General features: G+C 36.1%; 3 protein-coding genes across 4 annotated transcripts; 2 read left to right on the forward strand and 1 right to left on the reverse strand.

The window, feature by feature from the left end:
• Positions 1 to 14,446: 14,446 nt before the first annotated feature.
• On the reverse strand, positions 14,447 to 24,868 carry LOC110149162 (killer cell lectin-like receptor 6). The gene is made up of 9 exons (XM_020911537.2): positions 24,695 to 24,868; positions 24,186 to 24,305; positions 21,836 to 21,934; positions 20,867 to 20,986; positions 19,714 to 19,764; positions 19,426 to 19,577; positions 17,754 to 17,860; positions 14,688 to 14,853; positions 14,447 to 14,592 (listed from the first exon to the last, which is right to left on the reverse strand). Exons 1-8 carry the CDS (start codon positions 24,726 to 24,728, stop codon positions 14,724 to 14,726), a joined length of 813 nt encoding a protein of 270 aa, XP_020767196.2. The 5' UTR covers positions 24,729 to 24,868; the 3' UTR covers positions 14,447 to 14,592; positions 14,688 to 14,723.
• On the forward strand, positions 23,594 to 46,202 carry LOC110149163 (natural killer cells antigen CD94-like). 2 transcript variants are annotated; one of them, XM_020911538.2, is made up of 9 exons: positions 23,594 to 23,673; positions 33,819 to 33,967; positions 35,466 to 35,537; positions 35,839 to 35,934; positions 36,979 to 37,074; positions 40,066 to 40,185; positions 41,243 to 41,385; positions 44,386 to 44,492; positions 45,269 to 46,202. In XM_020911538.2, exons 3-9 carry the CDS (start codon positions 35,468 to 35,470, stop codon positions 45,369 to 45,371), a joined length of 735 nt encoding a protein of 244 aa, XP_020767197.2. In that variant the 5' UTR covers positions 23,594 to 23,673; positions 33,819 to 33,967; positions 35,466 to 35,467; the 3' UTR covers positions 45,372 to 46,202. The 2 variants fall into 2 exon arrangements, with proteins under 2 accessions (XP_020767197.2, XP_020767199.2); XM_020911540.2 differs by lacking the exon at positions 23,594 to 23,673 and having other exon boundaries at positions 33,704 to 33,967; positions 40,087 to 40,185.
• An 11,132-nt stretch (positions 46,203 to 57,334) lies between these two features.
• On the forward strand, positions 57,335 to 63,886 carry LOC110149164 (NKG2-A/NKG2-B type II integral membrane protein-like). Its single transcript, XM_070464015.1, has 6 exons — positions 57,335 to 57,541; positions 57,919 to 58,017; positions 58,506 to 58,559; positions 59,087 to 59,238; positions 61,864 to 61,964; positions 62,285 to 63,886. The coding sequence occupies exons 1-6, from the start codon at positions 57,355 to 57,357 to the stop codon at positions 62,400 to 62,402; spliced, it is 711 nt and encodes a 236-aa protein (XP_070320116.1). The 5' UTR covers positions 57,335 to 57,354; the 3' UTR covers positions 62,403 to 63,886.
• The last annotated feature ends 8,203 nt before the right edge of the window (positions 63,887 to 72,089 follow it).

Genomic DNA, 72,089 nt, shown 5'->3' on the forward strand with positions numbered 1-72,089 from the left:
CAGGCTAATTCTTTACCTCTCAGTCACCTGGGAAATCCATATTATATAGCACATGTATATTTAAATATAACACATGGTGAAGTCTGATAAAAATATAATCAGTTTCTTCATAAAATGGTTAATCAAAAGTTTCCCCCACCATAGACAATACGAGTTCAGTTTTTAAACTATAAATTTCCAACTATGGGGGGGAGGGTGGGGCTTCCCCAGTGAGGCAGTGGTAAAAAAATCTCCCTGCAAATGCAAGAGATAAAGAGACCCCTGAGTCGGGAAGATCCCCTGGAGAAGGAAATGGCCACCAGCTCCAGTATTCTCGCCTGGAAAATTCCATGAACAGAGGAGTCTGGAGGGCTGCAGTCCATGGGGTGGCAAAGACTTGGATATGGCTGAGCACACAAAACATACACTTGTTATTTTTTTATTTCCAGTTTTCTCAGAAATAGAGCCCCAAAGATATGAAATAGCAATCTAAAATGATGAGCCCTAGCCATGAGGAAAGAAAGCAAGAATTGGGACTGGGCTGGGGTGAAAAGGGAGAAGGTGGGGTAAGGGGCAGGGGTGGTGGCAGAAGGAGGGGGAGACCATAGGTGCCCAAGCCTATGACTAGGAGCTTGTTGGCACATTGTATCCTGTAGCAGAAGCTTTTCTTCCGCAGTGGATCAATGGGGTTTGAGTCAGGTAGAAGTCAGCGGCCAGAGATCTTAAGAGAAAACCCCAAAGTGAAAGACATCAGTAAAATTTAAATAAGACGGGGAGTTGAGTCGATGCAAACGTTATAAGTAGATAATAAATATTGATATTTAGTTTAGGTTCAGAAAGTAGAAGAGTTTGCAGACCTTTAAAAGCAAGTTTATTTGAATGTCAAAAAAGATAATTTGTAAGTCTTCACCTTCCACTGCTTCCCTGGTGGCTCAGTCGGTAAAGAATCTGCCTACAATGCAGGAGACCCAGGTTTGATCCCTGGGTTGGGAAGATCCCCTGGAGGAGGGCATGGCAACCCACTCCAGTATTCTTGCCTGGAGAATTCCATGGACAGAGGAGGCTGGTGGGCTACAGTCCATGGGGTTGCAAAGAGTCGGACATGACTGAGTGACTTTCACACACACACACACACACACACACACACACACCTTCCACTGAGGGGGTGCAGGTTAGATCCCTGGTCAGCAAGCTAAGATCCCACATGCTTTGCTTTGCGGCCAAAAAACAAAATCATAAAACAGAAGTAATATTGTAACCAATTCAATAAAGGCTTTTAAAAAGGCTGCATCAGGAAATAGAACTGCCATATGACCCAGCAATACCACTTCTGGGCATACACACTGAGGAAACCAGATCTAAAAGAGACACGTGCACCCCAATGTTCATCGAAGCACTGTTTACAATAGCCAGGACATGGAAGCAACCTAGATGCCCATCAGCAGACGAATGGATGAGGAAGCTGTGGTACATATACACCATGGAATATTACTCAGCCATTAAAAAGAATTCATTTGAATTAGTTCTAATGAGATGGATGAAACTGGAGCCCATTATACAGAGTGAAGTAAACCAGAAAGATAAAGACCAATGCAGCACACTAACACATATATATGGAATTTAGAAAGATGGTAACAATAACCCTATATGCAAAACAGAAAAAGAGACACAGATATACAGAACAGAATTTTGGACTCTGTGGGAGAAGGCAAGGGTGGGATGTTTTGAGAGAACGGCATCGAAACATGTATATTATCTAGGGTGAAACAGATCACCAGCCCAGGCTGGATGCATGAGACAAGTGCTCGGGCCTGGTGCACTGGGAAGACCCAGAGGGATCGGGTGGAGAGGGAGGTGGGAGGGGGGATCGGGATGGGGAATACATGTGAAAATCCATGGCTGATTCATGTCAATGTATGACAAAACCCACTACAATATTGTAAAGTAATTAGCCTCCAACTAATAAAAATAAATGAAAAAAAAATTTTTAAAAAGGCCGCATCAAAACAAATCTAAGAAAAACAAAAAAAGAGACTTTAAATTGGAGCACTAAATTGGAGAAGAGAAGGCAGAGCACGGACCAGTTGCTGATTTAGTTTCAATACAATCAGGAGACTTTTCTGATAAATTTTTTTCAATTTTTCTCTTCTCCATCTTCATATTATTTTCTTACCTGAGATATAATTTCCTGGTTCTTCCCATCTCTTTTACTTCAGTTGTTGGATTAATGCCATAAGTACAAATTCAATCATGATGCTTTATAAATTATTCAATCAGTGAAGTGAATCCTTTTTGAAGCATGTGCATAAAATCAGATGGGTAATAAATCCTTGATCCTAAATTAGGACTTGAAAATTTGAGAAGGTGGCTTTGTGATGTACACTTTGAATACATATCAGAAACCACCTTTATTTAAATTTCCATCCTATCCTAATTTGTTTGAGATTCAATAGCAACATTTATCTCTCCTTTTATTTAAGTTTTGACAGTGAATCTTTAATGGTGCCCATGGCTTGTGATACATATGGTACACATTTTACTTTATGTGTATTATGTATTAGTGCACATATTATCATTTATACCAAATTTTTCTTCCTGACATACAGACAGTCTATCCTGACATTTTCAGGCTATTTTGTACAAGAAGTAAAAATACTCAAACTTAAAAGAATATATATTGTTTATTGTTGTTCAGTCATTCAGTTGTGTCTGACCCTTTGCGACCCCATGGACTGCAGCATGGAGTTCCCTGTCCTCCATCTCCCAGAGCTTTCTCAAACTCATGTGCATTGAGTTGGTAAAGCCATTCAACCTTCCTCTATACGTTGCTTGATCCCCACTAATTTCATTCATTAAACTAATAATTATTGAGTGTATAATGTAACTAGGTCTCTGCTACACACTGAAGATGGACAGTTACTGAGACCCAGGTGTTTAGTCTGTTTGAGAAAATTATAGAAATGATTATAGGCAATTGCATAGGGGGCAGTGATACGAGTGTGCAGATTGAAAAGAAAAACACAAAATCAAATCCTGGTACAGGTTGAAGTAGGGTGAATGGGAAAAGCAGATTTTTAGAGGTAGTAATTGATTGGAGTCCTAAAGAATTACTTAGAAGGTAACAAAGTTATGGACAGAACAAGCAGTCCTTGTGGCAACAGAAAGCATTGCATTAGGAGGGCAGTGAGAGGAAATGAAACTGAAAATGTGGCAGGAGTGAGGAAGAGTTTTGTGTCTCTGTAAGTACACTGATTATCCCTTCATAGACAACAGAAGCTTATTGGGTTATATAAGAATATGAGATTGACTGATTTGCCTTTTAAATATATAACACAGCTGTGCAGAAATGGAATTGGCTTTTCAGTTCAGTTCAGTCACTTAGTTGTGTCCAACTCATTGCGACCCACTGAGCTGCAGCACGCCAGGCCTCCCTGTCCATCACCAACTCCCGGAGTTCACCCAAACTCATGTCCACTGAGTCGGTGATGCCATCCAACCATCTCATCCTCTGTCCTCCCCTTCTTCTCCTGCCCTCAAACTTTCCCAGCATCAGGGTCTTTTCAAATGAGTCAGCTTTCTGCAGCAGGTGGCCAAAGCACTGTAGTTTCAGCTTCAGCATCAGCCCTTCCAATGAACATCCAGGACTGATCTCCTCTAGGATGGACTGGTTGGATCTCCTTGCAGTCCAAGGACTCTCAAGAGTCTTCTCCAACACCACAGTTGAAAAGCATCAATTCTTCAGTGTTCAGCTTTTCTTTATAGTCCAACTGTCACATCCATACATGACCACTGGGAAAACCATATCCTTGACTAGATGGACCTTTGTTGACAAAGTAATGTCTCTGCTTTTTAATATGCTATCTAGGTTGGTCATAACTTTCCTTCCAAAGAGCAAGTGTCTTTTAATTTCATGGCTGCAATCATCATCTGCAGTGATTTTGGAGCCCCCCAAAATAAAGTCTCTCACTGTTTCCACTGTTTCCCCATCTATTTGCCATGAAATGATGGGACCAGATGCCATGATCTTAGTTTTCTGAATGTTGAGCTTTAAGCCAACTTTTTCACTCTCCTCTTTCACTTTCAAGAGGCTCTTTAGTTCTTCACTTTCTGCCATAAGGGTGGTGTCATCTGCATATCTGAGGTTATTGATATTTCTCCCAGCAATCTTGATTCCAGCTTGTGTTTCTTCCAGCCCAGCATTTCTCATGATATGCTCTGCATATAACTTGAATAAGCAGGGTGACAATATACAGCCTTGAGGTACTCCTTTTCCTATTTGGGACGAGTCTGTAGTTCCATGTCCAGTTCTAACTGTTGCTTCCTGACCTGCATACAGGTTTCTCAAGAGGCAGGTCAGGTGGTCTGGTATTCCCATCTCTTTCAGAATTTTCCACAGTTTATTGTGATCTACACAGTCAAAGGCTTTGGCATAGTCAATAAAGTAGAAGTAGATGTTTTTCTGGAACTCTCTTGCTTTTTTGATGATCCAGCAGATATTGGCAATTTGATCTCTGGTTCCTCTGCCTTTTCTAAATCCAGCTTGAACATCTGGAAGTTCACGGTTCACGTATTGCTGAAGCCTGGCTTGGAGAATTTTGAGCATTACTTTACTAGCGTGTGAGATGAGTGCAATTGTGCGGTAGTTTGAGCATTCTTTGGCATTTCCTTTCTTTGGGATTGGAATGAAAACTGACCTTTTCCAGTCCCGTGGCCACTGCTGAGTTTTCCAAATTTGCTGGCATATTGAGTGCAGCACTTTCACAGCATCTTTTCTCTTCTAAAACTCTGCTTTTAAATATAAAAGACAAACCTCTGTTTTTTCTTGTTACCCATGTCTACTTCAGGGCAGAAACTTAGGTTGTAATTTAGAATTATTGCTAAATACATAAGTATAAATTAAAGTGACTATATAGATCAATGTTCACATTAATTTCATATTCAAGTGGCTCTCTGCATCCATGAGTTCCACATCCATAAATTCAACCAACCACTGGTAGAAAGTATTGAAAAACAAAATTTCAGAAAGTTCCAAAAAGCAAATCTTGAATGTGCTGTACACTGGCAACAATTTATGTAGTTTTTATATTGTACTTAAACTATTTGTATAACATTAGCTTTGAATCAAGTATCATAAGTAACGTAGAAATGATTTAAAGTATATGGAGGATGTGCTGAGATTACATGCAAATTCCAAAGATTTTGGTATCTATGGGGCATCCTGAAACCAATTTCCCAGGGATGCTCAGGGACAACTGTATACCAGCAACTTTAACCTTGCTAAAATCCTTGGAATATTTCTTGAGGGAAAATAGCAAAAAGAAAATTCCAACAAAAACTATGTGCAATCTGAGTATTTATATTAATATAATATTTATAATATTTATTTATTTATCCATCCTGTAACAAAATATATTTTAGCAGTGAATATTTTCTTTTTCAGTAAGAATCATTAAGTAATAAATTTTCCAGTAATAAGACTATCTTCAATTGAACTAACAGTATCACTCTAACGAACATATTTCATTAATTAAATCTTCCATTTTACTCAGTTCTAAAAGACTTATTCCAAGATATGCAAAAGTTTAGTCTTCATTTATGAGAGAAAGGACATTTTCCAATTTTATTCCAAACTTAAAATGGCATATATCCATTCTTTTATATTTTTGTACTCTATTATTTATTAACCCTTTTAAAATTCTAAACTTTTCCCAGACTTTCTAATTTCACACACTCCCAAGACTGAAATGCCAATCTCCACAACCTTAGATCAGGGGATCTTTCTAGAATTTAGCTAGAATTTAAATATGTATTTCTATAAATTTTGCCAACCAGAATATTTATGAATATAATCTTGTATATCCTCTTTCTTTCTCAGTGAATCTGTAGTTGATTTTGTACCTCAAAGACCTTCACTTACCTAAGGATACAGACATTTTTACAAATCTATTTTCTAAAAATAGGAATCAAAACAAAGAGTTTAACAGTTAAAACAATTAAATACAAATTTTCAAAATATTTGTAGAGTGAGTAGCTTTTTTATACATGAATCTCCTATAAATCTTACCTTTGTGTGTAAATTTCAAGTTTGTAAAATATAATTCTTTGGTTCTATAATTGAAATGTTAATCAAGAAGACAAATAGCTTTTACTTTTTATGTTTTAATTTTTTATTGGAGTATAATTGCTTTAGAATGTTGTAACTGTACAGTGAAGTGAATCAGCTATATGTGTACGTATATTCTCACCCTCTTGAGACTCCCTTATACCCAACCCCATTCCACCCCTTTAGTCATCACAGAGCACCCAGCTGAGCTCCCTGTGCTATACTGCATCTTCCCACTAACTATTTTATACTTGGTAGTGTATATGTCAATGCTACTCTCTCAGTTTGACAAATTATTTTTAAAACACAGCCCTTTCAACCAGAAGAAAACAGGAAAAGGGGGTGGGTAGGTGAAATCCATAATGTGTGTACAAATAGACCTTTTTTTTTTTTCTCAGAAGCTGTTTGTTTTTTTTTTTTTTTCACTTATTTTTATTCTTTGGAGGCTAATTACTTTACAATATACTGTCAACAGTGAAACAGATCACCAGCCCAGGTTGGATGCATGAGATAAGTGCTCAGGGCTGGTGCACTGGGAAGACCCAGAGGGATGGGATGGGGAGGGAGGTGGGAGGGGGGATTGGGATGGGGAACACATGTAAATCCATGGCTGATTCATGTCAATGTATGACAAATAGACCTTATTATACACACATTATTTTGTGTTTATGTTCAGTTACTCAGTCCTGTTTGCTCTTTGCAAGCCCATAGACTGCGGCCCATCAGGGGCCTGTTCTTCCTTGTCCTTCACAATCTCCCAGTTTTTGCTCAAACTCATGTCCATTGAGTTGATGATGCCATCCAACCATCTCATTCTCTGTCACCCCCTTCACCTCCTGTTCTCAATCTTTCCCAGTATCAGGGTCTTTTCCAAAGAGTTGGCTCTTCCCATTAGGAAGCCAAAGTATTGGAACTGCAGCAATAGTCCTTCCAATAAATAGTCAGTGTTGACTTCCTTTAGGATTGCCTGGTTTGATCTCCTTGAAGTCCAAGGGACTCTCAAGAGTCTTCTCCTGACCAGAGTTGGAAAGCATCAATTCTTCAGCACTCAGCCTTCTTTAAGGTCCAACTCTCACATCCATACATGACTACTGGAAAAACCATAGCTTTAACTATAGGGACCTTTGTAGGCAAAGTGATGTCTCCACTTTTTAGTATGCTGTCTAGGTTTGTCATAGTTTTTTTTCCAAGGAGCAACCGTCTTTTAATTTCATGGCTGTAGTCACCATATGCAGTGATTTTGGAGCCCAAGAAAATAAACTCTTTCAGTGTTTCCATTGTTTCCCCATCTACTTGCCATGAAGTGATGGAACTGGAAGTCAACATCTTCATTTTTTGAATGTTGAGTTTTAAACCAGCTTTTTCACTCTCCTCTTTCACCTTCATCAAGAGGCTCTTTGGTTCCTTTTCACTTTCTGCCATAAGGGTGGTATCATCTGCATATCTGAGGTTATTTATATTTCTCCCAGCAATTTTGATTCCAACTTGAATTTCCTCCATTCTGGCATCTCACATGATGTATTCTGCATATAAGTGAAATAAGTAGGGTGACAACATACAGCCTTGACATACTTTTTTCCCAATTTGGAACCAGTCCATTGTTCCAAGTCTAGTTCTAACTGTTGCTTCTTCATCTGCATATAAGTTTCTCAGAAGACAGATAAGGTTGTCTGGTATTCCCATCTCTTTAAGAATTTTCCACAGTTTGTTGTGATCCACACAGTCAAAGGCTTTAGCATAGTCAGTGAAGCAGAAGTAGATGTTTTTCTGGAATTCTCTTGCTTTTTCCATGATCCAGCAAAAGTTGGCAATTTGATCCCTGATTCCTCTGCCTTTTTTAAATCAGCTTGTACATATGGAAATTCTTGGTTCACATATTGTTGAAGCTTAGCTTGAAGGATTTTGAGTATTACCTTGCTAGCATGTGAAATGAGTGCAATTGTGAGGTAGTTTAAACATTCTTTGGCATTGCCCTTCTTTGGGATTGGAATGAAAACTGACCTTTTCCAGTCCTGTGGCCACTGTTGAGTTTTCCAAATTTGCTGGCATATTGAATGCAGCACTTTCACAGCATCATCTTTTAGGATTTAAAATAGCTCAGCTGGAATTTGATCACCTCCACTAGCTGTTTAATTAAATAATTAAATGGCTTTAAAGAACCATTCCTGAGTGGATTAAGGTATTTAAAACTTTTTTGGCAAAGTCCTTTTACAAAAGGTACATTTACATTTTTAAAGTCCCTTTTAGTCATTAACTTGCAATAATAGATTCAAAATTCTTATTTTTATTTCCATTTCATAACACCAAGTTTTATATTTGTATTACTGTGCTAGTAAATGTAATCCATTAATTCGTGGGTATTAACATTACTTCTAATAAGAAGGTATCTGAATTTTAATACAAACCATATCAACATAATCCCTGTGTTTAAATTTGCCTTCACATGTGTATCACTGGACAGGTTTTGTATGCTGTTCTGTATGAGAGCATAGTCTTCCTCTTTTCCAGTGTGTCTGTGAATATCTTGAGACCAGTCTCACTTTCTCTGCTAGTGTCTTCTTCACTTCATTGCCCGGAAAATGTCCTCATTTCGCCCACTTAATACTATTTCTGTTGTCAAGAAATGTTAACATGTTTGCAGAGAAAAGGTCATTGCTTCAGCCACATTGTTTCAGCATCTCCACTCATGTTGTGGAGTCGCCACAGGCTTAGTAACATCTCCCCTGGAAGCCACAGTGTCCACCACAGCCTCGGCCGAGCTAGGGCTTCCTGCGCAGCTACAGGTGTGAGCAGAGTTGTCTGCTGCACACTTCACCCACTCACACGCAGTCATCCTCCTGTTTTCTGTTATCAGTTTTTATGTGCATTTAATTCTATTGGTCATATTTCACTTGTATGTGCTTCCTGAGTGTAGGAGTTACACCACCTCTCATTTCAGTTCCTCAGAGCACCTAAGTTCAATTCAGTTCAACAATTTCATCCTCCATCGTCCCCTTCTCCTCTTATAATTTCATGACTGCAGTCACCATCTGCAGTGATCTTGGCCAACTGATATGAGAAGCCAACTCATATGACACTGGGAAAGATTGAAAGCAAAAGGAGAAGGGGACGATAAAGGTCGATATGGTTAGATAGCATCACCAACTCAATGGACATGAATCTTAGCAAACTCTGGGAGATAGCGGAGGACAGCGGAGCCTGGTTTACTAAAGTCCATCAGGTTGCAAAGAATTGGACATGACTTAGCAAGTGAACAACAAGTGAATGAGAAACTTGAAATGTGGCCCTTCCCTCATCTTTACTGTTGCCCTATGGATGCTTCTTGAATATTACCTCTCAAAACTAATTTGAATAAAATTACTAATTTCCCTGTAGAGGATTTCTCCTGTGCAAATTAGAACAATAACAGATTAAAGTCATTTTCAGAGTGTATAGAGCTCGAAATCTTTCAAGACATTGTCACTACAACATGATGATATAAATCTTACTTCTCTCACAAATTCTTTAAAATTACTTGCCATTCTTTCCCTAAAACAAATACTGTCCAGCCTGCAAACAAAATTTAAACTAATAAAGTGAAGATAAGAACCACAACCTAGCTATTTATTCTGAATAAAAATCAAGATAATAGTGATTCATCTTCTCAGTTAAGGATGTAAGAAAAATCTGTAGTGCAAAATTCTGAACAGTGTGGTTTGGTTTGTGTCTTTTTAGAAATATAACAGCAGGCTTTTTATCTAATATTTATTTTCCTGTAAATGGATTGTAAAATTCCATTTAAAAATATTTATCTGCAGTCAATTAAAAAAAAAAGCTTTTATCATGTTCTAGGGATAAGTAATCAAACTTCTCATCAGTCCTGTAGCATTTTGATAATACATTTATGGATACTATCGTCAACCTAAAGGAACACTAATTCCCACATGTACTGTTGCAAATATATAACAATTAAGAGAATAAATTTGGATAATCAGTTTTTTTCTGTGAATGGATGACAAATTAACACTTTTGTGCTTCTTAAAGTTATGAATCAACAGATCCCTCAAACTTAGGATTTACGTACAAAATGTTTTGTGTTCAGTGGGTACATCAATTCTTAAAAAGTTATTAAAAACAAAGTCACCTGAGGATGGTCAAGTAAAGTGTGAACTTCTTTAAAATATCTAATACTTAAGTAAGCTAATATTGTGTAGTACTTATCCTTCTTCTCACTATTTTCTACTTTTTTCTTCAAATAAATATACTTATTAAGTGTTTGTTACAAGTAAAGAATGCTCTGAACTTTTTTGGTATACAGTACCCATTCTAGAATATAAAGCAGCAGGCCCCAACCTTCTTGGCACCAGGGACGAGTTTTGTGGAAGACAATTTTTCACTACTTTTTTTTCTTGAGTGTTGGGGAACAGACAACTTGCTTTTAATATACAGATCACTGGACTGAAAAGGCCTGCTGTGAATCTAATCCCAGTGAACATAACTTAATGATCCTTATTCACAACTTGACTTTATTGAATTGGTGAGATCCTAGACTTCAAGATGAGCACATTTTGAATGTGGGAAAGATGTGAGTTGTGTTCACATCTTTCCCACATTGTGTTTCCAAAGTTAGCCACAAAAATCTCTCCTTTTCTCATATGTTCTCTGCTATGTACCTATGCTTTAACCTTCATCAAAGCATGTAGTTTATTTCCCTTCTGCTTGAACTGGTCTTATGGTTTGTGTTAACCGATAACCAAACCTTAAAACTATTTATATCTTGAGCTATATACACCACAGAAAAATAAAGACACTTCTGTGACCATATTGGTTTAGAAGTCTACTGACTAAAAGGGATGTTGGGTGAGCAACAAATTAACCCTTCCTGGACAGGGTGGCCTGGTGTGCCATAGTCCACGGGGTCACAAAGAGTTGGACACGACTGAGTGACCGAACTGAACTGAACTGAACCCTATCTCAGTTGTAGGTTTATCACAACTCATTCTGTTCAATATTATTTTCTTCCTCTTCCACTAAGAGCCCCTTTGACACAATAATCTCTGTCTCAGATACAATTTCCTTGGAAGCCTGACATAACATATTAAAAAAAAATGAGTTTTGGGGTATATAGCGACATATTTTTCTAGATATAAAATCCACTAAGATTCTGCTCCTGATTTATTCTTAAATTTGAGTGGCACCCCTTACATGTACTCCCCAGAGAACTTGTTCTTATTCTAACACTGCTATTCTACTGCAAAACTGCAAAAGTCATATAGTCTTCTGAGTTCCCCACTGTTTTTATTGAACACAGAATCATTATTCAGGATTTTCTAAAGTTACCAGCATAATGTCACCTGCCCTTAATCAATATACTATGCTTCTGCCAATGCTTCTTTGAGTAGGTATATGAGAAGATATATATATATATATATATATATATATATATATATAGCTATGTGTTTCAGGGCATGAGTTGTGGCATTAAGATGTGTGCATTTGGGAGCTCAGGTCGGTGCTCTGTGATGACCTAGAGAGGTGGGATTAGGGGCAAAGAGAAGGCTCAAAAAGGAGGGTGTATATGTATCAGTTTAGTCACTCAGTCGTGTCTGACTCTTTGCGACCCCATGGACTACAGCAAGCCAGACCTCCCTGTCCATCATCAACTCCCAGAGCTTACTCAAACTCATGTCCATCTAGTCAGTGATGCCATCCAACTGTCTCATCCTCTGTCATCCCCTTCTCCTCCTGCCTTCAATCTTCAATGTGTGTATATGTATACCTATAGCTGATTCACTTTCCTGTATAGCAGAAACACAACACCATAAAGCACTTATACTCCAGTAATAAAATAAAAAACAAACTTAGAAAAAATCATATCTGCATTCAAATTCTAGGTCTGTTACTAACTTGTTCTACAACCTTGGAAAGTTAACCACTTCTCTTTTCTATAAAATATTGCAATCTACTTCATAGGGTTATCTTGAGAATAAAATTGACTAATCCATGTAAATACTTAGCACTTGACACATAGTAAATTTTAAATATATGCTCAGCCTTATTACTTTATCTTAAAATCTCTAGACTATCAAAGAATGTATTTAACTTGGGGTAATTTTTGTTTGTACAGGAAAAATTAGTGCATAATTATAGGAGTTTCTTGCAATTATCAGACAGCATACACTTCTTCTCCTGAGAACCTACCACCCTCCAATACATAGAGCTATGGCCAAGGTGATGTGTTTTTTGGGCTTAGCTTTTCCTTGATGTGACATTATTTACTATTTTTTTTTCTGTTGAAAATAGATGAGAAGATGCTCTCTCATAATACTCATAATAGAAGCTATAAAATAGGGGGCCTGAGAATAGATATTGTCCATGTTTTCTATAAAACAATTTTTTAAAAACCCACCCCGAGACAGGCAGCGAAAAGCCATGGATCATGCTGGTAGAGTTCAAGTTCCAGCTGCCATTTCTTCTGTGGCTAAGCTACTCCATCTCCTTGCTTATGGTTTGTTTATTCAAACTTTCCTTCAATGATATGGGCTAAGCAAGTATGTTTCGAAAAATTCTCCCTTTTTGCCCACACCAGGTTAAATTCTATTTCTGTCACTTGTAATTAATGAACTCTACCTGAAATATAACAAGTAAAAGGAAAGGAAGACAGTAAACAAAGAAAAGAGTGTAGGTAATTGAATGAAAAAATAAGGGGAGAGGAAGGAGTTCAAGATATAAAAAAGAGGAGGTAGATTTAAAATGATTAAAAAGTTTATGGGAAGTGTATGAAGAGTGTGCATTCAACCACCATAATTTCTACATTTGCCATCATGATTTATAACAAAAATGCCTTTAAATCTTACAGTGTTTCACAGTTTATAAGAAACTTCAAATTTCCCTTCTCATCTGAAATAGTAGCTAACATCTACTGGACACACTCTTGTCACTCTTCTAAATGCCTCAAACAGATGATCCTGCCTAATCCTCAAACAACCATGAGCTTCAGCTATTATCCCCATCTTGTAAATTAGGAAACTGAGACTCATAGAATAACTGGCAGAATCTTAGGTATACTGATAATGCAGCAGAAATATTTGAGTCCAGGTGGCTCAGACGGTAAAGCATCTGCCTGCAATGTGGGAGCCCTGGGTTCAATCCCTGGGTTGGAAAGATTCCCCTGGAGAAGGCAATGGCAACCCACTCTAGTACCCTTGCCTGGAAAATTCCATGGATGGAGGAGCTAGTAGGCTACAGTTCATGGGGTCGCAAAGAATCAGACACAACTGAGTGACTTCACTTTCTTTTCTGGTCTATTATCTCTTACAGCAAAAGTCTGTCTACTGTACCTGTGACAATAAACCATATGTTATCCTAAATGAAATGAATATTCCTTGATATAAACTTCAAGCGTCAACATTAGGAAGCAAATGAAAAATCCATAAAGAAGACTAAGTGCACAGGACCAGAGTAGTAAGAAGAAAACTAAGAAAGAACAAAAGCTGTTAAAAGTAAAATAATATTGTGTCCAAAGATGACAATACTGCTGATGATGATAAAGTGTTAAGAAGAATGAAATAAGTACCCAGTAAAATTCTATTGATAGATCAAATAGCATGAGATAAAATATTTTATCTCAGAAATAACATTTTGAAATAAATTGAATTTATAAGTTAAACTTACTGCCTAAAAGAGACACATAAAAAGATTCAAAGTGGGTGAATGAGTGAATAACAGTGTCAAACAAAAGCAGTACCAATAAAGAGGAGAAAAGAGAAGATGAATAATAACATTCTAAGATGATTGAGAAGTCAGAAAGTACATAATCAGTGTAGAAGTTTTGCTCAAGTACAGTTACTGTGAAAAGAAACCTACAGAAGGAGTGATTAGAAGACATAAATATAACAAATAGATAGAAATGTATGGGTATATTTATGGGTTGAAAGTAATGCTCTTTAAGTGGAAGTGGTTGCATGTAGGCAATGGAGGAATTAATGACATAGCAACTTGAAACTGTGGGGTTTAGGGGAGAACTGACCCAGGTTCTATTCAAAAATAGCCTTTGGCAGAAAGTTTAACTTTTCCACTAAGATGAGAAGCAAGAAATTAAAGATGCTAAATGAAACTGATATATTGAAAATATGCTAGGAAGACTACTGTAAGCAGTTTTGAGGAACAGATAACTTTAGCAATTTGTTTTAATTTTTAAAATTTTTCTGTCTTTTATTATTATTATTCATATTTCTTTGTATTTTTTACATTTTTGTATGCTATGTTGTAAACCTTTTATCACTTACATTCCCCACTATATTTGTTTTACAGACTTATTTCCATAGGTCACAATTGAAAATAAATAAGTAGATTTTTAAATATAAAAAGACTCCAAAGACCAAGTATTTATAACAAATATGTTTATTAATTCATTTGTATACTTCTCAAAAAATCAAAAGGTTCTGAGTGTCTATGCTTTCTGTGCCACTCTGATATTTTTGTTTTAACTCTAGACTAGATTCTTCTTTCATGAAGTCATTTTTCAGTTTCTGCCAAGAAAAAGAAAAAGAGTTATGAATAACTAAATTGACAGTAGAATAGACAGGCAGATTGTGAATCTGGAACGTTACTGAGATGTGCAAACCTCATCAGTTTTCTTTTAACCTCCTTCTTCTGGGTTTTAAGCACAGATAGGCTTCTCACACAAGCATGAGGAAGACATGGTGCAGTTATCTATTCCGACAGTGTGCATGCCTGCATACACACATTTCCCCTGGAAATTCATACTTGGCTTTGGTAGACGCCACTCACTGTTAAAATAAAGTAACATTACTTTAGAACATGATGTGTGAAATTTATTATACCTGGCACTGTAGGGAACTCAGGGGAGTAAAGGCACTTGCTCTCCCTCTTTTCAAAGAACTCATACGCTGGTATATACAAAAAGAGATAGGCATATGATAAGTAAGTTTCACAAAATGTGGTAATTATTTGTAAGTGTTGGCTTCCCTGATAGCTCAGTTGGTAAAGAATCCCCCTGCAATGCAGGAGACCCCGGTTCAATTCCTGGGTCAGGAAGATCCGCTGGAGAAGGGATAGGCTGCCCACTCCAGTATTCTTGGGCTTCCCTTGTGGCTCAGCTGGTAAAGAATCCACCTGCAATGTGGGAGACCTGAGTTCGATCCCTGGGTTGGGAAGATCCCCTGAAGAAGGGCATGGCAACCCACTCCAGTATTCTGGCCTGGAGAATTCCATGGACAGTCCATGGGGTCTCAAAGAGTCGGACAGGACTGAGCGACTTTCACTTTTACTTTATTGTTCAAAATGTTTGTTCTTTTTTTTCTGTAACAGTTTATGGAAAAACCCGAGCAAACTTTTGGCCAATCCAATATTTTATATGTGGGAAAAGGTACAATACACCTGTATAAAGAAGAAGAAACTGGTCCAGTTGGGAAAATTATGGCAATAGCAGGAAAGACAGGACATATGATCGGGACACAGAATAAAGTTTAAGTATAGATCAGCACAACTACAATATTGTAAAGTAATTAGCCTCCAATTAATTAATTAATTAAAAAAGAAGAAAACACTTTCATGTACAGTTGCAGCTGGAATGGGAATATTTTACTTGTAAATATGCTAGATATAAAAGCTAGCCAGAATTACTAACAAAATTCAGAAAATATATATGTGTATATATATATATATATATATATATATATATACTATGCATGCATGCATGCTACGTTGCTTCAGTCGCTTCCGACTCTGTGTGACCCCATAGATGGCAGCCCACCAGGCTCCTCTGTCCACAGGATTCTCTAGGCAAGAATACTGGAGTGGGTTGCCATTTCCTTCTCCCATATATATATATATATATGTATATATATACATATATACACATACACACATATATGTATATTTGTGTGTGAGAGAGAGCATGTGCATGTATGCGTCTATGGATCCTTAAACAACGTGGATTTCAACTACTCTGTTCTACTGTATGAAGATTTTGTTCAATAGCAAATACTACAGTATTATAGGATCCATGGCTAGTTTAACATGTAGTTTTAAAGGGCCAATTAAAACTTCTAAGCAGATTTTCTTCTACACGGAGGAGTTGGTGTCCCTAACCTGCTCTACATTGTTCAAGGATCAGCTGTATATATACTATGCTGGGACAGTTGCCTCTGCTCTGATACATTCATCTTACTTCAATTTATAAAATCATGACTGGCAGAAATGCTAGTGGGAAGATGCTACCAAACATTCTGGTTGAATTTAATCCTTTACTAAAGATCTAGATTATAAAGAATATTCTAGTTCAATGTCAATAAAATGACTTTTCATCCACTCTAGAACAAAACTGTTTGTTAATACTATCTGAAAAAAAAGGCAAAGCTTATTTACTGAATTGCTAAAAGCATAGTACATTTCTTTTAAAAATACCAAAAGAACTAGAAAGAAATCCTGAACTGTGTTGGAAAAATTAAATTGCCAAAATAGTTCATACATTATTTCATTTATTAATTCAACATATCTATTTAATGTTCTATGTTCCAAACATTGTACAAGGTTTGAAGTAGAGGGAACCCTTCAACTCACAAAATTCTAATAATTAAAATGATCAACCATAAAAGTTAAAATAGATTAAAAATTTGATGCATTAGTACAGCAATTTCAGGAAAATATTTGCTTATGTTTACAAACAAAATATTCATAAAAACTGTGAAATATTTAAGGGGGATATATGATGACTAAAATTATTTAAATATTAAATTTTAGTGTACGATGAATGATATTAAAACCAGTGATAAAAAATGAATCATTTAAGCAGTGCTCTGACAATTGATTGCCTAATTGAAATACACATAGAGAGACAGATATAATTACATCTACATTTGAACACACATGTACCTGCTTCAGCTTTCTCCTTCATGCCTTTATGTGTTAAGATAAATTTCAAATGAATAAAAAATCTCATTTTATTTAAATATTAACCATCTGTTCATATGATAAAAACAAATAAAGAATGAATTATTAAAGGAAAAAATTGGAACACTGTGCCTGCAAGAGAAGTTACAAACAATATACAAGAAATCTTAAAAGAAATAAACAGATAAATAGGATAAAACTGTCAAAAGTACTGATATTATAAGTTAGAAGAAAAATAGTCTTACTAAATATCAGAATAATATAACCTAACGGAACAAAGTAAAAATAATTGGCTATCAAGATTATCAATCTTATTCTCTAAGATTGGCACATGGTGATGAACGAGCTTGAAATATTTTTTCCTGACATAGTTGTCTAATGCAGTGTTTCTGAATATCAACTGAAAAATATGCCTTTAAAACCAAAAATAAGCCCAAATTATTTGGATGAGAAATGACAATTCTATACTTGTTCCCAATAAAAATACCAGAGAGGTACTCAGATTCATACTTATGATATTCTTTCCCATAATTATATTTCTTATCTGAAATTGTAATCATTCAGGTCATCTAATAATAAGGATATACTTACACTAATTATAAAATATCTAAATGACTTAATGATTTACAAAATTGCTGGCAATATAATAGGAAATAACAAAAGCGAGAAGTAAAGAGGACTAAATTTGATCCCTAATAATCTCTATTTCCTCAAAACTCTTTGGGTCAGACATTGGAAAAGGAGTAAGGCATTGGATTATGTAGTAGAAACTTACAGGCCAGAAGAAGGAAGAGAACCATCCTCCCACTTCCATTCATTGTCCTCTTCCTTATAAGACAGGCCAAGCCAAGTGTGGTTTACTGCAAGTAACTTCAGAATACACTGCATGGAAACAGAATGCACGAAGCTGTTAACACTAAAAGTCCATTAGACATAAAAATACAAAACTTGTGTCTCAGTTCAGTTCAGTTCAGTCACTCAGTTGTGTCTGACTCTTTGCGACCCCATGGACTGCAGCTTCCCTGTCCTGTGTCTAAAGAATCATAAAATAAGAATCTAAAAAACTTGTGTCTAAAGAATCATAAAAAAATGCAGTATATATATGCCCACTGATAAATGAAACATTGAAAAAATATTTGAGTTCTTCAGTGTCTGTGCATTTTCTCAAGCCAGGAATTAAACACAAAGAAGAAAAAAAAGAAAGCTAATCATTTTTGTTGTTGTTTTTTAGCTTAGTCTCAGTAATGAAAAGGGTTTTTATTTCCCCAGTGTATTTTAGAAATATTTAAGTTGTAAAAAGAAAGGGCATAGTGTTAGCTGTATTTTATCTACTTTTTAAACTTACACAAATTTTCTAAAATTTATTGCACAAATACACGCACTTGGTTTTAGAAGTCAAGTGATGATAAATATATATCTTTATATATCTTCCAGAGGTGAGTAACTGCTCTTATTTTCCGATGACTTCCTATTTTATGAAGCCAGAGTTTTTAGTCTCATGCTCTATTTTCTTACCTCTTTCTCCTTTTGATATAGTTACTTCACAATTTTTGGCTTGTGTTTTAATACTTTTATCAGGTTAATATTATTTTTTTCTGAGCCAAATAGTAAGTGATGATATAACAGAAAAATTTCTATTGAAGAGGACACCACACCAATATATGAATCACTTTATTATTTGACCATATATTCAACTCTGTGCCTGTTCTTAGAGCTTGAGATATACCACTGAACAAAAATGAGAAAAATCCCTGCATTTGGGGGCTATAGGCCAGATAGAAGTTAACAACATACATATAAATGATATGATATATAAGAAGGTGACAAGTGCTATAACAATGAAAACAGGGTAAGAATGCCTACAAGTGAAGTGGAGAGGTCGAGGGGTGGGGTGGGCACTGATACACAGACTGCAATTTTAAGTAGGGGTGTCAGGGCAGGTCTCATTAAGAAGGTGACAAGTGTATAAACAGTTGAAGGAAAAGAAGCAGTTCACCATGGTTGTATCAGAGAGAAGAATATCACATGCAGTGAAGTGAAAAGTGTTAGTTGCTCAGTCTTATTGGACTCTTTGCGACCCCATGGACTGTAACCTACCAGGTTCCTCTGTCCATGGGATTCTCCAGACAAGAATACTGGAGTGGGTTGCCATTCCCTTCTCCAGGGGATCTTCCCGACCCAGGGATAGAACCTAGGTCTCCTGCACTGCAGACAGATTCTTTATCCTCTGAACCAATAGGGAAGAGGGAACAGCAAATGCAATGTTTCCGCAGTGAATGTGTGCGTGTATGTTAGTAAAGAAAGGTGGAGCACTCGAGAAAGATGAGTGGAAATGCAGCGGGAGAACACCCTTTACTCTGATCGCAGAGCTGCCTGTGAGCCCTTCCTTCCACTGGTGGCTACTAAACATGTATGTCCTAGAAGTAAAGAACAAAATATAATCTCACCATCAATCTACTCCTTTCTGTCTTTAAAAATGTAGCATTCAAAGAGACACACAGATCAGAACAATTCCACCAAGAAACTGTTTCCACGGTCTGGTGGTAGCAGTGGTCTCTGTGTTGTACCCAGTGACTCAGAGGAGATCCACACCCTTCTCCTAGGAAAGAAAATATAACTCAGAGCCCACATAACCTACCAAACAAAGCCTTATGTCTTCACACTTCCCTGATTAAAAGAATGAGGTCGTTATTAAAAATTATTGTCAACTCAGAATTGTTTCACTTCCAATTTACCTCCTTTTGCATTTAGTTCTTCATTCTGGTCTTGGAGCCTCTCAAGTATTTCTATATAAGACAATGAGACTTAATATTAGAGAAGATCACACATTTCATCTGATTTTGTACTGTTTCAAGAGCCATAATAATAACAATGGTCAAGTAGCACAGTGTACAGATAATTTTAGTCCAGTTCCCTTCCCTATTTAATTAGCTTCATCTCTGCCTGAAGTAATCAGGTGATTAGAAATCAGCCTTTTAAAACACACAATTTAGTGATTATAGTCAGCAGTACAGTATTTTAAGCTCAAAGTTGCTTAAGGAATAGATATCAATTATTGTCAACACAATAAATGAAATGATAACTATGTGCCATATTTATAGTAACCATATTGTGATATACAAATATTTCAAAACCACAGGTTGTACAGCTCAGAATTATACAAAGTCACCTGTTAATCATATTTCAATAAAAAAAAGAAACCAGGCTTTTAACATGATGAATCACTAATGGATTCTCAGATTGTTCAATTAATTATTCAATATAGGTTCCATATCTCAAAGGAAAAAGCTAAGATTTTAACGCGAGGCCTTTGTAAAATACTTATTTAGACTATTTTTATATTATAATTTAATAGTATAAATAAATAATAAATAAATAGCTTAAAAGAAGACTTATGATTATTATTATAAACACTCCCTCCTTAGGAAGCACTTAGAAACTATGAAAATGCCATTGATTTACAGATATTTGCATTCTTCAATTTTCATGCTCCCTGAACATCTTGCACATACCTCTGCTGCACACTTTGAAACTTTTGCTTATGTTTGATTTATATGTTTTCTCTAAGCTTCCCAAGGGCAGGATTCATATTGTGTTTATCATTGATCACCAGCCAAGTGGCTGGCACCTGGTGTGCAATGAATAAATGTGAAAGCTTAGCTGAGTGAACTAGTTAACTAATACAAGAAGATATATTTGGTAAATGTGAGACTCCTGCAGTTTCAGAAGATCAATGAAGAATTAAAAAACAAACAAACAAGAAGCCATCGAAACCACCATGCTGCTGTATAAACTCTTTTTGTATCATGCAACCAACCATCTTATGCCTGCAACAAGAAAAACAATCTAGCATTCTGTAAAGATAATTTGTTCTAGCTCTAAAAATACCTTTATTTTGGTCAACAACGTTTTTAACATGAAGAAATATTTTTTCTTTGTTTTGGAAAGACTCAATCCGTTGGTTAAAGCTCTTCATCTTGCTCTCTGATTCCTGAACACTTTGAAAGTCTAGAACAAGAATTCCAGATGAGTATAAAAGATATGCTCAGTTGTAAAATGGTAGAGTATTAGACTGTAAAGCTTAATTTTTATAGTATATACTTAATAAAGTTCCCAATAAATGTTTTAACAAATATAATAAGATATTTAGCTAAATATGTTTTCATTTATCCACTGTTATTTTTAAAGTCTACACCTAAACCTAAAATGTCATCCAAGTTCCTTGTAAGATTGAATGCATGCTTATATCAACAGAAAAATGCTTCAGCTGAATTAAAACAGATGACAACGACAAAAGCCAAGTCTCAAATAAATCTTTTGGCATCATGACTTGATGTAATGTGTAGAATTTCACTTTCTAACCAAATTTTAAAATTCTGAATTTCAAACTAATGTTATCAATGTGAAATCACTATACTTAACTAGTTGTGAACAATTTTAACACTAATTAAAATATTCTGCTGATCTAATTTAGGATGCTAGAGAAATGGGCAGTATGAAGAAGTTGCAAAATAAGTTACTTTTTATTTTCAGAGTAAAGACAGTTATAAATTCATTGAGCTTGATAGTAGGTTGCAGTTTTCATAATAATATAGAATCAATCACTACTATGAATATCTTTTGCGGTAATTTCAATAATATAATCTCCTCGGAAAAATGTGATTATTGAGAGCTCACAAGGTTAAATTCATTCATAAAGTAAAAAGTTGTAATAGTTTTATGTCATTTTTTTGCTTTTCTCCATTCAGTATGGCAATAAAACATTTACCAAAAACTGTTATCTGGAAATGATTTAAAGAAATATGACAATCTGACAACCAGTCTATTATTTCTTTTTCCCCAATTAATTGGACTTACACTGGTAACCAAAGAATCCACACAACATCAAAAGCAGCAGGCTGAAGATTCCCAGGATCACAGTAATTATTCCATAGAGAGAGAAGGGAAAACGAGAAGCTAAGAAAGAGAGTAAGTGAAAAATCAGAGATAAGTAAGCTCCTGTTACTTGAAGATTAATATCATTATTTTAATGTTATTGTTTAAGTGCTGTATATTTTATGAAAAATAATACCCAATGTGTGAATTACTGTAAACTATTAGGCTGAATAAGAGAGAAAAAAGTATTTTAGAGGATGTACAGAAAAGAATTAATGTAGCAGACCTGATTTCTATCCTCAAAGGCCCGCTTACAAAGTTGGCCATGGCTGGTATCTGGACTAGATTTCAGTAGAGTTTCCACAACCACTAATTGACAGGAATGGCTCACCTTGTCTTCTCTGCTTGTCCAAACAATATAGCTTTTGCTTCCTTCAAGAAGTCTAGAATTTTGTTACATGCCAGCCAAATGCTACCTATGGGATTAACCCCCTAATAAACTCTGAACATTGATTCTCTAATGAGTTTCCCTGGTTGTAAACATTTGACACATTGTCACGAATTATTGCTGGGGAAATTCCTGTGACCAGTGTGACTCTACTGGGAGAGGACTCTAGGAAGATTGAGCCTGGTCTTCCCCACACTTCACTTCATGCACATTTTCCCTTTGCTGATTCTGCTTGTTATCCTTCCATTGTCATAAATCTCAGCTACAAGTACAACTCTATAGGGTCCTGTGAGTTCTAGTGAATCATGAAGCCTGAGCATGTCTTTACGGACTTACAGTGCAGGTAAAAAATTTACATATAAGTACTGTTAAAATTATCCTTAAATACTAGGCACAAACTTTCAGTTCAGACTACATTACCCTCATTAATACAATCAGATAGAGAAATGCTTATCAATATTAAATCCATGCTATTATTAAGATAGAACTCTTTTTTAAAACTTGATGACTTGTAGTATATTCCCTTGATGTGTGCATGCTAAGTCACTTCAGTCGTTTTGGACTCTTTGTGACTCTATGGACTGGAGCCCATCAGGCTCCTCTGTCCATGACCTTCTGCAGGGAAGAATAATGGAGTGGGTTGTCTTCCCTCCTCCAGGGAATCTTCCTGACCTGAATCTCTTATGTTTCCTGCATTGGCAAGCAGATTCTTTACCACTAGCACCCCCTGGGAAGCCCCATTCCTAAAGAATTACTATAAATCTTAGTGAATGTTTTAAATGGACAATATTTGATTTTAGGTGAAACAATATCTATAATTTACTCAATTTCACAAAAGTATATGCTTCATCCCCACATTCTAGAAATTAAACTTTCAGAGATCATTGTTAGTAGTCTTTTGTTGGTAAGTTTATTTCCCTCCAAAACAAGTGTATAAATTCTAGTGTAAAAAAAGGTATTTCTTTTTTTCTTTTTGTACTTCTGAAACAAAATGAAAAGCTGCCATCAAAAGAAATAGCTATTTTCATAACTAATATCCAAATCATTTATTCAACTTTCTGTATAATATGACCTGGGCTTCCCTGGTAGTTCAGATGGTAAAGCATCTGCCTACAATGCGGGAGACTTGGGTTCGATCCCTGGATTGGAAAGATCCCCTGGAAAAGGAAATGGCAACCCACTCCAGTTTTCATGCCTGGAAAATCCCATGGACCGAGGAGCCTGGTGGGCTACAGTCCATGAGGTCACAAAGAGTTAGACACAACTGAGTGACTTTACTTCCTGGTGTGATTATCAACCAGAGGAAAGTTTGACTCTCAGGGGACAATATTAAATGTCTGGAGACATTCTAGATGTGATAACTGAGGATCAGGTAGGACTGATATCTAGTGCATAGGTGTCAAAAAAGATGCTAAACATCTTAAAGTCACTAACCAATGCCCCACAACCAAGAGTTATCTAGCCCAAAATGTCCTTAGAGCTGAGGTTGAGAAACTCTTTTCTATTAAATGATGTTGCTTAATTATGGTCAAAAAGAGGCATCATGTAATAGGGTTTTACCTTTCTTTGTCTTTTTTACAAATTTTCTGAGTTTTAAAACTTGATCAAGTTCTCTGTTCCATGTAAGAAAACAATTCTAAATTTGGACCATGACTTCTTCCATCTTTAACTATGCTCCTTCATATATGAAAACTTCAAATCTCTCTGTCAGAAAATACACTTTTGTTTTATTCCTATATATGTTCTAAACATTTTCATCTCCATATTTTTTCTAAATTTTAAAATTTCCAAATAGTAACAATTAGCGAAACATAAAATGGAAGGTGTACCTAAAGATACCAAAGAGAGACCATAAATGAGTAACCTCTAGTATATCTACTTTACCGTTCACATTGGTGTGCTCAGGAATTGGACGCCATTCATCCTCAGTAGGAGGAGGAGGAGGAAGGGCAAGAGGTGGTTCCACGTCCACAATAGGGATGGCCTCTGTCTGCTCTGTATTTTCTTATAGCACAGAAAATATATCATAGCTTTATGACTTTGTAAAACAAATGAGATTAGAATTTAAGACCCTATTACTATTTCCAAAGATCCCTAGAAATACAGATATTGTAGAAATAAAATCAAAAATACTCAAATCACATTTCCACTCAACAGCCCATCCAGCTTTCCTAAAAGTATTTAAGCTGGTTGATTACACCTTGGATAGAGTCAAGAAATAAGATAATTATTTTGTAAATATATTTAAAAGCACTCTTTCAGGTAATCTGGGAATATTAAAACTATAATGCTCCTAGAATAATCATAAACAGCACTTATAACAAATAAAAACAACCAAAATTGTATTTTCACTAAAATGGCATAGGTCATTTAGATTTTAAAAGAAAAGATACCTGGATGTTGTTCATAGTCTGAAGCATCTGACATTCTAGAGCCTTTTGGATTATTTATTTATCCCAAGTGTGAAGAAGAGCTTACAAAGATGTTGGCAGGTGAATGAAGAGTTATCTCTTCCACTTTCTTCCTAGAGTTGATGAGAAGACCAGACACAGCCTCAAGCCGCTACTTACAGTTGTATGCAACTAACTAAATTTGGCAAAAAAACCACAGAGGAAATGTGAATCTATAACTGGATATTTTCTAATAGGTATACAGAAATAAAAGTCACCCCTACTTAACTAAACTATATACAACCAGCCTTTAAGTATCATCTGGCTTGTTCAGGTAATAGGCCATTGCTCCAGAAATTAATTAGGAAAAGCCATTATCATAAGTAATATAACTGAGTATTCTAGAGTGAAATGTCTCATGAAACTTGAGTATAAAGTAAGTGAAGATACAAACGTAAGGAAACTAATTAGGAAAAGGAATAACACTGGAAATAACATCCATTCATCAAAGGCACTTGTAGATGGAAATCACATAGTAAAATCTATATGTCCAAATAGTGACAAATTGGCTTGGAGTTTTTGATACTACCCCCACCCAACTTTGTTTCAAAGGAAAAGCAAATTCTATTCACATAAATATGGTTGGGTTAGCCACCGAAATTGACCTTTTACTCTTCACTGCTCAACTGAAAAAAAGTTCAATATTTGCAGTGGGAATAAATAGATACTGTACGCACAGAAAAATAGACATAAGATTTTTCTCATTGGGTTTATAACCTCATAGACACTAATGTATGTTTAAGTCTGGTTGAAAACACACAAGATACCTCAGATACAGGCAGTGGTAATGTTTCCCATCCTCCTATGTCCAGTTCAGATCAAATGGTTTTACAAGTAATCCTAAAAATTGATCATATTTTATCTTTTAATGTATGAAATGCAAGATTGGTTGACTAAAAAGAATACTATAACCTCACTCTTCAAAGATCTCAGTAAAGCCAGGGATGGAGAAAGCAGAGACTTCATAAAAAATATTCCACACTGACTTTCTGCCTATATTGCAATTCAATTTTATTTTGTCTACTTTCTAGCTCTAAATTTAAAAATCTGATTGTGTTGCTTTGGGTCAGGATTAAGATAAGTAGGAAAAAAGAAAAAGTATTAATCATTAATGTGTGAATATCACTTATAAGCAAATGTGAAAATATTATATAGACATACACAGCATCCTATTCTTGGGTAGTTCTATTATATTAGCATGAAATAAATTTTATTGTACTATAGCCCTGTGATATGATTAACCACATCTCCACTTGGGTGGTTATGTATCCATGTGTTTCAAAGAGAAATAGTTAGAAGGAAGGTTCTAATAAGTTTTGTTATGTTTAGGAGCAAAAACCAAGTAGCAAAGTAGTGGGCACTTATAATAGCATATAAAAAAGGGAAAAAGAAAGGAAAATGAGGGGGAACAATATAAAAAGAATAATAAAAAACAAGAAGAAACAAGATATGCAATTATGTTTAATTCATATGAATATAGAAAATTAGTGACATTGGTGATCACAAGCAAATGGACTGTAGGTAAGAGAAAAAGATAGTTCACATTTATTTATTAGGCCTCATATTATATTGCATATTTATTTATCATGTTTTAAAAGAAATTCTAATAGATATAGGGAAATAAAAGCAAACAGTGATTTGGCATTAAAAAATTCATGTTGTGAACAAATTTTATTAAAGAACACTCATGACAGTACTATATTTGAGAACCAGAAATATTAAGAAATATATATCCATAAACTAGGGATTGGTTAAAAATGGTCAGAAAAAATAAACAGACATTTTTCCAAAGACATGCAGATGACCAACATGGAAAGGTACTGAACATCACTAATAAATAGGGAAATTTAAATCAAAACCACAATAAGATAACATCTCACCACTGTTAGAATGGCTAACAGTGGAATGGCTAGAAAGACAAGAGAGAAGAGGTATTGGTGAAGAAAGGAGAAAAGGATAAGCTTTCGCACTGTTGGTGGGAATAAAAATGTATGTGGCACTATGGAAAACAGTATGGAGATTTCTCAAAAATTAAAAATAGAACTGCTATACGATCCAGAAATTTCACTTCTGGGTGTATAACCAAAGGTAGTGGAAACAGGAATATGAACAGATATCTTTACTATTATGTTCATTGTAGCATTGTTTATTAACATTAATGGCCAAAATATGGAAAACAGTACAAGTGATATATACTATATATGTGTAATTAAATATTATATAACAAATATTTATAACTGTATAAGATCCCCTGGAGAAGAGATAGGCTACACACTTCAGTAATCTTCGGCTCCCGTGGTGGCTCAGATGGTAAAGAATCTGCCTGTGAAATTGAACTGGGAGCTAATTCCTAAAGAGAAAAATTGCTTTCAAGAAAAAAGGCATATGGGAAAGAAGAAAAAGCAAATTCATATATTTCACAACACATATTATTAAAGTACTTTATATATTGATTGCAGCCAAAGGATAGTTGTTCTTTAGGTTTAATTTAATGCCATTATTAAGAAAAAATGAGGTATAATTTTCCATTGGTAGTCCAGGAAATAACCTAGAAAACAGTGAAATTCTCCTATATATACACATAGTGTTTTGTTTCAAAGGCTTCAATATCTGAGGATAGTTTATCTGAAATTATGTAAAGGATTACCAATAAATATCTATCAGAGTAATGGTACTTTTCCTCCTGAATATATAGAACAATGGAGAAGGGAATGACAACTTACTCCAGTATTCTTGCCTGGAGAATCCCATGGACAGAGGAGCCTAGTGGACTACAGTCCAAGGGGTCACAAGAGTCGGACGTGACTGAGTGACTAACACACACACACACACACATACAATACAATTTTTTATTTTATATTTTTTTATTGCTACCATTATTCTAGCTTTTTAAAGAAATTACTGAGGACGTTTTAGAGTTTATTTGAAAACTAGTGCCACACAATCCTACAATTTTCACCACTTTGCAAAAAAGACAATGGGGAGATAGCTTCAAAATTGCTCTCTTAGATATTCATATAGTTAAGATGGTTATCTATTAACACTCTCTGATGATCAACCAGTGTGTCTTAGATTGTCACCTACCACTTGATTGTGCCATGAAAAATGGATTCTGCTCTATAAACTAATCAATTGTCATGCAAATATTGGCAGAGGCCCATAAGATAAAGAACAAAAATGGGTCAGATTATAGGTCAATTAATAAAAAACATACCCTTGGAGAAGGAAAGCAAAATTTTATAGTGGTTAAGAAGGAAAAAAGATGTCACAATTTCTAGACTCTCAACCCTGTTGATAAGTAATTTAACTGCAATTGAATGGTTACTAGAGCCCATGTACAGCAGGGCAATTTTCAAAGTGGGAAAGTAGTTATTGAAAAGAATGATTCAGGTATAGATGACCTTATTTGCAAAGCAAAAGTAGAGAGACAGATGTAGAGAATAAATGTATAATTATCAAGGAGGGAAGGGGAGTGGGAGGAATCGGGAGACTGGGATTGACATATTTAAACTACTGACACTATGTATAAAATAAATAACTAATGAGAACCACCTGCATAGCACAGAGAGCTCTGCTCGGTGCTCTGTGGTGAGTGAGTGGGAAAGAAATCCAAACAAGAGGGGCTGCTGCTGCTGCTGCTGCTAAGTCACGTCAGTCGTGTCCGACTCTGTGTGACCCCATAGACGGCAGCCCACCAGGCTCCCGTCCCTGGGATTCTCCAGGCAAGAGCTCTGCAGTGGGTTGCCATTTCCTTCTCCAGTGCATGAAAGTGAAAAGTGAAAGTGAAGTCGCTCAGTCGTGTCTGACTCTTCGTGACCCCATGGACTGCAGCCTACCAGGCTCCTCCATCCATGGGATTTTCCAGGCAAGAGTACTGGAGTGGGTTGCCATTGCCTTCTCCTAGAATGAGATGCAAATCATGACAAATGAGTCTAACCATAATACAAATATACGAAACAACCTCACTGAAAGTGATGGGAAAAATAGGAGCTCACTTAAGTGGCTTTGGAAAATGGCATTTTGGTCAGAAATGATAAGGTTAGAAGCAAAAGGCACGTACATAGTGATCTAGTTGATCAATTTGTTTCTCATGGTAGATGGGTTAACACTTCTGAAACTGATTTATTTGTACAGATGGAAGTTGGTAGGAGACAGATTTCACACTTTCTGAAAAGCAACTTACAGATCAAGCAGAAAAGGAAGGTTAGACTAAATATTGTGCCACTAGATTAGAGTCAGAAACATCTGTTTGAACTCTTGTTTCACCCAATGTATATACAGATGATGAAATATACAAACAGATACACATATGTGTGTATACATGAATTAATACAATGCCTAGCTCTGTCCACTTAAAAAGTCTAGAAGCAGTGAAACCCCAAAAGCAACGAACATGCCCAGTACCCAGATCTTGGTTTTTAAATGTTATTCATCGGTAAAAGGAACTAGAGCTCTTTGGAGAAATGACTGATTCTAAAGTTGGAACAGAGAAAATGTATAATAAGGTGAGGGTATCTTACAATGACAGAAAGTAGAAAGTGCTCAAAAATAAAAAGATTAGGGCAGATCAAATGCACAGAGGAGCTAACTAAAAGATCTCCCAATAGTCACAAGTGGAACAATTTCTGTAACAAAATTAATAAAGTAGTATTGCATTATAACCCAAGAATAAAATTAACGTCAGTGAGCTCATGCTATTAAAAACAAGTGATTGAATAAGTAAATAAATGGGAGAGAAAAGACAAATCTTTACAGAAAAAATTCAGACATTCTCCTGCCAAGGAGGTGTAGTTTAACTCCACTGAGGGTGGACTGGCTTTGGTGACTTGCTTTCTTCCATAGAACAGAGCTTGGAAAGAAGAAAATGACAACTTCACAGTGGGAAAACCTGAAAAACACAAATTAACCAAGTGATAGGTTAAGATTGGAACAGGAGATGGCAACCCACTCCAGCATTCTTGCCTGGAGAATCCTATGGACAGAGGAGCCTGGTGGGCAGCCGTCTATGGGGTCTCACAGAGTTGGACGACTGAAGCGACTTTAGATCACCATTGACACCTTGTAAATAAATGTATCCCTGATAAAATCGGATGATTAGGTTAGTTCACCTTTGTAGTAGTTTTCATGAAAATCCCATATCTCTAGTCTAACCAAGAGAAAAATATCAGAAGAACAAGCTTAAGGGGCATTTGACATGAAACCTGGCCTCAAGAAAAGACTGGAAGTTTTACAGAACAAAGAAAACATTATGACTCAATGTTGTGCTGTATCCTAAATTGAAACAATGCCATTTGCAGCAACATGGTGCTGTTCTATCAGTCCGTCGTGTCTGACTCCTTACAACCTGATGGACTGCAGAACGTCGGGCCTTCTTATCCATGCAGCAGCATGGATGAACTTAAAGATCAGTCGTTATACTGAGTAAAGTAAGTCAGACAGAGAAAGAGAAATATCATGACACTCCTTATATGCCGGAGCTAAAAAGAAATGATACAAATGAACTGATTTACAAAGCAGAAACAGATTCTCAGACTTAGAGAACTATGTTTTCCTGAGGGGGAGGAATGATGTGGGGAAAGGATAGCTAGGGAGTTTCAGATGGACATGTACACACTGCTCTATATAAAGTGGATAACTAACAAGGATCTACTATATAGCACAGGGAACTCTGCTCATGTGGCAGCCTGGATGGGAGAGGAGTTTGGGGGAGAATGGATACATGTATGTTCATGGCTGAGTCCCGTTGCTGTTACCTGAAACTATCACAGTACTGTTAGCTTACTCCAATACAGAGTAAAATTTTTTGAGAAAAATGAAAAAGCAAAAAGAAAAAATTTGAAAAGCACATTAATGAAAGAAGTGATGAAATCCCAAAAATGTTTCTCTTTGACTAATATTTATATTTTTTAGCTTTTTAATTTCTTTACTATTTTTTTATTGAAGGATAATTGCTTTACAGAATTTTGCTGTTTTGTTTCAAACCTCAACATGAATCAGACATAGGTTTACATATATCCCCTCCCCTTTGAACTTCCTTCCCATTTCCCTGAAGAATTTATTTATAGGGCAGCAATGGAGAAACAGACATAAAGAATAGACTTATGGACATGGGGAGAGGGGAGGAGAGGGTGAGATGTATGGAAAGAGTAACATGGAAACTTGCATTACCATATGTAAAATAGATAGCCAACAGGAATTTGCTGTATGGCTCAGGAAACTCAAACAGGGGCTTTGACTAATATTTAAATATTTTTGAGCAATTATTGTCTTGTTAAAGTTTTGCTTGAACCCCGCTTACATGGTAAAAATGTTTCTGAATACTAATAATTGTTACCTGTTAGCTCATATTATTCAAATACCAGGACAGAAAGCAAAATAAACTTCCAATGTGCTCTGTGTATAAAGAAAGTCAGAAAATACATATCGATTTTTAATTTCTATAGTAGGAGAAATAGAGAATATATAATATTTTGAAAAATGTGATATCACCAAGATTATTTTCAAGAAGTATACTTCGCAGATGGAAAATACTAGTTTTCCAATGCTAACATTATTTTAGCATCATCCTCTTTTCCGTATTTTGAAATTTTGAGTTTTTTGAGCTTGTTTTTTTTTTGGTGCTAACTAAAAACTGAGGCTTATATGAAATAACAGGCTGTTCAATATTCTGTCAGTTGTGAATGTGTTTGTGTTTTTCTACATGATTGTGTTCTTGAAATTAAGACAAAAGAAAAGCCAACAAAAAGTTAACAGTACCTGTTAGATTGTATTATCACCTTATAAAAAAAAGACTTGATATTTATTTTTTATAAATTTCAAATCCTTTCAGGATTAAATGAAGTAATATCTGAAAAGTGCTTAGCACAGTGCAGTAAAATATTCAGTAATCTAGGTAAATTAATTTTTAAATTTGGAGAAGTCAATTTGTACAGTGAAGCACAATCATAGTAAAGACTAAGAGAACTATGTTAAATATGGAAGATTAAGGAATTAGTGACATTTAGAAATAATGGGCACATTATATCATTGGTTAAAAAGAGATTTCTGTAGAGAGGTATAATATTTTAAAGAAAAATGATCAAGAAGTGCGTGAGAGACTTGATTTTTTGGTTAAGTGGAGAAATTAGTGATCAGGAAGAAGTGGAAATATTTGATGGACTTGCAAATGTGAGAAGCTAAGGCCTACATAAATGTTTTCAGGTTCTAGTATTATAATTACATGGTGTTGAGTGTTGAGCTTACCAGATGGTTGTTTTAGATGAAGTCTATTGCAGTTGAGTAGGAAATGGCAACCCACTCCAATATTCTTGCCTGGGAAACCCCATGGACAGAGGAGCCTGGCAGGCTACAGTTCATTGGGTTGCAGAGTCAGACAGGACTGAGCAACTAACACACACACACACGTAGCAATTGAAGAGAACAAGACAAAAGTAAGAAGGGACTATTACAAAGCCCCAAAGAACATATAACCAGAACATAAATAACGTTCCTCTTTTACAGCCTACATAGAGTTACTTTTTAATTACACTCATTCTGTTTGAAAATTTAGTAACAAATTGTTTTGATATCAAAATAGTTTTCCTTTTATCATCATTTCTCCATATTGGAACTTAATGGAAAACTCTTACTAATGCACCACTCCCAAATGTTTATATATATATATATATATATATATATATATATATATATGAATGAAATCCACAATTGAAATACATTTCTTATTGTGCTTTTTATTATTATTGAATGGTGACAACAGATAAAACTGTCTTTTTCTATTGAGTTAAAACTCATGTACTTAAACTGCATTACCATCGTTATTCATTACACTATTGGAACTGCTACTTTAGACTACTAAGAGGTGTGTGTGTGTGTGTGCTCAGTCGCATCCAACTCTTTGTAACCTCATAGACTGTAGCCCGCCAGGCTCCTCTGTCCATGGAATTTTCCAGGCAACAATACTGGAGTGGTTGACATTTCCTTCTCCAGGGGGTCTTCTCGATTCAAGGAAGATCAAACCCACATCTCTTGTGTCTCCTTTATTGTCAAGTGGATTCTTTACCACTAAGAGGGTAAGGTTTATCAGACAGTAAAGAATCTGCCTGCAATGCAGGAGACCAGGGTTTGATCTCTGGGTTGGGAAGATCCCCTGGAGAAGGGAATAGCAACCCACTCTGGTATTCTTGCCTGGAGAATTCCATGGACAGAGGAGCCTGGCAGGCTGTAGTCCATGGGGTTGCAAAGAGTTGGACACAACTGAACGAATAACACCCTTACTTAAGAGGGTAAGCCAATATATTTCTACTCTTTATAATTACAGACTGAAGGGGAATGAAATAAAAAATCTCAAAACCTGAAGCTTGTATGTGGAGTATATTTAGAGATTATAGTGTATACTTGTATTGGAATGAACTGAAAAGCAAACTATAAAAAATTAATGTGCTGGAAAAAATGTTTCAAAAAATAAAGCAGTTGAATTTAGGTATATTTTAAGAGAACCAGGGGTTGACTGGCTCTCCAGCTAATAAATCCTAACATCTTAAAATGTATTATTTAAAATCCCCTTCAGAACAATGTAAAGAAACATGGACTATTAGCATTCATATATTTTCACTGCGTTAACACTAGTGTAGTTTAACACTAGTGAAGATGAATTTAAATATATCATTATGTACAGTTGCTATTTAAAGCCCAAACTAGTGTCTGAAGCCCAAACTAGTGTTTGATATAGGGATTATATTTAGAATCCTAGCATTTGGTGGTGGTCATAGTGGTGTTGATGACCTCCCCCCACCCCTTTTTCTTAAACACGCAGTGTTTGCATTCTGTGCAAAATGGGTATGGCCCTTTAAATTATTTTTCTCAGTCATCTGCCCTGTTAAAATACCACCTTTCTCTATTTAAAAAAATGCAAATGGTAAAGACTTAAGCTCAAATACGAGCTGCTTTCTCACATCTTCACAAGGAGCTGGCAAATACTGAAGCTCCTTTGGAGCAAGAACCAGTCATATTTAGATCCCAGAAGAACTATCTTTTTTTTTTAACCTTTTTATTTTGTATTGGAATACAGCTGATTGGACTTAGAAACTCATACTGAGTGAAGTAAGTCAGACAGAAGAGCCATCCTGAGTCCAGCTCACACATCTGTACCATTCACCCACTGGGGTTTGCCTTTTCTCTTTGGACCAGACTTCAGCAGAAATCACCGAACTAACACAGGTATCACCAACTATACCTTTAGCTATTTATCTCAGTATATATCATTATAACCAGTGCTACTTGATTGCATATATGGAGCACAAAGAATAGAGATTTTAAAAAGTAATTCAGTAAATTTAATCTTGTAGGAAAAAGAGCTAAATTATTCAGATTTGAAAATTATTTCGCAAGGTAAATTACCTTATATTTTTTCATGGTTTACCATTGAATACAACCAATAGTGTTGTTAGCCAATATTTCAATATATCTCTTGGATTAACTGAGTGGATAGACCAAATGATCACATCAATGAAGGCAGGATATGAATAATAAAATAATTATTTAATCAGTGATCAATTGTTCTTGTCTGTATAACAGTGTGTATCTCTATTTCACACCTACATCCAGAATTTTCTTATATATGTGATGTAGCTTCCATATTCCTCATATATTCCAAATCTGGTAAAGAATTTTTAAAAGCATTATAAATCTATTTCTGTGCAATTGTGTTGTCTTATGAGAAATTATCTTTAGGAAATTTTAAATGCTATAAGTGAATATTATGAACACAGAGGCCTATATATTTTAATCATATTGTAAAAGATAACAATGGAGCATAATTCTCTGAGGAAATTAAAATATATAAAAAATATTTTATTTGATGACACATTGGCAAACTAGTAAACATAAGAATTTTTAATTTGCTTGTTATCAGAATTCTATTATATAGAACATTGTTGTTATTATCAAAATTAAATTTAAACTATTTGAAGTAAATTAACTTTTCAAAAATTGCAAATATTAATATTAATTTCATATAAATATATTAATATAAGTACTTATGTATGAATATTAATTTATTTCAAGGAAAATTAGTTGCTTTTAACCTATATCTTCAAATATTATGGACACAATGCCACACACCTTACACGATTACTTGATTGCAAATAAACCAATTCGAATCACAATTCTAGGACTTTCATTTTAAACAACTTGTTGGAAGAGGTTTTTTCAGAGATAATGGGAAGTGAACTGCCTTTAATCATGAAAAAAGAATGAAGATAAAAAGATAGAAAAATATCAGGAGAACTGTGGAAAGAAATTTTAGAATACATTATGTTACACTATCTTTACAATACAAAATGACTCAAAAATTCTACTGGCATTTTTCTGGATAGAGACAGTTTTTAAGTGTAGTATGAATATTTAATATATCATAGCACTGTTACCCTTTTAAAGTTGAACTATATACCACATTTAGATAACTCCAGGTAATAGGTGCAATGATATCTAAAGAGATGTTCACTGATAATTTTAAGAATGGGAAATAAAATAATCTGAGATAAAAATCTTTCTTAAAAGAAAATTGCAAAAGTAAAATCATGCATCAGTAATTAAATGGCATGAAATCATGATGTCAGTAATACACAAAGAACCCAGATAGAACCTGAAAACTTAGTTTAAAAAAAAACAAAACTGTAGATTTATGTGTCTTAGAATTGTTATTAAAATTTTTTAGAGATGAGTGGAAAAAATGCAACATATGCAACGGTGAAACACACTCCTTCCAAAAAGCCGACAAGAAAAGAAAGTGAGTGTTTTTTTTTTCCCCAATCCCTACTGAATTATGTATTATTCTTTCCCTTGGTAAATAATTTTTATAAGGAATTTCATTTTAATTTAGCATATGACACCTTAAGTCTAACTCATTCTCAAGATTTTGTCATTTAAAAGATTTACCTAGTGGACTTTACGTAGTAAGAAGAAAAAATTGCATAAATCTCCTTTATTTGGAAAAAAAACCTTTTTCAACTCTATTCAAACATATTTATAACCTACATGCTTTCTGAGAAATAGTGTGAGTATTAAAAGATTTCTCTTTTAATCTCCAGAGACAAAAGAGCAGCTAATTTACACAGAAGTGAAAACAGTCACTCCACAGTCCAACCAGACAAAGATAAAAAGACCTGAATCACATAAAGAAAAAGGTAAAGTTTATGTAGAGGCCTAGATTGTTGTTGTTTAGTCACTAAGTCATGTCTGACTCTTTTGCGACCCCATGGACTGTAGCCTACCAGGCTCCTCTGTCCATGGGATTTCCCAGGCAAGAGTACTGGAGTGGGCTGCCATTTCCTTCTCAAACCAGGAATCAAACCTGCGTCTCCTGCTTGGCAGGTGGATACTTTACCACTGACCACGGGGGAAACTGACCTAGCTTACATGTCCTCCACTTGCTCAGTTTATCGTGGTACCAAATTATTAAGCCTACCCAGTTTCATGAGGCTACCTAAACTATATCCTATAACCTAAACAAAAAAAAGTAGTATTGAAAATGAAATGTCCATATTTAGTATATTGCAGATAATTAATGTAGTTTGTGTGCTATATACATAAATTTGTACCTGAGCAATCAAGTGGGAAAATTCATTCTTTTCAATTTGTTTGGAAACAATTGTGATTCTCCTGATGTCATTATCCACTTGTTCTATGAAGTTTCAAGAAACAATGCATGATTAACATTATCTGATACATGTTGGAGTTATAATTTCTTCTACTGCTGAAACTATAGCAAAGTTCCAATGAGAAAATGATGGGTATTTATATATATATATGTGCTTTGTATGCATGAAAGCACACAACATTTACAAAATTATAAATATACTCTGACATGGGTCAATAAAATTGACTTATACAGATATGTTTTAGAAGTATGTTTGTATTTCAAAAACCAGATACACATTTTTGATATTTACTTTGTATTCATAAATCATAGAGATGAATCACAGGATTATTTTGATAAAGTTAGAATAAGTGACTTTCCTAAGAGATACATGTTAGCAGAACAGAATAACTCTCAGTTCACTGATGTTTCAAATTGTTCATTCTCCCTTTCAATTTATAATTTCAAGTTTAAAGACATTCAAGAGTTAAGGTCTTGAATTTATGGAACATCTCCCTCTAAATCCTGCTCTGTAACTTAATCTTTCCTCTGCTGATCTCCTCAGCCTCTTTTTTTTTTCCCCTCTGGACAGGGTCTTCAGTTCCATTTCCTTGGCTTTTCACGGTAGTGATTCTCGGAATCTTCTGTTTCCTTCTCCTTTTAACCACAGGAATCTTAGGATTTATGGGTAAGTTAAACAAGCCCTGTACCCTGAACCAAATGTCTCCTCCCTTGGAAATTACTATTTTTACCAGTCTTCTTTTGCTAGTAGTTCCGAAGCTATGATCTCCAGTGTTACCCAAGAAACCTTTCCACCATCACCACTAATGTAATCACATGGACAATTACCAAGTTCCTCACAAGTTTCTAATGTCTTCTTTACTGACACAGTCTGGATCATATTCAGGACACTTCCAGGAAAGACTATATTTCAGATTTTATTGATAACTGCTCATACTTTGTGAACATAAATTTCTCTGTACTCTCTGACCTTTCATAAATGGTCCAATCCTCCTGCAATTTCCATTCTGCAGTTCAAATTTACTTTTTTAAATTGTTTATTCTCACAAACACCTAATACAACCCAACAATGCTTTTTCTCCTATACTATTACAGTCACCTCCTAAAGTCAACAGACTTTCAAAATCCTATTGCAACTGCCAGATAAACTTCTCCAAGTATATCTATGGTCATGTCACCAAAATGCCAAGAAACTCTCTCATCCTGTACTGAGTTATGTTAGAATCCCCCTACTTCTATTTGCTTTTGTGAATCACAGTTTAATTTCAACCAAATGATTTTGAGCTTTCCTCCCTATGTCCAAATTGTCCAAATTCAGATAACTTTAGATCATTTTCTGGTCCCTACTGTTTCTCTAAGTCTCTCTGCCACAGCACGTTTGTTTATGCTATTCTCTTCATCTGGACAGCCTTCCTCATGTAGCCTGCCTCTGCCTATGGACATTTTAGACATCCCTCAAGGCCCATCCCATAGGACATGGATGACTTCTAAATCATCCATGATGTATTTTCTAATTCCCTGACTTGACATCAGTTCTCTGTCTAAAACTCATTTTGTGACTTTTATTATTATTTTCTATTGGGGTATAAATTGCTTTACAAAGTTCTTTTTTGTTCTGCTATACAATGAAGTGAATCAGTTATATGTATACATATATCCCCTCCCTCTTGGACCTCCATCCCACCCATCTAGGTCATCACAGAGCACCAGGCTAAGCTTGCTATGTTCTATGACAAGTTCTCACTAGCTGTTTTATACATGGTAATGTATATTTGTCAGTCCTAATCTCCCAATTAGTCCAACTCCCCGCTTCTCCTCCATGTCCACACGTCCGTTCTCTACCTCTGCATCTCTATTCCTGCCAAGCAAATAGGTTCATCAGTACCATTTTTTCTAGATTCCATATATATGCATTAATATATGATATTTGCTTTTCTCTTTCTGACTTACTTCACTCTGCATAACAGGCTCTATGTTTGTCCACCTCAGTTTAATTGACTCAAATTCATCCCTTTTTATGGCTAAGTAGTATTCTATGTTTATATGTACCACAATTTCTTTATCCACTCATCTGTCAATGGACATCTAGATTGCTTCCATGTCCTGACTATTACAAATAGTGCTGCAATGAACATTGGGGTACATGTATCTTTTTGAATTATGGTTTTCTCAGGGTGTATGCCCAGTAGTGGGATTGCTGGGTCATATGACAGTTTTATTCCTAGTTTTTTAAGGACTCTCCATACTGTTCTCCACAGAGACTGTATCAATCTACATTCCTGCCAATAGTGCAAGAGGGTTCCCTTTTCTCCACATCCTCTGCAGCGTTTACTGATAAACCAAACTCTTTGCATTGTATGCCTGTGTGTATACATATAATCATGTATATAACAGATGTATATTACTTCTATTAACATACAATTCTCAGACCATATATTCCCACTTTTACTGAGTAAAATTCAGTGACTTCAAGTATATTCAGAGGTGCACAACCATGAATCAAACTGTTCACCATTCAGTTGTGTCTAATGCTTTGTGACCCCCATGAGCTGTGGGCAACCAGGCTCTTCTGTCCATGGGACTTCCCAGACAAAAATACTGGAGAGGGTTGCCATTTCCTTCTCCAGGGGATTTTCCTGACCCAGGGATCAAACCCAGATCTTCTGCATTGCAGGCAAATTCTTTACCATCTGAGCCACCAGGGAAGCCTAACTTTTGTCAATATTAGAGCATTTTCTTTACTCCAGAAAGAAATCTCACACTCATTAGCTATTGCTTCCCATTTCTCTCAAAATTTGCTAGCCTAAAGCAACCAATAACCTATTTTATGTCTCTCCAGATTTTCCTATTCTGGACATTTCTTAAACGTGGAATCATATAATACAAGGTCTTCTGTGACTGGCTTCTTTCACTTAATATGATGCTTCCAAGGGTCATTCATGATAGGATATATCAACATAGCATTCCCTCTAATTGCCAAAAAATAATCCACTGTATGGATATAATTAATCTATATATTAATCTTCTATCAGATATATAATTTGTAAATATTTTTCCCATTATTTGTATTACTTTTCACTCTCATAGTAACTTTTCATGTGTAAAAGTTTTAATTTTGATGAAGCCCAGTATACTCTTACTTTGATCACTTGTGTTCTTGATATCATATTTAAGAAACCATTGCCTAATCCAGGATCACAACGTTCACCTATGTTATCTAATGTCATAATTTTAACTTCTTCATGTGTGTGTTTGATCCATTTTGAGTTAATTTTCATATGTGATGTAAGGTGAATATGAGGTATCTTTCCATTTATTTAGGTCTTTAAGTTTTAATGATTTTCTTTTTAAAGTACATGTTTTACACATGTTTGTTAAATGTATTCCTGGATATTTTATTATTTTTGATGCTATTATAAATGGAACATTTTTCTTAATGTTATTTTCAGATTAGACATTGCTAGTGTTGAGATCATAAGCTTTACCTTAAAAATCCAAATACCTTAGCATTCCCAAAGGTTTTTTTATGATGTAATTTTTTATCTTCCTATATGGTGTTATCTCTCTAAAAAGAACAGGAATAAAACTCCTGAACATTAACTGACATATTAAAATTTAAATTATGCCTATTAGTTTGCCCCATGTTACGCTTTCCTAGAGCTAATGATGTACAGTAAAGTTTTCCAGGGTCGATTACCAAAGCCTCCACTGGACAATGGAACACAAGAAAATTCCACATCTAAAACCATGACTCTCAAAGAGAAACCACTTAACACAGGTATGTAGACATAAAGACTGAGACAGACAAGTTTCTTCTCTGTTTCTCTCAATCACGGGATAACCTGCTCAAATTGGATTTTATTTTATTTTATTTTTTTTTAATTTTATTTTTTTTTTATTAGTTGGAGGCTAATTACTTTACAGCATTGCAGTGGTTTTTGTCATACATTGAATTAGCCATGGATTTACATGTATTCCCCATCCCGGTCCCCCCTCCCACCTCCCTCTGGATTTTATTTTAGAATCAGCCAATTGTGGAGTCCAACTTCCATTTCATTTAATTGGGGGAAAAAAAAAAAAAACTCAGTCTTTCCCAGTGGTTAGATTCTTCTGTATACATGATACATTCTTTTAAATCACTGTTTCACAAAATAATACTTTTTCTACCAAAAAGTTCTACCTCTCCTTCAGCACATTCTCTAATCATTATTATATGATCTCTTGTGGATATGTAAATCAGGTACTAGGTTTATGTACCTGATATACATAAGCAGGTACAATGTATCAATGCTAAGTTAAGATCAGTTCTGTACCTATAGAATTTACTTAGTCTAGAGAATGCTTCCTTTGTGGCTCAGCTGGTAAAGAATCCGCCTGCAATGCGGGAGACCTGGGTTCTATCCCTGGGTTGAGGAGATGGTCTGGAGAAGGAAAGGCTATCCACTCCAGTATTCTGAACTGGAGAATTCCATGGACTGTATAGTTCACAAGGTCGCAAAGAGTCAGACATGACTAAGCGACTTTCATTTTCTTTCTTTCAGAGAATACAAAGAAGTTGTTTTCCCTTGTGAACTTCTATCTGTAGAGATTGTGAGAAAAAACATCAGTTTTCTAAGATATATTTCCTAGAGAATTTTAATAGTATTATGCATAGATTTGAAGGGATGTTAAGTCATCTCCCTAAGGCCAGGAACTTAGAAATGAAGTCCATCCATCTCATGAAACCAATGGTTTTACAAGGACTAGAAAGGATTCCTCAGTAGCTAAGTTCCAGAGCATTCCTTTCAATATGCACACTGAATGGTCTCCGGACACAAAACTCTTTTGTTTTCAAGGAAAGGAATGTAAAAGTAAATGGTCGTGTTGTGGACAGAAATGTTACTATTTTTCGGATGAATTGAAGAACTTTGAAGAAAGTAAAAAAGTCTGCAAGGAAATGGACTCCACACTTCTTAAGATAGAAGATAAGGAAGAACTGGTGATGTATTTCTGTTTTCCATCTCACCCTGTATTCATCTGGCCATCTAGCCATTAGTCGTTGCCTAAATCTATTATTTTTTTTAAAGCTGTGCTGGGTCTTCCTTGCTACCCTTGGGCTTTCTCTAGCTGCGGTGACAGGGCTTCTTATTGAGGTGACTTCCCTTGTTGGGAATATGGGCTCTAAAGCTTGGGCTCAGCAGTTGTAGTGCATAGGTTTAGTTATCTGTTGCATGTGGAATCTTACTGGACTGGGGATCCAAGCTGTGTCCCCTGCATTGGCAGACAGATTCTTAACAACTTGATCACCGGGAAAGTCCTGTTAGCTAAATCTTAATGCTTGGTAATATTTGAGTGTCCATAGTTTACAGTTGTAAGTTGATTCAGATCTAGAGGGTTCTCATCTTAAGGTCAGAAATATAAGTGGAAATGAAATTAAAATTTCATTTAATTCATCCAATTCATCCACAGTTAGAACTTTTCCAGTAGAGCAAATGTAAAGAGGAACATGAAACAATTTGGAAAAAAATTATACTTAAAATATATCATTTTATCTGAGATAATTGTATTTTCATACTGATAATTTCATGGAAATGTAGCTTCTCTCTGAAAAAAATGTCATTTTACCTTCAAAAAAATCAAGAAATACAACAATACCACTGAGTTTAGGGTAAAAGGAAGAACTCAGTATGAATTTTAAATTGAAGATCAATTAATTCCAACTCATATTAAATTTTGACTCATACTAAGGCTATGGTTTTTCCAGTGATCATGATTGGGTGTGAGAGTTGGACTGTGAAGAAAGCTGAGCACCGAAAAATTGATGCTTTTGAACTGTGGTGTTGGAGAAGACTCTTGAGAGTCCCTTGGACTGCAAGGAGATCCAGCCAGTCCATCCTAAAGGAGATCAGTCCTGGGTGTTTATTGGAAAAGCTGATGCTGAAGCTGAAACTCCAATACTTTGGCCACCTCATGCAAAGAATTGGCTCATTGTAAAAGACCCTGATGCTGGGAGGGATTGGGGGCAGGAGGAGAAGGGGAGGACAGAGGATGAGATGGCTGGATGGCATCACCGGCTCGATGGACATGGGTTTGAGTAAACTCTAGGAGTTGGTGATGGACAGGGAGGCCTGGCGTGCTGTGATTCATGGGGTCGCAAAGAGATGGACATGACTGAGCGACTGAACTGAATTGAACTTCAAAGAAAATTGAACTAAATATTTCATAATCCATATCAATATCCTTGATTTGAATAGAGAAATAATTCACTATTATTCTTTCAAGAAATATATATACTTACATTCAAAGTTAAGGAGGATCTTTTCATATTCTCTCACAGATAAATAGATACTAAGACTCATTCAATTATTTATAATAGTACAGTTATCCATATCCTTGGCTTTTAACAACTCATAAACAGCTATAAAAATATGAACTTGAAAACCATCAAGAAAACAAAGCAAATCTAAACCCGAAAAGAAGACATTTGCAGATCCGAAGTAACCTCCTTTTTATTCCAAGGGGTTTCCCTGGTGACTCAGACAATAAATAATCTGCCTGCAATGCAGAAGATGTGCGTTCGATCCCTGGGTCGGCAAGATCCCCTGGAGAAGGGAATGGCAACCCACTCCAGTATTCTTTTTTTTTTTCCACTCCAGCATTCTTGCCTGGAGGATTCCATGGACAGAGGAGCCTGGTGAGCTCAAAAATTAGCTTTAGAGTCTAGAAGCCCTAATCTTTCATGTAGGATATCTTCATCAAGAAGTAAGAGCATCTATGGAAACCATGAAACTGAATGTCAAATCTTATAAATAGATGATATATATGTAATTTTTTTCTGGGTAGAGAGACTAAGTTTTTGCCATATTCTCTATGGTAAAAGAAACAAAGGAAATTAAAAACAAACTAAGGGTAAAAATTAAAGCAGAATAGGGAAATACAAAATTTATAGTCATAAACTCTCTCTTTAGTTCCCTTTCACACATTACTTTGCTTATAATAAAACTGGTTATATTTTCTTTCTAACATGTTTTAGGAAGATCACATGAGGTAATATATGTGCATTGTTGTTGCTTGTTGTTGTTTAGTTGCTAAGTCATGTTGACTGCGTGAACCCTGCCAGTCTCCTCTATCCTTGGGATTTCCCAGGCAAGCGTACTTGTGTGGGTGGCCATTTCCTTCTCCAAGGAATCTTCCAGAACCAGGGATCAAACCCTCATCTCCTTCATTAGCAGGCAGGTCCTTTAGCCCTGAGCCACCAAGGAAGCATGAATATATATGCATACATGTAAACATTAACTTACAAGATGAACATCAGTTACATTTGTATTTATCAAGTAATATCCAGACACCTGTATAAACATCTCATCTGGTAGAATAAGGACCACTTCTTCAAGATGCTCACTTCACAAAAAATAAGCACAGTAATTGTGAAACAAAAATTTAAATGACATTGGTAAAAACCTCACATCTATCACACCTAGACCTCAAAATACAAAGCAATTTTGTTCTTGAGCTACAAGTGTCAGTTTTGAAAGTAAATTAAGATATTTCAGTCTGAAGATTAAATAAGATAGGTACAGGACTTCCCTGGTGGTCCAATGGTTAAGACTTTGCCTTCCAACACACGAGGTATAGATGTGATCCCTGGTCAGGAAGCTAAGAGCCCACATGCCTCTTGGCTAAAAATCCAAAGCATAAGACAGAAGCAATTTTGCAACACATTCAAAAAAAGCTTTAAAAAAATGACCCACATCCAAAAAATCTTAAAAAAAAAAGATAGGTAAGCTAAGAGAGTGTTATTTTATGTCTCATTTATGCCACTATATTTAATAAATATAACTAAGATTCAATTATTTTATCATTTGAATAGAATCAGGATGAAGTTGATCTTTATACTTTTTGTTACTCAAAATAATAAAAATATTAAAAAGATTATTATTTCATTACAGAATTTTGAAAATACTTTTTTCCTAATAGAATATATCTCTTTTTATTGCAGAACTTCATTCAGAGCCAACTATCCTATTTCTATTGGATTGGATTATCTCGTAAAGGAGCCGGAAATCAATGGACATGGGAAGATAAGTCAAGGCCTTTTCTCAAATTGTAAGTCTCTAGAATAGATAGTAAATAATATGTTCCATATTCTAGTTTACATTTAGAAAAGTATTTAGGGAAATGCACACATTCAATATATAGACAAATATGCATACATATATGGACATACACAGGTGATTCAGTGGTAAAGAATCCACTGGTAATGCAGGAGACACAGGAGACAGGTTTGATCCCTGGGTTAGGAAGATCCCCTGGAGAATGGCAACCCACTGCAATATTCTTGCCTGGGAAATCCCATGAACAGAGGAGGCTGGCAGGACTACTTCCATGGGGTTGTAAAGAATCGGACATGACTTAGCGACTGAGCACACACAATAGCATTGCATGTACATAGACACACACATACAAAGAATTTAAGTTCAGAAAATGAGTATATATAGAGATGGAGGCTTTTCAGCTTGACTGCTATAATCCTCAAAAATATGCCTTAGGAAAGGCTTGTAGCTCAGTTGGTAAAGAATCTGCCTGCAGTGTAGGAAACCCAGGTTTGATCCCTGGATTGGGAAGATCCCCTGGAAAAGGAAATGGCAACCACTCCAGTATTCTTGCCTGGAAAATCTCATGGACAAAGGAGCCTGGAGGGCTGCAGTCCATGGGGTTGCAAAGAGTTGGGCATGACTGAGTGACTAACTCTTAAGGCACCAAGGGATAGTTTCTTGTAAGGAAAGAAAAAAAAAATGCCTTAACTTTAGACCAATATTTCTTATGTTTGCATTAGTGAATGTCTATTTTACATTATTTATATGCTTTTATTTTATGTTAAGTGATTGGAAAGAGTCAGACAGAGGACACTGTGCAAGTATTGCAGCAATGAAGATGTCTGCTTCTGACTGTTCCAGATTCATGCACTTCATTTGTGAGAAGTAGATAGCTTGTCTTGCTACCTAATGAAACACACATACAACAACTTTTCCTTATAAAAACTCAGACCCTTGGAAGTCCAGTCTGTATATCTCTCATTTCAGAATGCTTTGTTATGGGCTGCACCTGTATTCTAGCTTGATAGAGATACATTGTGGACCCTCCACTTCTGCCTCTTTCAAACATAGATCCCAGATCACACCAGTTAGGAGCACAGGTTGGCAGAGTGAGAAAGTATCAGTGTTTCTCAAGAACCTTAGGACTGTGTAGTCAATTTCTGCAACTCACACAGATTTAGTCAGTAATCTTGCAAACTGTTGTCACTGTCATGTACATTTTACCTGGGATTTAATGCCAAGAATAAGTGAAGTCATTATTCTGTGTCAATTGCATATGCATTTGCTTGATTCCTTACATTTTAGCAGAAAGACAGGATACTAACTGGAAAGAAAATAAATAGTATCTTGAATCAGATCCATGTTTGTGACCTACACCACAACTAACAGCTTGAGTGCTTTCTGGCAAGTCCAAACTTCTGGGTGTGTTTCCATATTGCAAAGTGGCTGTACCATTTTGTATTGTATTAGCAGTGTATGACAATTCCATTTGCTTGTGTCCTGCCAATATTTAATACTGATAATCTTTAAAGCTATTTTTAATAAAGTTGTGGTATAATAAAGGTGTGCTTATATTTGTATATCTCTAATGAATAAATGATGTACAGCAACTTTTCATATGATTTTATTAACCACAGATCTCCTATGGTAAAGTACTGATTAAAGTATCTTGCCTGTTTTTATTGGATTGCTCACTTTCTTATTAGTGAAGCACTATAAGAGGGACTACTATGATAAGAGTTCTTTCTTTATATATTTTGGATGCTAATATTTTATCAGACATGTGATTTATAAATATTGCCTTCCAGTATACCTTGTATTCTCTTAACATTGTTTTTAGAAGTTTAGATGAGCAGAAGATTGTAACTAGATGAAGTGCAATTAATGTTTAAATTTACATTTTTATATTTAAGAATTTTTTAATTAAGAAATCTTTAATTAATCTGAACTTGAAATTTTCTCTCCTATGCTTTCTTCTAGAAGCTCTGTTTACACTGAATTTTATGTTCCATTTCAAGTTAATTTTTGTATATAATGCAAAGGGTTGAATTCTTTAAAAAAAAATTTTTTTTGCAAATAGAAGTCTAGAAACTTTAGCACCACTTTTGTGAAAATTGTACTCTTCTGTTAAATTATCATGGCACTTTTGTCAAAAATCAATTGACCGTTTATGCATGAATCTATTTCTAAACTTTCTACCCGGTTTCATTAACCTGAATATCTGCCTTCTTTCACCAATATCTTGATTACTGTGAATTTATAGAAAGTCATGAAGCGATGTGAGTTCTCCTGATTTGTCTTTTTCAAAATTGTTTTTACTTTTTTTAATGCAAAGAAAAAAAACATTTACTTAGTTGTCAGTTTTTATTATAATTCCATTACCTGGTATGGTACATAAAATCTTAGCTATTTGAAAAAAAATGGCTGATTCTAAGATAGGGTGATCCTAAGGCTGATTCTAAGAAGAGCCTGGAGAGTTTTGTAGTTCTAGAAAATGGAGAAGTACTTAAATGATGGAGGTATGTCAACAGGATTGAGGAACTAGGTAAAGAAATTACCAATGGCCAAAGCTGGAACAATTTAAGCAGCAAAACCAAAATAAGAAATAGTATTGAATTATAACCCCAAAATTAAAAAGCCATGAATACACAGTAGTTTAAAATAATTGAATACTTAAGTAAATGAGGGACATGAAACAAATCTCCTGTGCAGAAAGATTCTAAATAAATAATGTAGATGCCATTGCCTAAAGGTGATGGGACTCCTTATTCCTTAAGTACTTATTGCACATAATGATTTCCTTCCAAAGAAATTATTATACAGTCAAATGGAAAGGGAAAATAAGAGTAACTTTAGAGTGGAAAATCTGACAAACACCACCTCAGTGAGCAAAGATAGCATCAACAGTGATAAGTCATGCTCACAATCTGTTCTCTTGATGTGATGTGATAAAACTTGCACTTTGTGTTCCTCCCCCAAACTTACAACCCCAATCCACAAATGAGAAAAATGTCAGACATTTCCCAATGAGGGATATTCTAAAATATATCTACCTGGTACTTTTCAAGACTATCAAGATCATCAAACACAAGGAAAGTCTGTAATAGCCAAGGGGAGCCTAAAGAGACATGACATTTAAATGTCATGTGGTAACCTGGATGGGATCCTGGAATAGAAAAAGGATATGGGTAAAAACAATTACAGAAGCATGAATAAACTATGGATTTTAGTTACTAAAAACACATTGATGTTGGTTTATTAATTACAACAAAAGCGCAATACTAATATAAAATTAATTAAAGAGGAACTGATTTCAGAATATATGGAATTCTATACTACCTTCAAACTTTTTCTGTAAATGTATGTTGTTCTAAAAAATAAAATTCATTAAAAAAATTAAAATTAATATGCAACTTTCTACAAAACAAAAGCTTAATATGTTTCTTATTTTTTAACTTTTTTTTAATTGGAAGAAAATTGCTTTACAATGTTGTGTTGGTTTCTGTCATACAACAATGTGAGTCAGCCATAAGTATACATATGTCCCCTTCCGCACGAAGCTCCCTCCCACCCCATCCAGCCCCTCTAGGTTGTCACAGAGAACCAGGCTGTGTGTTTCTGATTTTGACTAACTTAAATTTATAGAGCAATTAAGGCAGAAAAGGAATCATCATAATGTTTAGACTTCCAGTTTAGGACTATATTTATCAATTTGTTTTTTTCAAACTTTCTCACTAGTATTTTATAATTTTCAGCATACAAATGGTGCGAATATTTGGTATATTTATACTATCAACTTAAAGTTTTTGACCCCACGGATTGTAGCCTACCAGGTTCCTCCATCCATGAGATTTTCCAGGCAAGAATACTGGAATGGGTTGCCATTTCCTACTCCAGGAGATCTTCCCAACCCAGGGATTGAACCCGGGTCTCCTATATTGTAGGCAGGCTCTTTATCGTCTGAGCCACCAAGGAAGTCCATTATAAATGACACTTTTTGTTTTTCTCAATTTCTAATAATTTATATAGAGATATAACTGATTATAATATTCTGTTCTATCTGAAACCATGTTTCAGTTCAGTTCAGTTCAGTCACTCAGTTGTGTCCGACTCTTTGCGACCCCATGGACTACAGCACGCCAGGCTTCCCTGTCCATCACCAACTCCCGGAGCTTGCTCAAACTCAAGTCCATCGAGTCAGTGATGCTATCCAACCATCTCATTTCTCTGTCATCCCCTTCTCCTCCTGCCTTCAATCTTTCCCAGCATCAGGGTCTTTTCCAATGAGTCAGTTCTTCGCATCAAGTGGCCAAAGTATTGGAGTTTCAGCTTCAGCATCAGTCCTTCCAAAGAATATTCAGGATTGATTTCCTTTAGGATTGACTGGTTGGATCTCCTTGCAGTCCAGGTACTCCACTTACTGATTAGTTTTAGGAGGATTTTGGAGATACTTTGGAATTTTCTGTGCAGACAATTATATCATTTCCCAAATAAACAGGTTTGTTTCTCTTTCCAATCTACATGACATTTTATGATAGAGAAGTAGAGTCAATAGAGGTAGTGTTGGGGTCCTTTAATGGACCGGAACCTGGTGGTATGGAGTCGACGATAAGAAAGTAAAACAGAGAGAGAGAGAGAGAGAGAGAGAGAGACAAAAAAAGACCCGGGGACCTAAGCTCTGATGGAGCAAAGGTGCTTTAATGATTTTTCTATGAGTATATATAGGCTGTGGTACAAGAAACTTCTTTCGGGAATGATAGAGATCAGAAAACCAAACGTACAGCAACCGTTACCAAGGGAACAAGGGGTAATGTTAGTCACAAGGTCAGGAGACAATCCATATCTCAAGAAAGGGGAACGAGACTAAGCAGTTTTGTCCTAAAGAGAATGTTTACTAAAGGAGACCCAAGCCTGCCTCACACAATGACCTCAGTCCCTGGGAGCAGCGTGCTGTTCCTCTTGAAGAGGGACAAAGGACTCATGAGAGACAGCACGTAGGAATCCTCCCGTCAAACATTCCCTGACAATGTAGTAAATAAATTTATGGTTACCACCTAGACAGCAAATTAAAAAGCAGAGACATTACATTGCCGACAAAGATCCCTATAGTTAAAGCTATGACTTTTCCAGTAGCCATGTATACTATGAGAGTTGGACTATAAAGAAGGCTGAGCATCGAAGAATTAGACCCTGATGCTGGGAAAGATTGAAGGCAGGAGGAGAAGGGGATGACAGAGGATGAGATGGTTGGATGGCATCACCAACTCAATGGACATGAGTTTGAGCAAGCTCTGGGAGATGGTGATGGACAGGGAAGCCTGGTGTGCTGCAGTCCATGGGGTTGCAAAGAGTCGGACATGACTGAGCAACTGAAAACCAACAGGTGATGGGGAGGGCAGGGATACACTGGGAGATTAGCACTGACATATACACATTACTGTATATAAAATAGATAACTAATAAGAACCTGCTGTGTAGCACAGGGAACTCTACTCAATACTCTGTAATGGCCTATATGGGAAAAGAATCTAAAAACAGAGTAGATACAGGTATGTGTATAACTGAATCACTCTGCTGTACACCTGAAACTAACACACATTGTAAATCAGCTAGAATCCAATAAAAAAATTTTAAAGAAAAAACTATGTGTGTCTTCCTTATTCATTTGTGTGTTTCTTAAATATTTGCTTTTGCACTAAAACAAAACATAACAAAACATGTCCTCTCACATATATGTTCATGAAGTAAGGGCCTATTTGCCTTGCAATGCCTTTCATCACATAGTAGACTTCAAAGTGCACAATCAATATTCAGTGAAGACTGTGGAGTCAGTGATACTCCTCTATTTTTCACATGTTATACTATGAATATATATTAATTGCTGACCTATGAAAATATTTTAAATAAATGAATACAGAATTGATGTCAGTGGATCTCACAGTCTCAACAAGAAATATTTTATAAATTTTAGATGAGTTTATAGATGACTAGTGCAAAATAAATTACTCAGAAAATTTGAAGTACTAGTAAATAAAGAAATAAAAACCCATATATTTCCTGGAAAATATTTTTATGACTTGTAAAAATTGCCAGAACTTTGTTTCTTATAGGTTAGGATTGATTCTTGGGTTTTTAAAATGTCTTAATATTTCGCCATTTAGTTACTTTGTAATTTGAGAAATCTGGATTTGAACAATCATTAAATAATGATAAAAATGGATATACTACCATTTAATTTTCAGCAATATTCTCCCTCATACAATGCCAAATTATAGAGTAAATCTTATAATAGGCAAAATAACATCCAGACAAACTATTTTTCATTTAGCTTTATTCACCATCAAATACTTGTACTATATACACTAAAAAACAAATTTATAAATACAAAAATGGATTTCTTTTTATAGAAAAAGAATCATGCTACCAAGCCATTTAAACTTTCAGATTGCATTGAATTTGAAGATGAGGGAATTTGAACATTGGAAAATTTATTGCTAATGAGGCAGGTTAACAGCAACAGCTGTGGAGAAATCCCCCACAAAATTTAACATCAAAAACTGAATTAAATATTTCCCAAAACTGGAGACAAGAAGATTATATTCTGCATAATGAATATTTTTGACCCACTTTCATTTTGATTCATTCTTGTCTTCACCTGTAGAATAACAGGAACATTGCTGCTGCTGCTGCTAAGTTGCTTCAGTCATGTCGGACTCTGTGCGACCCCATAGATGGCAGCCCACCAGGCTTCCCCATCCCTGGGATTCTCCAGGCAAGAACACTGGAGTGGGTAACGTGAATATTAGATATTAATTAACATATACCCCAAAGTAAATTATTTCCTGCGACAATCCAGAACCTCCCAAATTCTACATAGCTCACCCATAGCAAGTTCCCCTGTATCCCTCTTTGTTCAACATCGTGACAGCAGAAGCATGGATTACATGCCCACACTGCCTGATAACACCTGGGTCTGCACCTTGAGATTTCACCAATTGGAGGACAAGCTTGGTCAGAAACACAGCTAGGATGAGCTCTCTCAGCTGGCCTGTCACCTCTGCTTTTAGAGTAGGAGGTCCATGTTGATATGTATGACTGGTTTCAGAAACATAATATCAGAAAAAGATAGCCAATGATCAAATAGCATTCAATATTCCCACACAGAAAGTTTCCACTGGTTTCAGTATTTCATTTACTTCACACCCTTCAGACAAGAATCATAGATAACTAAAATGCCAAATTTTATGAAGATTTCATAGATCAAACCATTTGTGAACTTTAGCAGTGAACATAAAGTTGAAAAATTAAGGCCACCTTTCAGACTCTCATACAGGTGGGAAATAGCTAAATTCAAAAACCCTAAAAATAAATTACCTGAAATGATTTCTAGATAAAAATTAAAAATATAAAACTGTGAGTAAATATCAGCCTATATTTTTAAGAAGCATCCTAAGGATATCTAACCTGATTGATACAGTACAGTAAATATATCCAATATTGGGTTGACTGATTTTAATAATGGCATATTTTCATTTCTTTCTTGTGTACTCTTTAAATTACCTGAAGAAACAGATATTGGCATTCAATAAAATATGACAGCTATAATTGAAAATCTTAAAATGCCGAATGGTTTGAAAGTTGCTCTTTAAATGCATCAGAATCAAAATAATCTATTCTGTTAGCCATAGCAACAATTATAAAAGCATTGTTTAAAAATCATTACATGTTTAAATATAATGAGAATGTCTGAGCCCTATTTTACCCCAGAAATAAGTGCTAGTTAGGCAGAAACAACAACAACAAAGGATTGCATTTTGGCTCTTTTTTTTTTTCTCCCTTCTTATGAACTACATAGATCTGTGCACCTAAAGGGCTACCAGTGCTCCAATGTTTTATAATTTTTCTTCAAAATACATAGCAATAATAATTGAAATTGCTTCTATGTCAGCTGCACCATTTGTAGTCTTTTCAAAAGCACTTTTCCATGGCTTGGGATTCCTTCTTTTTTGAGTCTCTATGCAAAACTGTTTTCCTCCTTTTAAATAAAGGTAGCACATGTTTGGGGACTTCCCTGATAGCTCAGCTGGTAAGCAGCTAAAGAATCCATCAGCAATGCAGAAGATCCCAGTTGAGTTCCTGGGTCAGGAAGATGATGTGAAGATGGGATAGGCTACCCACTGCAGTATTCTTAGGCTGGTGGCTCAGATGGTAAAGAATCTGCCTGCAGTGTGGGAGACCTGGGTTTGATCGCTGCATTGGAGAGATCCCCTGGAGGAGGGCATGGCAACCTCCTTCAGTATTCTTGCGTGGAGAATCCTCATGGACAGAGAAAACTGGCAGGCTACAGTCTTTACGCTTTAACCTCTGAGCCCCAGGGAAGCCTTGGGGCTGCAAAGAGTTGGACACAGTTGAGCAACTAAGCACAGTTTTTAGATCTTCTAGTGTGTCAGGTCAGGTCAGGTCAGTTCCGTTGCTCACTCACGTCTGACTCTTTGTGATCTCATGGACTGCAGCACGCCAGGCCTCCCTGTCCATCACCAACTCCCAGAGTTTACTCAAACTCATGTCCATTGAGTCAGTGATGCCATCCAACCATCTCATCCTCTGTTGCCCCCTTCTCCTCCCACCTTCAATCTTTCCCAGCATCAGGGTCTTTTCAAATGAGTCAGTTCTTCACATCAGGTGGCCAAAGTATTGGAGCTTCAGCTTCAGCATCAGTCCTTCCAATGAATATTCAGGACTGGTTTCCTTTAGGATGGACTGGTTGGATCTCCTTGCTGTCCAAAGGACTCTCAAGAGTCTTCATCACCACAGTTCAAAAGCATCAATTCTTCAGCTCTCAGCTTTCTTTATAGTCCAAATCTCACATCCATACAGGACTCCTAGAAAAACCATACCTTGACTAGATGGACCTTTGTTGACAAAGTAATGTCTCTGCTTTTTAATATGCTGTCTAGGTTGGTCATAACTTTTCTTCCAAGGAGCAAGCATCTTTTAATTTCATGGCTGCATTCACCATCTGCAGTGATTTTGGAGCCTCCCCCCCCCCCCCCAAAAAAAAAGTCTGTCACTGTTTCCATTGTTTCCCCATCTATTTGCCATGAATGATGGGACCAGATGCCATGATCTTAATTTTCTGAATGTTGAGTTTTAAGCCAACATTTTCATTCTCCTCTTTCACTTTCATCAAGAGACTCTTTAGTTCTTCAATTTCTGCCATAAGTGTGGTGTCATCTGCATATCTGAGGTTATTGATATTTCTCCCAGCAATCTTGATTCTAGCTTGTGCTTCATTCAGCCCAGTGTTTCTCATGATGTACTCTAAATATAAGCTCAATAAGTAGGGTGACAATATACAGCCTGACATGCTCCTTTCCTGATTTGGAACCACTCTGTTTTTCCATGTTCCAGTTCTAAATGCTGCTTCTTGACCTGCATACAGATTTCTCAGGAGGCAGGTTGCGTGGTCTGGTGTTCCCATCTCTTTCTGAATTTTCCACAGTTTTTTGTGATCCACACAGTCAAAGGCTTTGGCATAGTCAATAAAGCAGAAGTAGATGCTTTTCTGGAAGTCTCCTGTTTTTTTGATGATCCAATTGATGTTGGAAACTTGATCTCTGCTTCCTCTTCCTTTCTAAATCCAGCTTGGACATCTGGAAGTTCTCAGTTCAGTACTGTTGAAGCCTCACTTGGAGAATTTTGAGCATTACTTTGCTAGCATGTGAGATGAGTGCAATTGTGCAGCAGTTTGAACAGTCCTTGGCATTGACTTTCTTTGGGATTGGAATGAAAACTGACCTTTTCTAGTCCTGTGGCCACTGCTGAGTTTTCCATATTTGCTGGCATATTTAGTGCAGCACTTTCACAGCATCATCTCTTAGGATTTGAAATAGCTCAACTGGAATTTCATCACCTCCATTATCTTTGTTCATAGTGATGCTTCCTAAGGCCCATTTGACTTCCCATTCCAGGATATCTGGCTCTAGGCAAGTGATCTGGGTGCATATCTGGGTCATGAAGATCTTTTTTGTATAGTTCTTCTATGTATTCTTGCCACTTCTTTTTAATATCTTCTGCTTCTGTTAGGCCCATGCCATTTCTATCCTTTATTGTTCTTGTCTTTGCATGAAATGTTCCCTTGGTATCTCTAATCTTCTTGAAGAGATCTCTACTCTTTCCCACTCTATTGTTTACCTCTATTTCTTTGCACTGGTCACCGAGGAAGGCCTTTTTATCTCCCTTTGCTATTCTTTGGAACTCTGCATTCAGATGAATATATCTTTCCTTTTCTCCTTTGCCTTTAGCTTCTCTTCTTTTCTCAGCTATTTATAAGGCCTCCTCAGACAACCATCTTGCCTTTTTGCATTTCTTTTTCTTGAGTATGATCTTGATCACTGCCTCCTATAATAGTGTCACAAACCTCCATCCATAGTTCTTCAAGCACTCTGTTTATCAGATCTAATGGATCTTATAGTATATGGAGAAGGCAATGGCAACTCACTCCAGTACTCTTGCCTGGAAAATCCCATGGATGGAGGAGCCTGATAGGCTGCAGTCCATGGGGTCGTGAAGAGTCGGACACGACTGAGTGACTTCACTTTCACTTTTCACTTTCATGCATTGGAGAAGGAATGGCAACCCACTCTAGTGTTCTTGTCTGCAGAATCCCAGGGACGGGGGAGCCTGGTGGGCTGCTGTCTATGGGGTCGCACAGGGTTGGACACAACTGAAGTGATTTAGCAGCAGTAGCAGCAGCAACAATTTCTCAGAGGCATTTAAAAATGGAAAATTTAAATAACACTCTTAGAGGTCCATTTGTCCTTTTAATTAGAGCCTAAAGTCTCCTATTTTTTGAAGATGTGTGATAAGCTAAACTTTCTTCAACTAGCCAAAGTGTGAGGATTTCCTGTTCAAACCTAAAGTGACACATTGATGAAAATCAATATTTTCCATTCTTGCTTCACTCTGAGCCTTCACAGGGCAGTCTGTGAAGGTCACAGACATTGCTTATTCTTATCCGGTTTTAAGTTTTTAAATTTCTCCTTTTGTTACCAGCTATAGCAGGCCTCTTTTAAGAGATAAACTGATCAGCACACTAAAGGATGCACAACTTCCTGGCCAACAGAAGGTATGTGTCCCTCCTCTCCTGTCTCTCTACTAGACCATCTCACTTAGTGGGAACTAAGAAATGTTAGACGTGATGCAACTGAGGTATAGTAAATATACAACAAAATCAAAGTAGAATATTGGTTTTTTTTAATAATTTGGTATAAAAAGCAACCATAAAATACCAAATATTGGATGACTTCTCCAAGTATTCAAATTATTGTCTGTAGAATGCTAGTCAAGTGAATACACACATGCATATTTGGGTGTGTATATAACACTAAATGAAACTTATTGACCTCATGACAGGGAACAATTAGTTTTGGATTTTATAAGCAGTAGATGGTAAGTCTTTTTTGTTTAATAATGTGTTTATACATATTTTGCTCAACATCTATAAGTAGATTCTTGGAAAGGAATTCATCATATAACAAAGGCCAAACATAATTCCTCCTATATGTATTAGATTGAATAAAAGAACCCTAATTTTTTAATAAAATTAAAGATGAGGTAACTTCTTAAAGGCTAATTTAAACTTAATTTTTGTAATTAAAGTATTTTTTTTAAATCAAACATTGCATAAATGATATGTTATACTAATTAAAGGCACTTACTGATATAAATCAGAAATAGTACCATAGAAATGATGACTAAAATAATAATTAAAACTGAGAATTACCGAGAACTTGTAAGTTCCAGGTTGAATGCTCAGTGTTACACACATTATATATTGCATAAACTTATTTCCATTTTATATTAACAATATAGGTTACCAGATATTAAATAACTTTTTGAAGGTCACATTTTATAAATTTCAGTCATAAACTAATTTCCAGATATTTCTGACTACTGCATCAATTGTCTGAATTATTAAGTTATGTTATCCGGATTTTTTATAAGTAATCACCACCACCTATACAGCTAAGATGACCTTTACTAACTTTGACATCTATCAGATCTTTCTGGAAGTTTGAACCAACAGTATTCTTCCATAAATGACCTATACTTATTTATCATTTTGTGGGTTCAGATAATAGCTTTTAAATCAATTATCAAATACTTTTGTAAAATGAGTATTTTTCTGTCTTTTCCTATTGTTTTATTTTTCATACTACTTTGTTATATATGTTTAATGTGTCATGTAATATGGAAACATGTATTACATGTAATATATGAAGCATTTCCTCAGTTTTTAATGCTTTCTCAGAACTCCTCAACCATTTGAAATAAAGACTATTTGGTATCTCTTTTCATCAATAAATGTAAGTCACCAAATAATGTAATTTAGTGTAGGAAATTATTGTATATGCCAACAATACTCTCTCCTCATCTTTAAAGAACTGTTTTTAACCATTATTAAATTTCAAAATTATCATAAATATGGGTGAATCTCTCTTGTTAACCGAACATTTTAATTTTAATACAAGCACTATAATGGTTTTAAAATATTTCCGTGGAATCTGACTTAATAAGGATATTATTTTTCATGAACTTCTTTATTCCTCCCTAATTTATTGCTTTTCATTGTTTCAATCAATAATATATGTGTCAAATATAGAATATCTTTTTCAAAAAAGCATTCTATCTTGAAAAACTTATTTAAAGTTCTAAGGAATTTAGAACCAGGCTTTAAGGTTGTTCAGCTGCAAAGTGAGCACTAAGCTCTTTGCCCCGCCCATGTCATTGTACTAGGGTTCTTATCTCAGAAACACCACTCAACCTCAGTTCACTTAAAGCACAGTCTTTGATCTCACTCAGCTGAAGAAATGAATAACCAAGGAGCAACCTATGCAGAACTGAAGGGAGTCAAGAACTCAACGAGGCAGGAAATAAAACCTAAGTTTTCTAAAAGTTCCATTTCAATGGCTGAGCAGGAATTAACATATATAGAATTAAATCTTCAAAATGCTTCTCAGAATCTTCATGGGAATGGCAAGAATTACCACTCCAAAGGTAAACACTTACTAGACACACAATGGAACTGTCCTAGGATGTGCCGTTGGGGTGCAGAGTGTGGAGAAAAAGTAGGGGATAAGCTCACATATTTTTCACTTTGAGGAACAGAACTTAAAGCTGAGTATGGGATTCTGATGTGAAATCAGAGGACTACTTTTATTCTGGCATTACTATAATTTGAAGTCTTTGATCTCATGTAGTCTTATATTTGCTGAAAATGCAATGGTATATTCTGAGAGAAAGACTACAGTGGTCAAAATGGGTTGGGGTCCAAGTTTATATCCATAACTCTGTTCGTGTGGGTTCTCGTGTATGTAAACTCTAAGCAACTGTACCCATCACTCCTTTCTCAGTTTCCTTTTCTCTCCCTGCAGGTTCACCATCACCTCCAGAGAAGTTCATTGCTGGGATCCTGGGAATCATCTGCCTCGTCTTGATGTCCATTCTGTTGACAGTGATCATTGTTACTCCCTGTAAGTACATTTTTGAAAAACTGTAAGGGAACTTATCATTTTACTGATGGTCAGTGCCGCTAAACATTTCATAATATTATAGAATGTGCCTATCGTTAAAATACATACATTTAGAATAAATGCAGTATGTTATTCTGAATTTGTCAGAAAATATACAACACAGGATAATTACAGAGAGCATGTATATGTATATTCTGATTTCATTACTTGAAAGCATGCTTTAGGAGATTTAAAGATCTTACTGAGAAATAAAAATTAATTCTTGAGATTGGTTAAAGCAATACTGTAAGATGTGGTGAAGTTTGTTCCATTAGGTTTTTGAAATATTTTTTCCATCAAGTCTTCATTACCTAATTAATTTTTCTTGGTAAATCAGTTTTATTTCAGATTACTCTAATTCTAAACAATAAACTGAATTTCAAGCTCATAAACTAAAATCATTATGATTTTTTAAAGCAATATTAACTTTTTAATGATTAATTTTGTAGCTACTCTAATACAGGAACAGAATTACTCCTGTCTCATAACAAGGCTCCAGAAAGGTACATAATGATTTTCAAAGTTCTGATATGAATACAGTTCATTTTTGTCTCTATCTTAGGCTAGTGAAAATAAGAATAGATTTGGGGATAGAGCATAATTTATAAAATCAGGCAATAAACATTCATAAATAAATGATTACAGGAGAGTGCTTCTCACTATGCAATAATATGATCACCATATTCTTTGTTGGCAATTGGCTATAATTTCCTCCTGCTATAATATGATAAGAGACAAATAATTCTGCTATTCTAAAAGAGAAGTTTCATTTCTTGATTTTCAGGACATGTAAAGAGTAGATATTTCTATGTGTTTGCTTTATATGGGGACATATATTAGAGACAGGCCCTCTCTATGAATGTATGAATGAGATTTTTTTATACGTACTAGCCTTGAGGATGCATAGATATGTTATTTTATTTATATATGTATATACATGCATATGTTTATATCTATGCATATATGTAAGTTAATTTTTATTTTTCAAATTCAAATTGTTTTTTAATAGTAATCCATAATCTTTCTTCAGAATATCATCGTGGTCATTGTCCAAGAGATTGGCTTACATATTCCAACAATTGCTATTATACTAGTTTGGAAAAAAAATCATGGAATAAGAGTGTGAGATCCTGTGCTACTAAGAACTCTACTCTGCTTTATATAGATAATGAAGAGAAAATGGTAAGATATCAAATGTTTCCAACACTTTGAGAAAGGCTTGATTCAGTCAACATTATATTTGTTAGGATTCACTTGTGCTTTCGTATATATTTGTAGCTTGTTTATTTTAAGCTCTGCTAGTATTCCATTAAACAATGGAATATAACTTTATGATACTTTCTTTACATTTTTATACCATTAATGCATGTGTGGTAATTTCTGGTTCTTGCTTTTCATAGAAAACCATGCTTCTACAAATGCTATTAAATTCTAAACTACAGGTGTGCTATCTAATTTTACCATACATCAAGGAAAGTAAACATATGATTTTGCCTATCAGTTCAGTTCAGTTCAGTCGTAGTCGTGTCTGACTCTTTGCGACCCCATGAATCGCAGCAGGCCAGGCCTCCCTGTCCATCACAAACTCCCGGAGTTTACTCAGCTCATGTCCATAGAGGCGGTGATGCCATCCAGCCATCTCATCCTCTGTCGTCCCCTTCTCCTCCTGCCCCCAATCCCTCTCAGCATCAGGGTCTTTTCCAATGAGTCAACTCTTTGCATGAGGTGGCCAAAGTATTGGAGTTTCAGCTTCAGCATCAGCCCTTCTAATGAACACCCAGGACTGATTTCCTTTAGGATGGACTGGTTGGATCTCCTTGTAGTCCAAGGGACTCTCAAGAGTCTTCTCCAACACCACAGTTCAAAAGCGTCAATTTTTTGGCACTCAGCTTTCTTCATAGTCCAACTCTCACATCCATACATGACCACAGGAAAAACCATAGCCTTGACTAGACAGACCTTTGTTGGCAAAGTAATGTCTCTGCTTTTTAATATGCTATCTAGGTTGGTCATAACTTTCCTTCCAAGGAGTAAGCATCTTTTAATTTCATGGCTGCAATTACCATGTAATTGCACATCAGATCATGGAATAGAAGTTTCAACTTCCCAGTAACCCCACCCCTCTGTAATATCTTATCACTTCTCCACCTCCTTATTTACTCACTGTCCTGACTTTTGATATTATAGAATCTCTTTGTTTGCTTTTGAATCATATACATGGAATCACATGTTTGTGCTTAGTCGTTCAATCTTGTCTGACTCTTTGCAACCTCATTAACTTCAGCCTGTCAGGCTCCTCTGTCCTCAGAATTTTCCAGGCAAGAATACTGAAGTGGGTTGCCATTTCCTACTCCAGGACATGGAATCATACAGGTTGTCCCTGTCTCATCACTGCCATACGATACTTTGCAGTTCCTCCACATTTTTGCATTTACGTGATGTTTGTAAATTTCCACAGCTCACTGTGTGAATTCAACATTTAAGATCCGTTCTTTCCAATGCCTCTGTGTGGAGATGGAGTCTTACACCCTCAGGGATAAAGAGGCTTCCTAGCTTCAGTAATTTTAGTCAAGACATCCCCTCTGCTGGTCCCACGTCCACCCTATCCCCCAACCCTAGTGTCTCTCAGTGGAGGAAACAGAGGCAATTTCTCTGACTGCTCCTTGTTATTAAGTGTCCTGATGGACCACCTTGTAAGGCTTATCTGATGTTGCCTACACGATTCTCTCAACACACAGGAGGAAAGGCTTACCTGTGCCACCCTCAACAGCCAGGTTAGGCATCAGGTGTTTGGGAAGTAAGAGGCCCAGGTCACTTTCACCTGGTTGGTGGGGAGATATAAGATGCCCCTAATAATAGTTCCCTCACCTCCCACCTTGTTCTCTCATCACGGAGAAGTGATTAGAGATTACAGAGGAGTGGGGCTGCTGGGAAATCTCAAGCCACATCACCCTTCTCTTTCCACCTTTCAGAGTTCTCCGTTTGTGTGTCTTTCATTAGTTCCCATGTTTACAGTTGAACTTAGCAGGGAGGAGCAAAGAGAAATGAGTCTCTGACCCCTGTCTGGTCCACTGGATTCCACCAATACTGAAACAGATGGCTTTGGGGTTTATCTAGTCAAAGAATGGTGTCAGGCTCAGATAACCAAATCTTTGACTCTCACTCACTTATTTTCTCAATTTCATTTCCTTAATTTCCCTCCAAAACTGAAATTCTAAGAAACATATAATAGTAGAGAAATCCATGTCACAATATCCAGAAAAATGAGTGTCATGGAATCTAAAAACTTATTTAAGCATTGCCATGTTAGTTTTGACATGAGGAAAAATAAAATTATATGAATCAAAATTTTCCTCATTGCACATATTCAATTTCTCTACTTTCTTATCCCCTATGCTTAATGTTAGATGTAGTTCACAGCTGTATCCCCAAGTTGTTATGCAAGGTGTATTCTTTTGTGGGATCTTAATAACTAATTCGTGTCTTTGTATATATTCCCTTTATTAAATGGCTGTCGGAAAAATAAGGAATTTTCCTCATTAACATTAGAACACAGTGAAACTGATAAGTATATAAGTTGAGTTAATTTTGAATCAAAAGTACAGAAATTGGTTAATATTTATGGCACTATTACAACTTTGAACTTTCAACTCTTATGGTTTAGTGTTAGATTAGAATCTAACATGCTCAATTTGTTCAAAGAATGAAAGATCCTATGAAAGAACACATCCTTTGAATTGCATTTTAAAAATTAACAAAAACATTTCATAATGACTATTTAAGTGAAAATTCTTTATTTTGGGCTAGAAATTTCTGATGTCCCTATCAATTACATCGTGGATTCCAGTCTCTCGTGAAGGCCGCAGTCATCCGTGGATGTGGCTCAATGGTTCAACTTGTAAACTACAGTAAGTTTGTAAAAATAATGCTATCTAGAGGAGGAAAAATACAAAAGAATAATATTTTAAAAATAATACGAATAATTTGTTTTAGTTGAATTATAGAAACCTGAAGGAAGATATCAAAAGTTAATAAAATGTTGATACCAATGCTGAAAAATAGGCTACTCGGTAGCCCAATTTCCTAGTAACAAGCTCTTATTGAAATTTTATTAAAGACTTCATTACCCATTTTCAAAATATCTTGTATTACAGTTACATAGAAAATGCTATTGTTTCATGAGTTGTCTTCATAGACTATAACAGAATTATGCATTTTTCCATAACAGGATAAGAGACTATTTACCTGGTGAACATAACTGTGCTGTACAATCTTTGTGGGGCATAAGAGCAGAAGACTGTCAGGATCCAAATGCATATATTTGCAAGCCTAAGCTTGAGAATTAAAATACAAGTATGGATGCTGTTCGATAACTTGATCTTTTATAAAATGGAAATAATATTCTGATTGCATAAGTTTTAAAATGAATTATTTTTTCTGATAATGAATGTTTTTCAAAAACAGTTGAAATATAATAGTGTGTGCTCATTCGTTCAGTTGTGTCTGACTCTTTGAGACCCATGGACTATAGGCTGTCAGGCTTCTCTGTCCAAGGAATTCTCAAGTCAAGAATAATGGAGTGGTTCTATTCCCAGATTTTTAAGGAATTTCCACCCTGTTCTCCATAGTGGCTGTACCAGTTTGCATTTCCACCAATAGTGTAAGAGGGTTTCCTTTACTCCACATCCTCTCCAGCTATTGCTGTTTGTCGACCTTTTTATGGTGGCCATTCTGACTGGCAGAGACGATACCTCATTGTATTTTTAATTTGCATTTCTCAAATAATGAGTGATGCTGTGATATGAGAAAACTACATATGTTTTCCTGTGTTTTATTAGCCCTCTGTATACCTTCTTTGGAGAAATGTCTGTTTAGTTCCTTGACCCACTTTTTGATTGGGTTGTTCATTTTACTAGTATTGAGCTGCATGAACTGCTTGTATACTTTGGAGCTTAATTCTTTGTCAGTCGTTTCATTTGCTGTTACTATCTTCCATTCTGAAGGCTGCCTTTCCACCTCGCTTATAGTTTCCTTCATTGTGCAAAATCTTTTAAGTTAAACTAGGTCCTATTTGTATTTTTGTTTTTATTTCCACTACTCTGCAAGGTGGGTCTTGCTGTGATTTATGTCAGAGGGTGTTATGCCTCTGTTTTCCTCTAAGAGTTTTCATAGTTTCTGGTGTTAAATTTAGATCTTAAATCCGTTTTGAGTTTATCTTTGTTTATGGTGTTAGAAAGTGTTCTAGTTTCATTCTTTAACATATGGTTGACCGGTTTTCCCAGCATTTGAATCAGTTCTAATGAGGTGGATGAAACTGCAGCCTATTATACAGAGGGAACTAAATCAGAAAGAGAACCATCAATACACTATGTTAATGCATATATATGGACTTTAGAAAGAAGGTAACAAGTGATCCTATATGCAAGGCAACAAAAGAGACACAGATATAAAGAACAGACTTTTGGACTATGTGGGAGAAGGCGAGGGTGGGATGATTTGAGAGAATAGCATTGAAACATGTATATTACCATATACAAAATAGATGAACAGTGCGAGATGGATACATGAAGCAGGACACTCAGAGCTGGTGCTCTGGGACAACCCAGAGGGATGGGGCCGGAAGGAAGGTGGGAGGGGTGGTTCTTGGATGGGGTAACACACGTGCACCCATGGCTGATTCATGTTGATGTATGAGAAAAATACCACAATATTTTACAGTAATTATCCTCCAATTAAAATTAATTAATTAATTTTTAAAAAGACTACTGGAGTGGGCTAGCATTTCATATTCCCTGGAGGATCTTCCTGACCCAGGGATCAAACCCTCATCTCCAGCTTCCTGCATTGGCAGGCAGTTTCTTTACCACGAGGGCCACCTGGGAAACCCCATTGAAATATCATACACACATTCAAAAATATAGGTATCATTACTTTTGTGTCTCACTTTTCTTGCTCAAGAGTATGTTTATGGCATTCAAACTTCTAAAAGATTGCATATTGTGTGAGCCCATTTCCATGTAATATCAAAAACAGGAGTAGAGAGACCAAAAGTAGATTAGTGATTACTAAGTGTTGTGAAGAGATGGGAAAAGGAAAAGACTGCAAATTGATTAGTGATGAATGCTTTCTAGATTTTGATAGTAGTGATGGCTGTAAACTGTGAATAATGTTAAAATCATGAATTTATATATTTTAAATGGATAAATGTTATGCTCTGTAAATTACACCTCAATAAAGTTTTTAAAAAATAACTGCTTTGGGACTGCATTTAATCTTTAAGATAATTTCTGAAATAATCGTCTTACAATATTGACTCTTCCAGTCAATATCATGTTTTATCCTTCCAATCAATTAGGTTTTCTTTAAATTCTCCCTATTTTATTGATCAATTTTTATTATTTGTTTATTTGTGTGACCCTGTTCAGCATGTGGTATCTTGGTTCAGTGAACAGGGATCGAATGCCCAATCCCTGCACTGGGAAGCAGGTAATCCAAACCACTGGACCACCAGCGAAATTTATAGTTTCCAATATTGAAATTTCACACAAATACGGACATTTCATAGCCATGCTTTTCTAAATAGCAATTTTGTTTTTAAATTTGTAGCAGTTGTTGCTGCTGCAAATAGAATTATGCCCAATGACTTCTCTGATTGTATGTATTAATTTTATCATTTCAAATATATATTCCTCTGGATTTTTTATATAAATAGTGCATCTCTGAATAATCATGTTTTACTTCTTCCCTCCAGGTGCAATAACTTTTTCTTGTTATTCTTTTCTTTTTTTCTGTTTTTCTTGATTTTGACTTATTTTTACCCAGCTGGCTTTTATTTCCAGTGTTGAACAGATAAAGGTCTTATAAGTATCCTTCCTATACTGGGGGAAAATATTTCAATATTTCATGCTCAAATAGGAGGTGTTTTGGGGGTTTTTTCATATACCTTTCTAACATGAAAGCAATTCCATATTATTCATAATTTTCCTGTAGGTTTTATATGCAATCAGTCATGTTACCATTTTACTATTTTCCTTTCAATAGAATGAGAAAATTTTAAATCTTTTTGAAATATCTCTTTCCTTCAATGTTGACCAATTATCCATTCCTGAAATAAAACAACAAAAATCATTCTGTATTTTCCTCCTTTGAAATATCACTGCATATATCATATTTAGATTAAGATGGTTTTCTTCATCCATTATCACAAAGAGTTTGGACTGAATCCATTAATATTGTGTAACTTGACATGCTTTGTTATCAAGGCTCTATGGAAGTCTCTGTTTTCTGGTGGAAGACCTGGCATAGTTTTAAGTGTTATCACTCACTACTGTTACCGTTAGAGCTCCTAGAAGTTTTTGCAGGAAGGTTTACACAGTGAACTTAATGTATTTAACACACGTTAAGGTTATACAGGTTTATAGTTGTTGTACTACATTTGGTAATTTGCATTTTCTAGACATTCTATTTCATATAGATAGTAAAATGGCTTTGTAATACAGCTTCACTGTCTGTTTAACATCTGTAAAAACCATAATGGTTTTGTCACGTTTCACTTCAGTTCAGTCACTCAGTCATGTCCAACTCTTTGCAACCCCATGGACCACAGCATGCCAGGCTTCCCTGTCCATCACCAACTCCCAGAGTTTACTCAAACTCATGTCCATTGAGTCGGTGACACTATCCAACCATCTCATCCTCTGTTGTCCCCTTCTCCCGCCTTCAATCTTTCCCAGCATCACTGTCTTTTCCAATGAGTCAGTTCCTCCCATCAGGTGGCCAAAGTATTGGAGTTTCAGCTGCAGCATCAGTCCTTCCAATGAATATTCAGGACTGATTTTCCCCAGGATGGACTGGTTTGATCTCCTCCCAGTCCAAGGGACTCTCAAGAGTCTTCTCCAACACCATGGTTCAAAAGCATCAATTCTTCAGTGCTCAGCTTTCTATATGGTCCAACTCTCACATCCATACATGACTAGTGAAAAACCAAGCTTTAACTAGACGGATCTTTATTGGCAAAGTAATGTCTCTGATTTTAATATGCTGTCTAGGTTGGTCATAACTTTCCTTCCAAGGAGTAAGCATCTTTCAATTTCATGGCTGCAGTCAAATCTGCAATGATTTTGGAGTCCAAAAAAATAAAGTCTCTCACTGTTTCCATTGTTTCCCCATCTTTTGCCATGAAGTGATGGGACTGGATGCCATGATCTTCACTTTTTGAATGTTAGGTTTTAAGCCAGCTTTTTCACTCTCCTATTTCATTTTCATCAAGAGGCTCTTAAGGTCTTCTCTTTCTGTCATAAGGGTGGTGTCGTCTGTGTATCTGAGGTTATTGATATTTCTCACAGCAATCGTGATTCCAGCTTGTGCTTCATCCAGCCTGGTATTTCTCATGATGTACTCTGCATATAAGTAAAATAAGCAGGGTGACTATATACAGCCTTGATGTACTCCTTTCCCAATTAGGAACTAGTCTGTTGTTCCTTGTCCAGTTCTAACTGTTGCTTCTTGACCTGCATACAGATTTCTCAGGAGGCAGGCCAGGTGGTCTGGTAGTCCTATCTCTTGAAGAATTTTCCACAGTTTGTTGTGATCTACACAGTCAAAGGCTTTGGTGTAGTCAACAAAGCAGAAGAAGATGTTTTTCTGGAAGTTTCTTGCTTTTCCGATGATCCAATAGATGTTGGCAATTTTATCAGCAACAAAGAATCAAATTGCTAACATCTATTGCATTGTCATGTTTATATAGATATAAAAGATTCATGTTTTCTCTATTCTCCAAGTGTCGTTTATTGATTTTATTATCTTTCAAACAAAAATAACTTTGACCCTTTTTTTCCCCTCTACTGTAATTTTTTCTTAGTTATGATATTTCGTATTTGCTATTTTCTTCCTTTGTCTTTATGTCAATTACCTTAATTTCACCAAAATTGCTTTTTCATTTCAAGTTTCTTGTCAAGCGTGCTCAGATTTCTTCTTTCTTTAATTTTGTTTTTAATGTATGCATTAAAGGCAGTTAATATGTTCCAAGACAGAATCTTGCTGTTACATTTTCCTTTTAATTCACATAAAATTATGAAATTTGACTTTGGATTTTTCCTTGGTTCATATGTTATTTAGAAATAGATTACTGAAGATAAAACCCAATAAAGATTTTCAAAATTTTGGTTATCAACTTCTATTTTAGGCAAACTAGTTAGAGAATTTTCATGAGTCTGGAAATTCTCTGTATGTATATTACATATGGCTGATGTGACTATGAAGTCAATCTGAAATGTTTATTTCTTGTAATTAATTAAAAATTAAATTTGAATATTCACATTTCAAGTGCCCACCTCCAAAAATTGGCTGGGGGCTAGTGCAGTGACACCATAGTTCTGTAGCTCTTTTAGTAATGTAACTGAACTCAGGAGTATATAGCAAATTTTTGGAAAATGAACTTAAAAGATAAGAATATTCTATGTTAGTGTATGTGTGTGTATTCATATATGTACTGGTTAATTGTCTAGTTTATATGGTTAATTGTCTAGTTTAGATATTTCTATTGCCTACTACTATATCTGCTTGCTTGATAAGCAGTGGTGATAAATTGTTTAAATCTCCATTTATGATTATTTACTTATGCATGATTTTCAAATCTGTGTTGAACTTGTACTATTCAGTACATACATTTTTTAATTGCTAATAGCTTAGATACTCTATATAATTATTAAACAGGCTCCATCTTTTGTAACGTGGTTCTTGCTTTATACTGTGAGAGTACATTAACTAAAGCAGTTTATGTTCTTTTTCTGTACTTTCCTGTTCATGGCTTTTTATAAAATAACATGGCTCACTAAGCTAACAGTTATTAAAATAACTGTTTTATATACATAGCTGTGTTAAACAAAATATTTTAAAATATAAACATTCTTAGAGTTTCTTCCTTATAAGACCTTAAATTGTTTCCTTTACACAGAGTCATTTGGTAATTTTGGCAATCTCCCTCCATTTACAAAACTTCTTTGAAAACGAATCCACCTAGCCATCATGTTAAAAGGATATTTTCACTTAGTATGGACATCCAATTTATCTATCTCTCTTAGGTCACTAGGTACTGCCATTTTAGATATAGTCACAAACACGTATTTATGCAAGAAACAGTAAATTCAAAATACTCTTAGTATTTTGAGTATTTATCTTGGCTGTATGTGGATTAACCATAGATTTTTATTAAAGTTAAATGCCAGAAGAGTCAACATATTTGGCTATGTAATCAAGGACATGATGTGTACAAAATTATTTAATTGAAACCAGCAAAGTGTATGATAACATGATATTTAAGGCTTACCTCATAGTTCAGCTGCTAAAGAATCCACCTGCATTACAAGAGACTTTGGTTCGATCCCTGGGTTGGGCAGATCCCCTGAAGAAGGGAATGGCTACCCACTCCAGAATTCTTGCCTGGAGAATTCCATGGACAGAGGAGCCTGGAGGGCTACAGTTCATGGATTTGCAAAGAGTTGGACACAACTGAGTGACTTTCACTTTTCACTTCAAATTTTAAAAGTGAATATTACTGAATTTTATGTTATTTGGCATCACTAATGAATGCTTCACTTGTGATAATTCAATGAAGTGGGTAATAGAATATTGTTTATTTAGTTTATTACTATAAAATATAATAAAGATCATCACCATATAGGTAGCCACTAGCAATTGTGATAGAAATTTCAAATATTAATCTATCTGGACATAATACAGCTTGCAAATAGCTTACAAACAGCTTACAAACACCTGAGAAAAGAAGAGAAGTGAAAGTCAGAGGAGCAGGAAAAGATATACCCAACTGAACGCAGAGTTCCAGAGATTAGCAAGGAGAGAAAAAGTCTTCTTAAGTGAACAATACAATGAAATAGGGGAAAACAATAGAATGGGAAAGACTAGAGATCTCTTCAAGAAAATTGGAGACACCAAGGGAATATTTCATGCAAAGATAGGCACAAGGGAGGACAAAAATGGCAAGGACCTAACAGAAGCAGAAGAGATTAAGGAGAGGTGGCAAGAATACCCAGAATACCTGTACAGAAAAGCTCTTAATGACCCAGATAACCACAATGGTGTGGTCACTCACCTAGAGCCAGACATCCTAAAGTGTGAAGTCAAGTGGGCCTTAGGAAGCCTTACTAAAAACAAAGCTAGTGGATGTGGTGTAATTCCAGCTGCCTATTTCAAATCCTAAAGGATGATGCTGTTGGCAATCAAATTGCCAACATCCACTGGATCATAAAGAAAACAAAGGAATTCCAGAAAGACATCTATTTCTGCCTCATTGACTACACTAAAGCCTTTGATTGTGTGGATCACAACCAATGTGGAATATTCTTAAAGAGATGGAAATACCAAACCACCTTACCTGCCTCCTGAGAAACCTATATACAGGTCAAGAAGCAACAGTTAGAACCGGACATGGAACAATGGACTGGTTCCAAATTGGGAAAGGAGTACATCAAAGCTGTGTATTGTCACCCTGTTTATTTAACTATTATGCAGAGTACATCATATGAAATGCTGGGCTGGATGACTCACAGCTGGAATTAAGATTGCAGGGAGAGATATCAACAACCTCAGATAGCAGATGATACCACTTTAATGGCAGAAAGTGAAGAGGAACTAAAGAGCCCTGAGTATTCATGTGAAGGACTGAGGCTGAAACCAAAACTCCAATACTTTGGCCACCTGATGCAAAGCACTGACTCATTGTAAAGACCCTGATGCTGGGAACGGTTCAATGCAAGAGGAGAAGAGACCCACAGAGGAGTAGATGGCTGGATGACATCACTGACTCAATGGACATGTAGTCGTGTGTGTGCTCAGTCTCTTCAGTCACGTCCGACTCTGTGACCCCATGGATGGTAGCCCACCAGGCTCCTCTCTCCATGGAATTTTCCAGGCAAGAACTGGAGCGGGTTGCCATTTCTTTCTCCAGGGGATCTTCCTCAGCCAGGGATTGAACCCGGGTCTGTTGCATCACAGGCAGATTCTTTACCATCTGAGCCAGGGAAGCCCCTCAATGGATGTGAATTTGAGCAAACTCAGGGCGATAGTGAAGGACAGGGCAGCTTCGCCTGCTGCAGTCCACAGGGTCACAAAGAGTCAGACACGGCTTCATGACTGAACAACAACAATAAACTGGTATATAACTACAGATTTACATTCCATTTTTCTAGATTTTAGAAAGCTAAAAATTAGATGACAGTTAAAATAAAGTTTAAAATGTAGTAACTCAGAGAAGAGCTAAGATGGCAGAGGAATAGGACGGGGAGACCACTTTCTCCCCCACAAATTCATCGAAAGATCATTTGAACACTGAGCAAACTCCACAAAACAACTTCTGATCACTAGCAGAGGACATCAGACACCCAGAAAAGCAGCCCATTGTCTTCGAAAGGAGGTAGGACAAAATATAAAAGATAAAAAGAGAGACAATAGAGTTAGGGACAGAGATCCGTCCCGGGAAGGGAGTCTTAATAGAGGAAGTTTCCAAACACCAGGAAACCCTCTCACTGGTGGGTCTGGGGGAAGTTTTTGAATCTCAGAGGGCAACCTAACTGGGAGGAAAAATAAATAAAACCCACAGATTACATGCCTAAAAACAACTCCCAGCAGAAAAGTACCCCAGACGCTCGCATCCGCCACCAGCAAGTAGGGGCTGAATGGAGAGGAGCGGGCAGCCTTGCTTAGGGTAAGGACCGGGCCTGAATGCCCTGAGGGCAATGGGAGGGAGCTAACATGAGATAGCAACTTAAACTGTGGGATAGCAAGAGAGAGAGAGAAAATTAACCAGCGAAAAGCGCGCTAACAGAACACTGCAGAACAAAGGAAGGACTGAGCAATTCCAGAGAAGAGCTAGCCGGCTGTGGACTGGCCCATCCCCCGCCAGAGGCAGGAGGCAGGGGGGAGGGGAAAGGGGCAAACTCGGCCCCAGAGACGGCATCCCCTACCAAACTGCAAACAGGCTTCCAGTCTCTAACCAAAGACGTCCGGAGATTCTAGATGGTTGACATCCACCAGGAGGGCCACAGCCAGAAATCAGCTCCCCAGAACAGACACAAGGTGCACCCGACCAGCGCACCTGGAAACTGAGGCCAGGACCGCGGAGGGGAGAAGGTGCACCGCACCCGGGGAGAGTGTGCTCATCAAGCTCCTGGCTGCCTGAGCTGCTGGGCTGGGGAAGGCACAAAACGCAGGCCCAACCGAGTCTGCGCTTTTGTGGAGTACCTGAAAACTGGAACCTGAGCGGCTTAGGCCTGGGAAAGTGCACGCAACTCAGGGCCCACCACTTCCTGTAGAGCAACCTGGAGTCTGAGCAGTGTAGACGGGCAAGCACACAGGCCGTGAAGGGGGACAAACCCAGTGTGGCCGGAACACTGCGAGTGCTCCCCACACAGGCCAGTGATGTTTGTCTGCAGCGCCCCTCCCTCCCCACAGCACGACTGAACAAGCGAACCTAAACAAGAGACCACCTCCGCCCACTTGTGTCAGGGCGGAAATTAGACACTGAAGAGACCTGCAAACAGAAGCCAAATAAACAAAGGGAACTGCTTTAGAAGTGACAGGTGCAACAGATTAAAATCCCTGTAGTTAACACCAACTACACTGGAAGGGGCCTATAGATATTGAGAAGTGTAAGCTGGAACAAGGAGCTATCTGAAACTGAACTGAACCCACACTGCCTGCAACAGCTCCAGAGAAATTCCTAGATATATTTTTACTATTATTATTATTATTTTTTAATTAAAAATTTTTTCTCTTTCTTTTTTTTTAAAAAGTCCTCTATTACTCCTTAATTTTCATTTTTATAACCCACTATAACCTGGCCAAAAAAAAAAAAAAAAGACCCTATTTTTAAAGCGAACTTCATATATATTTCTTAAATTTTTTGGTTTTATTTTTTAAATAATATTGTATTTTTAAGAGTCTAACCTCTACTCTAGATTTTTAATCTTTGTTTTTCAGTATTTGATATAGATTTTGGACATTTAAGAATCCAAGCT

This window comes from Odocoileus virginianus, unplaced genomic scaffold (genome assembly GCF_023699985.2).
Source record: "Odocoileus virginianus isolate 20LAN1187 ecotype Illinois unplaced genomic scaffold, Ovbor_1.2 Unplaced_Contig_11, whole genome shotgun sequence".
Classification (NCBI taxonomy): domain Eukaryota; kingdom Metazoa; phylum Chordata; class Mammalia; order Artiodactyla; family Cervidae; genus Odocoileus; species Odocoileus virginianus.

Coding starts and splice junctions, on each gene's coding strand:
- LOC110149163 (XM_020911538.2), top strand. CDS start 35,468: ATGAGTGGAAAAAATGCAACATATGCAACGGTGAAACACACTCCTTCC. Junction 40,186..41,242: donor AGAGAAACCACTTAACACAG/GTATGTAGACAT, acceptor TTTGTTTTCAAG/GAAAGGAATGTAAAAGTAAA. Junction 41,386..44,385: donor TAGAAGATAAGGAAGAACTG/GTGATGTATTTC, acceptor TTTTTATTGCAG/AACTTCATTCAGAGCCAACT.
- LOC110149162 (XM_020911537.2), bottom strand. CDS start 24,728: ATGTCAGATGCTTCAGACTATGAACAACATCCAG. Junction 24,306..24,694: donor AGACTATGAACAACATCCAG/GTATCTTTTCTT, acceptor CTGTGCTATAAG/AAAATACAGAGCAGACAGAG. Junction 19,765..20,866: donor CGTTGTTGACCAAAATAAAG/GTATTTTTAGAG, acceptor TGTCTTATATAG/AAATACTTGAGAGGCTCCAA.
- LOC110149164 (XM_070464015.1), top strand. CDS start 57,355: ATGAATAACCAAGGAGCAACCTATGCAGAACTGAAGGGAGTCAAGAAC. Junction 57,542..57,918: donor CAAGAATTACCACTCCAAAG/GTAAACACTTAC, acceptor CTCTCCCTGCAG/GTTCACCATCACCTCCAGAG. Junction 61,965..62,284: donor GGTTCAACTTGTAAACTACA/GTAAGTTTGTAA, acceptor TTTCCATAACAG/GATAAGAGACTATTTACCTG.